This window comes from Rutidosis leptorrhynchoides, chromosome 7 (assembly GCF_046630445.1).
Source record: "Rutidosis leptorrhynchoides isolate AG116_Rl617_1_P2 chromosome 7, CSIRO_AGI_Rlap_v1, whole genome shotgun sequence".
Taxonomy (NCBI): Eukaryota; Viridiplantae; Streptophyta; class Magnoliopsida; order Asterales; family Asteraceae; genus Rutidosis; species Rutidosis leptorrhynchoides.
The window spans coordinates 48,617,077-48,689,165 of NC_092339.1; positions in this window are offsets into that span (position 1 = coordinate 48,617,077).

The following is a 72,089-nucleotide window of genomic DNA, read 5'->3' on the forward strand; positions in this document are numbered from 1 at the left end:
CTTTATATTGCTATACGTATTGATATACACAGTTTGTAATCTCTGTGTTTTTATCATGCTTATATTTTCCCTTATATTTCGGAGATCCATGCTTCTGTATTGTCATTTATGGGTAATGTTTTATCTCATTTGCTGCGATTTATACTCGTATTTCTATTTCGAAGCTTCATGCTTTTGTTTTCTCTTCTCAACTTTAAGTACATCAAGTAATGGTCCAGAATTCGTAGGTATGAATTTTGCAATGAACATAGCTAATGTTCTAAGAAAGAAATTTTAATAGCAAGATTTGATTGGTCAAATTACTAGAATTCAAAGGAAAAGATAGAATTATCAAGAAAATATGTTCTTGATATTTTTAAGGATTAGGTAGAATGTAAGAGTCGTGTAACATGGCACATGATGACGGTATGGTCTGTGAATCATCATGTTCCATTAGAAACTCAGCATGACTTACTGTAATATAATCACGTTGATCAGGTGTCATTATATTATACTAACTCATGCTTCAATTCCACACACTACTTCAAAAGCATTCATATTTTAGATTCGAATTTTTCAGAATTTAGAAACTAAAACACTTTCTTTTATGATGTAACACAGATAGCGCGAAGAGATAAATAAATTCGGATAATAATAGTTATGAAAATATCTTCAAAAATATCGAAGATATTTATAATGAAAGATATGATGATATCTTAGAATATCTAAGATCAGAGGATGATGAAGAATATTTTCCACAAGGGTTTAGAGTAAGGAGCAAGGTATTCGCTAAAGACTTCAGCAGACACTGAATCATTTGGATTCTTTGAAGGCAGATTTAGTCTTTGTGATTTTTCCACAGCCTCCTTCATAGTTTGCTCAATCCGTTTTCCAGTTCCAAACCTTTTCTTTTTCTGAGCTTTGCCAACACACTATTCTTTATCATCAAACTTTTGACTGTTACGGTTGTCTACAATTTCTGCTGCTTCATTCAGCTTTTTCAAAATTTAGTGTATTGATTCGTAGACTGAGTACTTTTCAGAATTGAAGATCATAATTTTAGGAGATAAATGTTATATGTATACATATAACTGTTGATGTAGAAATGATGCGACCTTCGAAATAATGATTGATGATTCTTGGTAGTTGGTGTGGCAATTATTGTTACAAGATGTAGATTAGTACATGATAGGGTTTCAATGAATAAATATAATGACTTTTCGGAGAGGCTTTAGTCAAAGGGTAATGAAATTGTTGGTACGTTTACTGTTAATATGGTGGAATGTAAAAGGTTCCCCGGTAACAATGACATACAGGGCAATGTACATATCAAGGTAATAATAAGGTTAATACGAATGAAAAGTCGAAGTTGATTTGTTGGAAGGATGATAAAATGGATACTTTGAACAGGGATTACAAAGTTATTTTTGGTGATAACAATGTTGAAAGATCTGGTGCAGATATGTGTCAAACTGTTACTTAGGTTTTGAGAGTTTTCTTAGTGTATAACTATATGCATAAATCCTTCTTTTCGTTGATATGTGAGGTTGGCTCATCCTCTCGATGAGGTGGGCTCATCCTCTCGATGGTTCATTGATTGCGGTGTCTTCAAGAATTTTGAAGGGTTGAACGTAGATTGTAATCATCAATATACATATGATGTAATCATCGTGAATCTTAAATGACTCGAATATCTTTCTGAGTTTTATGAATAAAAGTGATGTTCTAGTATAGGTTGAATTCAAAGTATGATTTTGAAAGATGTAGGAATCTAAGAGTGATGTCTTCTGTTACATCTTGACTTGGATTTTGATTTGTCAAAATATGTAATCGAATTTGTCTGAAAAGAATGTATATCGTTGTGATAGTAGTGAGTATAGTTAATGATTTCTGAATCATAATTGAAGAATGTACAGTGTAACCTATTAATTGTGAACTTAAATATTTCTCGGGCATTACCTACCCGTTAAAAATTTCACAAGTAATATTTTTTACAAGAGAATTTTTATTACAGCCTTTATAAAAATATACGTAAGTATATTTTCTGCAGATGTAATATAGATTTAATGATTTAATGAGTTAATATACTATTAAACTCATTTGATTTTGGTTGAAACTAGAAATGAATAATCCCTAAACTTTAGAGATTACATAATTTTTGCGGAGTATTTCTTCAACTTAAATGAAATTATGAATCAATACTTCGTTATTTGTCAATGAATTACGTTGGTGTTTGTGAGATTCTTGTGAACTTCGCAAGACACGAATGATGATTTAGAAAGTTTCGAGTATATCGAAAATGAAAGTGTGAAATCGAACATGTATTTGGATAATATGCTTGGTTTATTATGAAATAGAATTTATTGAGTCGAAGCAGAGATTATAGTTAACGATTGTTAAGTCATTAATGAAGGATGTACATCATAGCATATTAGTGATATGAATTAATCAAGTAGTACCTACCAGTTAAAATTCACATGTAATAGCTTAGTACGAAAAGATTTACTATTGTTTCAAACTTCACACACACACCCCCTATATATATATATATATATATATATATATATATATATATATATATATATATATATATATATATATATATATATATATATATATATAATGTACATATATAATCTTCGGGAAGAATGAGTTAATACATCTTAACTCGTTATTACTAATATTCTTTGGTGGTGGTGGTGTTGCTGTCTGTAGTGATTTTGGAGTTTGCGGATCTTGTGATGCTGCTGGTGATTACAGTGCTTGCGGTGCTGGTGATGTTAGCGGTACTGCTGGTGGTGTTGCTGTTGCTGGTACTGGTGGTGCTGTCGGTGTTAGTGATGCTGCTGGTGCTCGTAAATTTTGCACCATATTCTCCAAAGCCACTATTTGAGCATGAAGCTCGTTGACTTCTTCCATTACTCCGGGATGATTGGCGGTTGGAACAAGGGGACGAATAAGAATTAGAATTCTAGATATTATATAATCGTGGCAAGATATCCTAGAAATAAGAGAGAAAATGGTGTTTCGGACTGGTTCGCCGGTAAGCGCTTCAGGTTCTTCGCCAATAGGGCAATTTGGTGGGTGGAAGGGATCACCTTCTTCTTGTCTCCATTGATCAAGTCGACTACGAACCCACCCCCAATTCATCCAGAAAAGATGATGACTAATTGGTTGGTTCATTCTGGTTACGCTGCCATTGGAGCTTGAGGAGTTCGAGGAATCAAGTGAGAAATCCATATTATATGATCGGATAGAGGATTTTTGATATGAGATGGGTGTTGAATACAGAATGATATCTATGTCTCCTCGAATACATATATATAGCAAAAAGATTCCGTTATTTACGGACGAAATTTAGTAAAAGTGTCAGACAAAGTCTACTGTGATAAATATGGTGAGATATGATTCGTCTATACTTCCATTTATGCAATAATTGTAGTAAGATGTGTCTAGACTAAATAATGATAAGTATGTAATTTCCGACAAGAAATGATAAGCAAAACTCGGTAAAAACAGATACGGTCATAGTCCAGACTCACTAATGCATCCTAACAATTACCAGTTAAACACACTAATGCAAATTCTGGTTCCCTATGACCTCAAGCTCTGATGCCAACTGTAACAACCCGTCAAAATCGCTATTGACGCGGTACGTTATTCATTGATTTCATAGTGAGGTTTTGACCTCTACATGATACATTTTGTAAACATTGCATTCTTTTGAAAAGGCACACCATAAATGAATATCTAATTCCAAGGTTTTTGACATCTGATGATTTCTACATATAGACAATCACCGTAAATAATAGTTTACAATAATACATCCGTTGACAATGCAGTCAAAATAAGATACATGGTGATGATTTTGTGAATGCAAAGTTTTCTCGAATAAAGCATGTATGACTCCATGCACATAGCTTGTATAACGTATAAGCAAACAGCGAAAGACTTCTAGGAACCTAAGAATAAACATGCTTAAAAGTGTCAACACAAAGGTTGGTGAGTTCATAGTTTTAATATTGCGCATACACTGTATATAAAGGTGGATCACGAGATTTCAGTTGTTTCATCCAGAAACGTTTATCAAAATATTCTAAAGATTGAGCACCCTGGTAACTAAACTTTAACGTATATAAAATAAGTACCCCTGTTTTAACATACATGCAACCAACATGTACAATACACGCAAACCAACGTGTACTAACCTCAAATAGCATACGTCTGTTTTATAGTTCAGGCTAGGGTTTCTATACCTGGAACTGACAAGTATGTCAAGCTCTATGGATCCATATACAACTATTCGTGCCCTCCAGTTCTTATAACCGGCAGCTACTAGTTACCAAAGCTAAGGGATTTTCGGTTCAAACTCGGTGTAGAATTTAGTATATACTTGTATCCATTGTGTTTAAAATAAAGTGCATGTATTCTCAGCCCAAAAATATAGATTGCAAAAGCAATTAAAAAGGGAGCAAATGAAACTCACCGTTCAATATTGAGATTCAATATTGTAGGTAAAATGTGTAGACGTAACGATATTAGACGACTGTACGGTTGGCCTTGGATTCACGAACCTTTGAACAAGAGAATGAGAAAACATGAAAACGGGTGTTGGTTACGAGTTGTGGGGTTCGTCCAGAAGCATAAGGCAGAAGAAGTCGAGAAGTAGCAATAACAAGTGGGTTTGAGGTGGTTTGATGGTGACGGTTAACAGTAGAAGGTGTTGATCATGATGGTTCGATGGTGGTGGTCTTTGGTGATGATGTTCGTCGAGTTGGATTGAAAACATAAACCATAACAGCAGTAGCATGTCACCATGGTTCGGGTGGTGTTGATGTAGGTGATGGTGGTTTAGGTGGGGCTTTGTTCTTGAACCGAAAACAACAGTAGAAATTTAAAGGTATTCACTTGAGGGTTATATGAAGCAAGAGAAGGGAAAAAAAATACAGAATAGCAGCAAAGAAATTGGGTGGCAGAGAAACAAAATAGATGTGTTTTAGTTCTTATTCTACAAGATATATATATCTTTAAGTTGCAACAAGTAATAGTATCATGAACTTATTGAATATCGATGTGCATGTATGCATATGCAAGTGGATATATAAGTCCAACTAAAAATAGTAGCCTATGATAATAATTCCCACTTGAATAAAGTAAAGCAATCAGTTTTTGTTGGGTGTCGAGCATGAAGGTAGTAGCCAATATGGTTTGAGTTGTGGGATTCTTTGGATCATACAAAACAAGAGTAAAAGTACTAGTTGTATAATGAGATAGAAGGAGGATAGTGATGTTTATGCATTACCATCATAAATTAAACATATATATATATATATTATAAATTTATTATTATGATATTAATAAAAATCACATGCAGAAATAATTAGAATAGTAATAGTAGTAATAATTAAATGATTAAAAAGATGAAAGGGTGATGTTGGTTGTCTTGGTTCAAAAAGTACATGTGGTCGGCACATGCATGTGAACATGTATTGTTAAATTGTTAGGTGGAAACAAAAACAGTGAAATATTGTGATCAACATCATATCATATCATATATTATAATAAATAAAAATTCAAAATTTTTAAAGTGTTAAAATAGTTTGACCGTCCCAAGTTGCATTTATATATATATTTAAATCAATTATGATTCAAATATTGACTATACATATACTATAATATTAAAGCATGTGCAGTTAATAACAATATAATCTTAGATGACAAAAACTCATCTTTATGCCCGTGAAGTATTTTTGGAAAGATGTCGATGGATTGCGATGGTTATACATACATGCATATATTTATAATTTGAAAAGGTTAAAGTAGCAAACATATTTAATCAACCAAGTCCAAAAGTGAGTCACCACTTTAATTGTTTTCTAATCTCTTGTAATCACAAGTTGTCTATATCCTTAGGATATTATATAGTAAAAGAAAAAAAAAGATATACACAAATATAAAGATTCATCCGGTCCAATTTTAATATAATAAGAAAAACACAGGGCATCGTATGGAATAAGATTAATAGATATTAGGGTGTGTTGGTTGAATGTTATATAATAATAATAAAATGATAAATAAATAATAAATAATGATAATGATAATAATTATATCATTACTAATAAAATTAAAAGTAATTTGACATATATATTTAATATACTATACACATTTATACACATAATATATAGTTCGTGAATCGTCGGGAATAGTTAAAGGGTAAATGAATGTATGAAAACTTTTCAAAAATTTTGAGACTCAACATAACAGACTTTGCTTATCGTGTCGGAAACATTCAATTATAAATAGAATTGACTTTAAAATAAGTTGAAATTTTCCCGGTCGTGATAGTGTACGACGTGTTAAGTACTCTAATGGTTGTTATGAACACCGATGGGAAATACAAGTACCATTCCTTGTATGATTGATTAACCATGGTTATGTGTTGTAGTATAGCATATTATGTTGTTCGTGTTAGATGCTTTGCTTGTGCTAGCTCGTGATATCGGGGTTTTTAGCGTTGTACTTGAGATGGTATGCTAATTTAAATTGCTAGCGTGTATGAGGTATTTGTGTAAGTGTTTGCAAGTTGGTATATTTGATAATGCTAAAAACGAACATATATTTCATAGCATTATCCTTCCAGAAAGACAAGCTTTTAGTTGCAATTGTTCTATTTCCAATATTCATTTAAATAATAAAAGGTGAAGACAAAAGACAGATTCGATATTTTGAAGATGCAAATGACCAAAATGCTCGAATGTACAAGATACAATCCAAGTGGTTCATATTATTGATGAGAAACGTCTAAAAATTATAAGAGTACAAGCCGCAAAACGTAAAGTAAAAGATATTAAATTATACGAAAAGGCATTCGAAAATCCGGAACCAAGACATGAACCAACTATCAACGTACGACTCAACGGAGCTAAAAATACAAGTCAACTATGCACAAGAATATAATATAATATCTAATTAATTATATATACATTATATTATAAAATATTAAGCAGCCCACGTTTTGGAATCGAGTGATGAGCTGGAAACCAAAGCTCCGCAGTCGCGGAGCTGTGAGGAGCAAAACTTCCGCAATCGCGGAGCACACAGTAATCAAATTGGCCTATAAAAGGCTGCGCATTCTGCCGAACTCATCACCCCTTTTTCTTTCTTTCTATCTACGAATTATATATATATATAATTTTAATTTTAATTTTAATTTAAGTTATTAATAATAATAAGGTTATTGTAGCGAATGTTTTAAGGTTTTGTAAGTCAAAACTCTGTCCGTGTAACACTACGCGATTAATACTCATTGTAAGTTATGTTCCACCTTTTTAAATTAATGTCTCGTAGCTAAGTTATTATTATGCTTATTTAAGCCGAAGTAATCATGATGTTAGACTAAATATTAAAGACTGGGTTATTAGATTTTGTACCATAATTCGGGTTTGGACAAAAAACTGACACTTGTGGACATTGGACTATGGCTATTAATAGATGGAGGGTATTGTCTAATTGAGCGAAAACTCATTGGAATCTGTCGAACCTATCTTCAAATTAATTAACTTAATAATTATTAAATGATTATGAATGTCCTATTTAGTGACGTTTATACGACATCTTTTACAATCATTTAATTAATCAATTGGGTTGGGTAATTGATTATTCATTCTGGCCAAGTGGATAAACTAATATATCATGGACTAATTAAAACAGGGGTGGATTAAATACAAGGGTAATTGGTGTAATTGTTAACAAATATTAAAACCTTGAATTACACACGGTCGATAACCTGGTGTAATTATTAACAAAGTATTAAAACCTTGTTACAGTCTAAATCCCTAATTAGTTGGAATATTTGACTTCGGGAATAAGGTTAATTTGACGAGCATTTTATAATTATGACCGATGGACAATTAAATAAAATCAATTAACCCGGGTAACAATTAAATAAAATCAAAACGTCAAACATCATGATTACGGAAGTTTAAATAAGCATAATTCTTTTATTGTATTTCTCATCGTATTTTTATTTACTGTCATTTTATTTATTGTCATTTAAATTTTGTCATTTATTTTACGCACTTTAATTATTGTCATTTATCTTTACGCTTAAAATATAAAATCGACAAACCGGTCATTAAACGGTAAACCCCCTTTTATAATAATAATATTACTATATATAATTATATATATTTTATATAAATATAGTTGTTAAAAATATAGTACTTAATCACTAGCTCCCTGTGGAACGAACCGGACTTACTAAAAACTACACTACTCTACGATTAGGTACACTGCCTATAAGTGTTGTAGCAAGGTTTAGGTATATCCATTCAATAAATAAATAAATAACTTGTGTAAATTGTATCGTATTTAATAGTATTTTGTAATAAAATATAATTGTATTTCGTACTACACCTCGCACGCATCAAGTTTTTGGTGCCGCTGCCGGGGAGCGCGAAACGCTATATTTTTAGTTTATATTTGTAAAAATATTTAAAAAATTAATATATATATATATATATATATATATATATATATATATATATATATATATATATATATATATATATATATCCATATTTTTAAGTGTTTAAATTAAAAAGTTTATATTTTTTTATTTTTACAAAAACTAATAAGTAATTTTTTTATAACTTAAATTATATAATATTATCTATAAATTAAAATTAGAAAATAAAAAAAAACCTGAAAATCCGAACGCGTTTGAGCCTGCACCCATTTCTGAACCTGCATATCTCCGCGATCTCGGAGAAAAATAGGCAAAAACCCATCGCAATCGCGGAGTCTGGTCTGACAAGTCTAATCCTTAAATCATTTATTACGCTGTAGGGTTTTATTTATTATTATTATTATATTATTTAATTTTTAGGGTTTTATTATTTAATATAATTAATATCTAGTTTTATTATTAATTTGTAATATTAAGTTTTATTTATTTGTATTATTATTATTAACTATATGGATTAAATGTTTTATATAATAATAATATAAAAATAATATTTTTATAAAATTTGTATTTTTATCATTTTAGTTATAATTTTTATTTTTATCGTTTATTTCGTAATATTTGTCGTTCGTAATTAGTTTTAAACTTAGTTTTTGCCGTAGTTTTTCTAGATCTTTAAGTTTTGCCGTAAAATTCCTAAAGTGCTTTTTCTTTAGATTAGGATTTAGGCGCTTTAGAATTTTGCGACGTAGTTTTTAGATTTTTGTGCCTAATTAAGTTATTGCCGTTTTGGATATAGAATTCCTTTTAAGCTTTAATACCTTTAGGCGCAACTTTTTAATTTTTAGTTTTTAGACTTTTAAAGTTTCGACGCTTTACTTTCTTATTTTTATTTTTCGACTTTTTGTTTTTCGACGCGCTTTTTCTTTTTCATTTCTACGCTCTAGTTTTTAGGACATAGAATTTTCTTTATTTTCTTTAAATTTTTGAAGAAACATTATTTTAAGCGGTTAAATTGATAGACATCCAAAATTTTCTGATTCGTAGTAATAGTTGGATTTGTTAGTGGCGAGTTGTGGGCTTCCGATTTAAAGGGTCCTGGCTACCTATTGCATCTATTGGCTATTCGAAACGTGGGCAAAATCAGAAAAGTCTATTAATTTGATAACTTTAATAATTTTTACATTTATAACTAATAGGATATTCAGTGAATGCACCGAGCAAAATGTTCACCACCTTTCATACGTTCACCACCTGTAACCCGATCAACACATCTAGCCAATATTATCGCCGTTGATTTTTCTTTAGAATCATCATCAAGTCGAACAAGTAATCCAATTCAAATTTCTGATAATCCATTTTTTGAACCCGACTTCACAATTGAGAACTCGGAGGATATTCAAGGACAATTCCAAGATCCTAAATCACTAATCATTCCTCCTGAACCACAAACCATTAAATCAGAATCCTCTAGTGATTCAGATTCAACAAATTCAATCATGGAAAATCTAGAACCCCTAAGTATGGAGGATCGAATGAGAGCTACACGCACTGGCCAAGGACATGCCATTACGCGACCAGATATTAATGCGCCAGATTATGAAATCAAAGGACAAATCCTAAACATGGTAGCTAATCAATGCCAATATAGTGGTGCGCCAAAAGAAGATCCAAACGAACATCTTCGAACCTTTAATAGGATCTGTACTCTATTCAAAATCAGAGAAGTTGAGGATGAACAGATCTATCTCATGTTGTTTTCCTGGACTTTAAAGGGAGAAGCCAAAGATTGGTTAGAATCGTTACCTGAAGGGGCGATTGACACATGGGATATCTTAGTTGAAATTTTTTTTAAAAGATTCTTTCTGGCATCTAAAGCTGTGAGACTTCAAGGAGAAATTGTTACGTTCGCGCAAAAGCTAAATGAAACATTATATGAGGCGTGGACAAGATTCGGGAAGTTGTTGAGAGGCTGTCCTCAGCACGGTTTAGACACTTATCAAATAGTACAAATATTCTACCAAGGTGTCGACGTTGCTACAAGAAAAGACATCGACACAGCAGCTGGTGGTTCCATTATGAAGAAAACCGCAACTGAAGCTCACAAAATCATTGATAACACAACATCCCACTCGCATGAGTGGCATCAAGAAAAAGATATCTTTCGTTCATCTAAAGTGGCTAGAGCCGATTCTAGCCATGACTTTGATTCCATTTTCGCAAAAATAGATGCTTTCGAGAGATGAATGGAAAAGATGACTAAAGATATTCACGTAATACGAATCAGTTGTGAGCAATGCGGTGGACCACACTTAACGAAAGATTGTCACATTGAACAAACCATGGAACAACGTGAGAATGCTTCCTACATGAACCAAAGGCCAGAAAATAATTATCAAAATAATTATCAACCACCAAGGCCAAACTTTAATCAAAATCAAAACATTCTTTACAATCCAAATGGACCCAACAATAACTCGTACAACCAAAAAGGTCCGAATAACCAGCCAACTCAAAACAACACTGTCAATTAACAAAGACCTGGCTTGTATAAACCACCACAACAAACCGAAGAGAAAAAGCCAAATCTGGAAGAAATGATGGCAAAGCTAATGGAATCTCAAACACAATTTATTACATCTCAAACCCAAACGAATGAGAGATTTGATCAGTCATTAAGAACTCAACAAGCTTCCATTTTGAATCTAGAAAAACACGTAGGTACTCTTGCTAGCATGATGAGTGAGAGGGAACAAGGAAAGCTACCGAGTAATACTGAAGTAAATCCTCGGAATGAGAATGTTAATATGGTATCAACGAATTCTGAATAACCAGCATCAGAAGATGGGAAGGTTTTCGATGTGAGTAACAATAAAGAAGTTACAACACTACCACCACCACCCGAGTATGTAAAGCCAGTGGTGGCACCATACAGACCACCCATCCCGTTTCCAAGAAAAGGAATTGAGTATGAGCAAGTAATATGTAGTAACCCGAACTTTTCCGAACCTTTCTATGATTATATGTTTAATGAAAACTATATTTACATGATTAAATATTTCCAATATGTTAAGCAATCAAACTTATTAAGACTTGGTTAATTGAAACAGAAATTTTGTAAACGTCTGATTACCCAGTTTGACCAATGATTCACGAACGCTATAAGTTGTATATGACATGATGATACATAAATGAATAAATATATATGTTTAACATGATATAATGATCATCAAGTATCTCATTAAAAATAGTAACAATAAGTTATATACTTAAAAAGGAGACTATTGACGTATGAAACTCGAAACGATACATATAACGATTATCGTTATAACCACGTCTTACTAAATATATATGAAGCATATTAATACATTGTTATATTATATATAACATGATAATATGATAATTAAATATATCATTAAGTGTATTAACAATGAACTACCTAAGTAAAAAACAAGACTACTAACTTAAGGATTTCGAAATGAGACATATATGTAACGATTATCGTTGTAACGACATTTAAATGTATATATCATATTAAGATATATTAATATATCATAATATCATGATAATATAATAATTTAAAATCTCATTTGATATTATAAACTTTAGGTTAACAACATTTAACAAGATCGTTAACCTAAAGGTCTCAAAACAACACTTACATGTAACGACTAACGATGACTTAACGACTCAGTTAAAATGTATATACATGTAGTGTTTTAATATGTATTCATACACTTTTGAAAGACTTAAATACACTTATCAAAATACTTCTACTTAACAAAAATGCTTACAATTACATCCTCGTTCAGTTTCATCAACAATTTTACTCGTATGCACCCGTATTTGTACTCGTACAATACACAGCTTTTAGATGTATGTACTATTGGTATATACACTCTAATGATCAGCTCTTAGTAGCCCATGTGAGTCACCTAATACATGTGGGAACCATCATTTGGCAACTAGCATGAAATATCTCATAAAATTACAAAAATATGAGTAATCATTCATGACTTATTTACATGAAAACAAAATTACATATCCTTTATATCTAATCCATACACCAACGACCAAAAACACCTAAAAACACTTTCATTCTTCAATTTTCTTCATCTAATTGATCTCTCTCAAGTTCTAACTTCAAGTTCTAAGTGTTCTTCATAAATTCTACAAGTTCTAGTTACATAAAATCAAGAATACTTTCAAGTTTGCTAGCTCACTTCCAATCTTGTAAGGTGATCATCCAACCTCAAGAAATCTTTGTTTCTTACAGTAGGTTATCATTATAATACAAGGTAATAATCATATTCAAACTTTGGTTCAATTTCTATAACTATAACAATCTTATTTCAAGTGATGATCTTACTTGAACTTGTTTTCGTGTCATGATTCTGCTTCAAGAACTTCGAGCCATCCATGGATCCGTTGAAGCTAGATCCATTTTTCTCTTTTCCAGTAGGTTTATCCAAGGAACTTAAGGTAGTAATGATGTACATAACATCATTTGATTCATACATAAAAAGCTATCATATTCGAAGTGGTAAACTAGTAATCACTAGAACATAGTTTAGTTAATTCTAAACTTGTTCGCAAATAAAGTTAATCCTTCTAACTACACTTTTAAAATCAACTATATACATGATCTATATCTATATGATATGCTAACTTAATGATGTAAAACCCGGAAACATGATAAACACCATAAAACCGGATTTACACCGGCGTAGTTACAACCGGGGGCTGTTTTGGTTTGGATAATTAAAAACTATGAAAAACTTTGATTTAAAAGCTATAATTCTGGGAAAATGATTTTTCTTATGAACATGAAACCATATCCAAAAATCATGGTTAAACTCAAAGTAAAAGTATGTTTTTCAAAACAGTCATCAAGATGTCGTTCTTTAAACGGAAATGACTACCTATTTCAAAAACGACTTGTAACTTGTATTTCTGACTATAAACCTATACCTTTTCTGTTTAGTTTCATAAAGTTAAGTTCAATATGAAACCGTGGCCGCTTAAATCACTCAAAACGGATTAGAAACGAAGAAATGGCGAGCAAAACAAAATTGGTAAAAACTACTCATTTTAGCTACGTGAAAATTGGTAACAAATCTATTCCAACCATAACTTAATCAACTTGTATTGTATATTATGTAATCTTGAGATACCATAGACACGTATACAATATTTCGACCTATCATGTCGACACATCTATATATATTTTGGAACAACCATAGACACTCTATATGTGAATGTTGGAGTTAGCTATACAGGGTTGAGGTTGATTCCAAAATATATATAGTTTGAGTTGTGATCAATACTGAGATATGTATACACTGGGTCGTGGATTGATTCAAGATAATATATATCGATTTATTTCTGTACATCTAACTGTGGACAACTAGTTGTAGGTTACTAACGAGGACAGCTGACTTAATAAACTTAAAACATCAAAATGTATTAAAAGTATTGTAAATATATTTTGAACATACTTTGATATATATGTACATATTTGTTATAGGTTCGTGAATCGACCAGTGGCCAAGTCTTACATCCCGACGAAGTAAAAAAATCTGTGAACGTGAGTTATAGTCCCACTTTTAAAATCTAATATTTTTGGGATGAGAATACATGCAGGTTTTATAAATGATTTATAAAATAGACACAAGTACGTGAAACTACATTCTATGGTTGAATTATCGAAATCGAATATGCCCCTTTTTATTAAGTCTGGTAATCTAAGAATTAGGGAACAGACACCCTAATTGACGCGAATCCTAAAGATAGATCTATTGGGCCTAACAAACCCCATCCAAAGTACCGGATGCTTTAGTACTTCGAAATTTATATCATATCCGAAGGGTGTCCCGGAATGATGGGGATATTCTTATATATGCATCTTGTTAATGTCGGTTACCAGGTGTTCACCATATGAATGATTTTTATCTCTATTTATGGGATGTGTATTGTAATATGAAATCTTGTGGTCTATTGTTACGATTTGATATATATAGGTTAAACCTATAACTCACCAACATTTTTGTTGACGTTTAAAGCATGTTTATTCTCAGGTGAATACTAAGAGCTTCCGTTGTTGCATACTAAAATAAGGACAAGATTTGGAGTCCATGTTTGTATGATATTGTGTAAAAACTGCATTCAAGAAACTGATTTCGATGTAACATATTTGTATTGTAAACCATTATGTAATGGTCGTGTGTAAACAGGATATTTTAAATTATCATTATTTGATAATCTACGTAAAGCTTTTAAACCTTTATTTATGAAATAAAGGTTATGGTTTGTTTTAAAAATGAATGCAGTCTTTGAAAAACGTCTCATATAGAGGTCAAAACCTCGCAACGAAATCAATTAATATGGAACGTTTTTAATCAATAAGAACGGGACATTTCAGTTGGTATCCGAGCGTTGGTCTTAGAGAACCAGAAATTTGCATTAGTGTGTCTTATCGAGTTTGTTAGGATGCATTAGTGAGTCTGGACTTCGACCGTGTTTTCTTTAAAAATGATTGCTTAACATTTTTGTTGGAAACTATATATTATTAACATGTATATATTATGTGATATATTAATCTCTTAACATGTTTGATATCGTGTGATAGATGTCTACCTCTAGCACAAATCCCATTGACTCAACTAATAATAACGAAGAGTCGAATATATATTGGACTGATTCACAAGTTCCCGAAGAAGAACCGGAAGAAGAATCAGAACCGGAAGAAGAGTCAGAACCGGAAGAGGAGGAACCGGAGGAAGAAATAGAACCGGTGGGGGAAATAATAAAACGGTTAAGTAAAAGAAAATCCTCTACCAACCGACCAAGGTTAATTATGGTCAATGGTATTTCCGCCAAGGAAGCAAAATATTGGGAGGATTACCAATTCTCCGATGAATCGGATTCCGACGAGAATTCCGATGATGTTATAGAAATTACCCCAACTGAATCTAAAAAGGCAAAATAAAATAATAAGGGAAAGGGCATAAAAATAGAGAAATCTAATTCCAACCACGATGAACTTTATATGTATCGTCAACCCCCGAAGCCCTTAAGTTGTAACAATGACCCGGGAACCTCTAAACCACCAGGTTTTTCTAAACCGTTGTGGAAAACGACAGCTCGTATTAGGGGAACATCATATATCCCTAGAAACTTGGCAAAACGAACCAAAACCGAAGAAGAAGAAACGAGCGAGTCGGAATAAGATAGTTGTATTTGTGTGGTGTAATATATGTAATATAGTGTGCTTATGCTTTATGATATATGTAAAAATTGCTTGTATTAATAAGTATTTTTTTTCTAACTCTTGTCTATTTTACAGTATAAAAACACAAAATGGATCGACAACCTAACATTTTAAGAGACCTACCCGGAGACATGATTGATGAAATCTTGTCTAGAGTCGGTCAGAATTCTTCAGCACAACTATTTACGGCGAAATTAGTTTGTAAGACATTCGAAGAACGTTCCAAGAATATCTTGGTTTATAAGAGACTTTCGTTTGAAAGATGGGGGATATCACATTGGGAAACCCATAAGTTACGATGTGTTTACTTTGACGCATATATTGCGGGGAACCCAAATGCTATTTTACGCAACGGGTTAAGAAATTATTTTGACTCAATGTATCCGAATATAGGACTTCATGATTTAGAAAAAGCGGCTAACATGCAACATAAAGAAGCATGCTATGCTTACGGGTTAGTAATGTTCGCTTCTCACCAAAGTGAGAAAAAGAACATCGGGCTACAACTATTAAACAAAACGTTCCCACAAGTGACGGAGTCGGTAATTGGGGTAAGAAATGAGGTTTTTAGGTTATTACGAGACTGTTGGTCATTACGTAACCCTCGTCCCTTTGACGACGTTACAACACGCTGTCTTATCGATGGCCATAACGGTTATGTTCCACAAGACCAAGGATGGGAAGTAGTCCTAGTAAAACCAGAATGCATGACTTGTTTCTGGACGTATGAATTACGTGTCTTTATTGCCTTTGCTGAACGACTTGTGTACTAGCTAGAATTATCTTCACAACTATCTTGTATCAAAGTTATTGTGTGCTATATTTCATGCTTTATAAGCGGTATTGTAAGTTTGTAAAATATTGTATAAAAGTTTGAACGCGAAATATTATTATAATCAGTTTTTCATATAGAATTGTAGTAGTTGAATTGTATATTAGCTACTAAGTATGAACTTAACGGGTAAGTACTACCCGAATTTAAACTTATAAAATGCTAATATGAAGAAAAAGCTTTTATAAATGAGTTTATATTATGCTACGAAATACTATTAACTACTCTTAATATTCTGTATGATTAACTTGTTCCATTTGACTATTTTGAAGGAAATGGCACCGACTACTCGACACACCGTGAATATGAATGAAGAGGAATTCCTTACTTTTCTAGCTTCAAACATAGCCGCAGTACAGGCTGTGCTACATACCAATAATAACCTTGGATCTAGCAGTACAGGAAATCGTGTAGGATACACCTACAAAGAATTCACTGCCTGCAAACCATTGGAATTTGATGGAACCGAAGGACCGATCGGATTGAAACGGTGGACCGAGAAGGTCGAATCGGTGTTTGCCATAAGTAAGTGTACTGAAGAGGACAAAGTGAAGTACGCTAAGCATACCTTCACAGGTTCTGCGTTAACATGGTGGAATACCTATCTAGAGCAAGTGGGATAAGATGATGCGTACGCACTACCGTGGTCAGCATTCAAGCACTTGATGAACGAGAAGTACCGTCCCAGAACCGAGGTCAATAAGCTCAAGACAGAACTTAGAGGGTTACGAACCCAAGGATTTGATATTACCACGTACGAAAGACGATTCACAGAATTGTGCCTATTGTGTCCGGGAGCGTTCGAAGATGAGGAAGAGAAGATCGACGCGTTTGTGAAAGGATTACCGGAAAGAATCCAAGAAGATATAAGTTCACACGAGCCCGCCTCCATACAATAGGCTTGTAGAATGGCTCACAAACTAGTGAACCAGATTGAGGAAAGAATTAAAGAACAGGCGGCTGAAGAGGCCAATGTGAAGCAAGTCAAAAGAAAGTGGGAGGAAAACGGTGATAAGAATCACCAATACAACAACAGCAATTACAACAATAATCGCAACAACTATCCCAACAATCGCAACATCAATCGCAACTACAACAAACAGCCCAACAACAACAACAACAACAACAGCAACTACAACATTCATCCCAACAATAATAACAACCGCAGCAACAACAATAATCAGAAGCAGCTATGCCAAAGGTGTGAAAAGTATCACTCGGGGTTCTGCACCAAATTTTGCAACAAGTGTAAAAGAAATGGTCATAGCGCGGTGAAGTGTGAGGTCTACGGACCAGGGGTTAACAGAACGAAACGAACAAATGGTGTCGGAACGAGTAATGCCGGAGCAAGTAGTGTCGGAGCAAGTTATGCCAATGTAGTTTGTTATAAATGTGGAAAACCGGGCCACATTATTAGAAATTGCCCAAACCAGGAGAACACGAATGGACAAGGCCGCGGAAGAGTTTTCAATATTAATGCGGCAGAGGCACAGGAAGACCCGGAGCTTGTTACGGGTACGTTTCTTATTGACAATAAATATGCTTACGTTTTATTTGATTCTGGTGCGGATAGAAGCTATATGAGTAGAGATTTTTGTGCTAAATTAAGTTGTCCATTGACGCCATTGGATAGTAAATTTTTACTCGAATTAGCAAACGGTAAATTAATTTCAGCAGATAATATATGTCGGAATCGAGAAATTAAACTGGGTAGCGAAATATTTAAGATTGATTTGATACCAGTAGAGTTAGGGAGTTTTGATGTAATAGTTGGCATGGACTGGCTGAAGAAGGTGAAAGCAGAGATCGTATGTTATAAAAATGCAATTCGCATTGTACGAGAAGAAGGAGAACCCTTAATGGTGTAGGGAGAAAAAGGCAACATGAAGCTACATCTTATTAGTAATTTGAAGGCACAAAAAATAATAAGAAAAGGTTGCTATGCTGTTCTAGCACACGTCGAGAAAGTACAAACTGAAGAAAAGAGCATCAATGATGTTCCCGTCGCAAAAGAATTTCCCGATGTATTTCCGAAAGAATTACCGGGACTACCTCCACATCGATCTGTTGAATTTCAAATAGATCTTGTAGCTGCACCAATAGCTCGTGCTCCTTATAGACTCGCACCCAGCGAGATGAAAGAACTGCAAAGCCAACTGCAAGAACTATTAGAACGTGGTTTCATTCGACCAAGCACATCACCATGGGGAGCTCCTGTTTTGTTTGTCAAGAAGAAGGATGGTACATTTAGGTTGTGTATTGACTACAGAGAGTTGAACAAACTTACCATAAAAAACCGTTATCCACTGCCGAGAATTAACGACTTATTTGATCAACTACAAGGCTCATCGGTTTATTCGAAGATCGATTTACGTTCTGGATATCATCAAATGAGAGTAAAGGAGGATGATATTCCAAAAACTGCTTTTAGGACGCGTTATGGTCATTACGAGTTTATGGTTATGCCGTTTGGATTGACTAATGCACCAGCTGTGTTCATGGACCTTATGAACCGAGTGTGTAGGCCATATCTTGACAAGTTTGTCATTATTTTCATCGATGACATACTTATTTACTCAAAGAATGATCAAGAGCACGAAGGACATTTGAGAAAAGTGCTAGAAGTATTGAGGAAAGAAAAATTGTACGCTAAGTTTTCAAAGTGTGCATTTTGGTTGGAAGAAGTTCAATTCCTCGGTCACATAGTGAACAAAGAAGGTATCCAGGTGGACCCGGCAAAGATCGAAACCGTTGAAAAGTGGGAAACCCCAAAAACTCCGAAGCATATACGTTAATTTTTAGGATTGGCTGGTTACTACAGAAGATTCATCCAAGATTTCTCCAAAATAGCAAAACCCTTGACTGCATTAACGCATAAAGGGAAGAAATTTGAATGGAATGATGAACAAGAGAAGGCGTTTCAATTATTGAAGAAAAAGCTAACTACGGCACCTATATTGTCATTTCCTGAAGGGAATGATGATTTTGTGATTTATTGTGACGCATCAAAGCAAGGTCTAGGTTGTGTATTAATGCAACGGACGAAGGTGATTGCTTATGCGTCTAGACAATTGAAGATTCACGAACAAAATTATACGACACATGATTTGGAATTAGGCGCGGTTATTTTTGCATTAAAGACTTGGAGGCACTACTTATATGGGGTCAAAAGTATTATAAATACCGACCACAAAAGTCTTCAACACATATTTAATCAGAAACAACTGAATATGAGGCAGCGTAGGTGGATTGAATTATTGAATGATTACGACTTTGAGATTCGTTACCACCCGGGGAAGGCAAATGTGGTAGCCGACGCCTTGAGCAGAAAGGACAGAGAACCCATTCGAGTAAAATCTATGAATATAATGATTCACACTAACCTTACTACTCAAATAAAGGAGGCGCAACAAGGAGTTTTAAAAGAGGGAAATTTAAAGGATGAAATACCCAAAGGATCGGAGAAGCATCTTAATATTCGGGAAGACGGAACCCGGTATAGGGCTGAAAGAATTTGGGTACCAAAATTTGGAGATATGAGAGAAATGGTACTTAGAGAAGCTCATAAAACCAGATACTCAATACATCCTAAAACGGGGAAGATGTACAAGGATCTTAAGAAATATTTTTGGTGGCCAGGTATGTAAGCCGATATTGCTAAATATGTAGGAGAATGTTTGACGTGTTCTAAGGTCAAAGCTGAACATCAGAAACCATCAGGTCTACTACAACAACCTGAAATCCCGGAATGGAAATGGGAAAACATTACCATGGATTTCATTACTAAATTGCCAAGGACTGCAAGTGGTTATGATACTATTTCGGTAATAGTTGATCGTCTCACCAAGTCAGCACACTTCCTGTCAATAAGAGAAGATGACAAGATGGAGAAGTTAGCACGACTGTATTTGAAGGAAGTCGCCTCCAGACATGGAATACCAATCTCTATTATCTCTGATAGGGATGGCAGATTTATTTCAAGATTCTGGCAGACATTACAGCAAGCATTGGGAACTCGTATAGACATGAGTACTGCCTATCATCCACAAACTGATGCTACGAGCTTGTGTTATTGATTTCAAAAACAGTTGGGATCGACATCTACCGTTAGCAGAATTTTCCTACAACAACAGCTACCATTCAAGCATTGAGATGGCGCCGTTTGAAGCACTTTATGGTAGAAAGTACAGGTCTCCGATTTGTTGGAGTGAAGTGGGGGATAGACAGATTACGGGTCCGGAGATAATACAAGAAACTACTGAGAAGATCATCCAAATTCAACAACGGTTGAAAACCGCCCAAAGTCGACAAAAGAGCTACGCCGACATTAAAAGAAAAGATATAGAATTTGAAATTGGAGAGATGGTCATGCTTAAGGTTGCACCTTGGAAAGGTATTGTTCGATTTGGTAAACGAGTTAAATTAAATCCAAGGTATATTGGACCATTCAAGATTATTGATCGTGTCGGACCAGCGACTTGAGTTACCTCAACAACTCGCGGCTGTACATAACACTTTCCATGTCTCGAATTTGAAGAAATGTTTTGCTAAAGAAGATCTCACTATTCCGTTGGACAAAATCCAAATCAATGAAAAACTTCAATTCATTGAAGAGCCTGTTGAAATAATGGATCGTGAGGTTAAGAGACTTAAACAAAACAAGATACCGATTGTTAAGGTTCGATGGAATGCTCGTAGAGGACCCGAGTTCACCTGGGAACAAGAAGATCAGATGAAAAAGAAGTACCCGCACTTATTTCCAGAAGATGAGCCAACACCTCCAATCGCTTAAAATTTCGGGACGAAATTTATTTAACGGGTAGGTACTGTAGTAACCCGAACTTTTCCGAACCTTTCTATGATTATATGTTTAATGAAAACTATATTTACATGATTAAATATTTCCAACATGTTAAGCAATCAAACTTATTAAGACTTGGTTAATTGAAACGGAAATTTTGTAAACGTCTGATTACCCAGTTTGACCAATGATTCACGAACGCTATAAGTTGTATATGACATGATGATACATAAATGAATAAATATATATGTTTAACATGATATAATGATCATCAAGTATCTCATTAAAAATAGTAACAATAAGTTATATACTTAAAAAGGAGACTATTGACGTATGAAACTCGAAACGATACATATAACGATTATCGTTATAACCACGTCTTACTAAATATATATGAAGCATATTAATACATTGTTATATTATATATAACATGATAATATGATAATTAAATATATCATTAAGTGTATTAACAATGAACTACCTAAGTAAAAAAACAAGACTACTAACTTAAGGATTTCGAAACGAGACATATATGTAACGATTATCGTTGTAACGACATTTAAATGTATATATCATATTAAGATATATTAATATATCATAATATAATGATAATATAATAATTTAAAATCTCATTTGATATTATAAACTTTAGGTTAACAACATTTAACAAGACCGTTAACCTAAAGGTCTCAAAACAACACTTACATGTAACGACTAACGATGACTTAACGACTCAGTTAAAATGTATATACATGTAGTGTTTTAATATGTATTCATACACTTTTGAAAGACTTAAATACACTTATCAAAATACTTCTACTTAACAAAAATGCTTACAATTACATCCCCGTTCAGTTTCATCAACAATTTTACTCGTATGCACCCGTATTCGTACTCGTACAATACACAGCTTTTAGATGTATGTACTATTGGTATATACACTCCAATGATCAGCTCTTAGCAGCCCATGTGAGTCACCTAACACATGTTGGAACCATCATTTGGCAACTAGCATGAAATATCTCATAAAATTACAAAAATATGAGTAATCATTCATGACTTATTTACATGAAAACAAAATTACATATCCTTTATATCTAATCCATACACCAATGACCAAAAACACCTACAAACACTTTCATTCTTCAATTTTCTTCATCTAATTGATCTCTCTCAAGTTCTAACTTCAAGTTCTAAGTGTTCTTCATAAATTCTACAAGTTCTAGTTACATAAAATCAAGAATACTTTCAAGTTTGCTAGCTCACTTCCAATCTTGTAAGGTGATCATCCAACCTCAAGAAATCTTTGTTTCTTACAGTAGGTTATCATTATAATACAAGGTAATAATCATATTCAAACTTTGGTTCAATTTCTATAACTATAACAATCTTATTTCAAGTGATGATCTTACTTGAACTTGTTTTCGTGTCATGATTCTGCTTCAAGAACTTCGAGCCATCCAAGGATCCGTTGAATCTAGATCCATTTTTCTCTTTTCCAGTAGGTTTATCCAAGGAACTTAAGATACTAATGATGTACATAACATCATTCGATTCATACATAAAAAGCTATCATATTCAAAGTGGTAAACTAGTAATCACTAGAACATAGTTTAATTAATTCTAAACTTGTTCGCAAATAAAGTTAATCCCTCTAACTACACTTTTAAAATCAACTATACACATGATCTATATCTATATGATATGCTAACTTAATGATTTAAAACCTGGAAACATGATAAACACCATAAAACCGGATTTACGCCGTCGTAGTTACAACCGGGGGCTGTTTTGGTTTGGATAATTAAAAACTTTGAAAAACTTTGATTTAAAAGCTATACTTCTGGGAAAATGATTTTTATTATGAACATGAAACCATATCCAAAAATCATGGTTAAACTCAAAGTGAAAGTATGTTTTTCAAAACAGTCATCAAGATGTCGTTCTTTCGACGAAAATGACTACCTCTTTAAAAAACGACTTGTAACTTGTATTTCTGAATATAAACCTATACCTTTTCTGTTTAGTTTCATAAATTCAAGTTCAATATGAAACCGTGGCAGCTTAAATCACTTAAAACGGATTAGAAACAAAGAAATGGCGAGCAAAACAAAATTGGTAAAAACTACTCATTTTAGCTACGTGAAAATTGGTAACAAATCTATTCCAACCATAACTTAATCAACTTGTATTGTATATTATGTAATCTTGAGATACCATAGACACGTATACAATGTTTCGACCTATCATGTCGACACATCTATATATATTTCGGAACAACCATAGACACTATATATGTGAATGTTGGAGTTAGCTATACAGGGTTGAGGTTGATTCCAAAATATATATAGTTTGAGTTGTGATCAATACTGAGATATGTATACACTGGGTCGTGGATTGATTCAAGATAATATATATCGATTTATTTCTGTACATCTAACTGTGGACAACTAGTTGTAGGTTACTAACGAGGACAGCTGACTTAATAAACTTAAAACATCAAAATGTATTAAAAGTGTTGTAAATATATTTTGAACATACTTTGATATATATGTACATATTTGTTATAGGTTCGTGAATCGACCAGTGGCCAAGTCTTACTTCCCGACGAAGTAAAAAAATCTGTGAACGTGAGTTATAGTCCCACTTTTAAAATCTAATATTTTTGGGATGAGATTACATGCAGGTTTTATAAATGATTTACAAAATAGACACAAGTACGTGAAACTACATTCTATGGTTGAATTATCGAAATCGAATATGCCCCTTTTTATTAAGTCTGGTAATCTAAGAATTAGGGAACAGACACCCTAATTGACGTGAATCCTAAAGATAGATCTATTGGGCCTAACAAACCCCATCTAAAGTACCGGATGCTTTAGTACTTCGAAATTTATATCATATCCGAAGGGTGTCCCGGAATGATGGGGATATTCTTATATATGCATCTTATTAATGTCGGTTACCAGGTGTTCACCATATGAATGATTTTTATCTCTATTTATGGGATGTGTATTGTAATATGAAATCTTGTGGTCTATTGTTACGATTTGATATATATAGGTTAAACCTATAACTCACCAACATTTTTGTTGACGTTTAAAGCATGTTTATTCTCAGGTGAATACTAAGAGCTTCCGCTGTTGCATACTAAAATAAGGACAAGATTTGGAGTCCATGTTTGTATGATATTGTGTAAAAACTGCATTCAAGAAACTGATTTCGATGTAACATATTTGTATTGTAAACCATTATGTAATGGTCGTGTGTAAACAGGATATTTTAGATTATCATTATTTGATAATCTACGTAAAGCTTTTTAAACTGAAATAAAGGTTATGGTTTGTTTTAAAAATGAATGCAGTCTTTGAAAAACGTCTCATATAGAGGTCAAAACCTCGCAACGAAATCAATTAATATGGAACGTTTTTAATCAATAAGAACGGGACATTTCATAATAGGTACCCAGTTGGAATTGCTGACAACCTTCTCATTCAAGTGGGCAATTTAACCTTTCTAGTCGAATTTATTGTTATTGACATAGAAGAGGACTCAAACATTCCTCTAATTTTAGGTCGACCATTCTTAGCGTCCACCGAGGCGTTCATTGATGTAAGAGAGGGTAGAATGATGAAATGTCCCGTTCTTATTGATTAAAAACATTCCATATTAATTGATTTCATTGCGAGGTTTTGACCTCTATATGAGACGTTTTTCAAAGACTGCATTCATTTTAAAACAAACCATAACCTTTATTTCATCAATAAAGGTTTAAAAAGCTTTATGTAGATTATCAAATAATGATAATCTAAAATATCCTGTTTACACACGACCATTACATAATGGTTTACAATACAAATATGTTACAACAAAATAAGTTTCTTGAATACAGTTTTTACACAATATCATACAAGCATGGACTGCAAATCTCGTCCTTATTTAAGTATGCGACAGCGGAAGCTCTTAATAATCACCTGAGAATAAACATGCTTAAAAACGTCAACAAAAATGTTGGTGAGTTATAGGTTTAACCTATATATATCAAATCATAATAATAGACCACAAGATTTCATATTTCAATACACATCCCATACATAGAGATAAAAATCATTCATATGGTGAACACCTGGTAACCGACATTAACAAGATGCATATATAAGAATATCCCCATCATTCCGGGACACCCTTCGGATATGATATAAATTTCGAAGTACTAAAGCATCCGGTACTTTGGATGGGGTTTGTTAGGCCCAATAGATCTATCTTTAGGATTCGCGTCAATTAGGGTGTCTGTTCCCTAATTCTTAGATTACCAGACTTAATAAAAAGGGGCATATTCGATTTCGATAATTCAACCATAGAATGTAGTTTCACGTACTTGTGTCTATTTTGTAAATCATTTATAAAACCTGCATGTATTCTCATCCCAAAAATATTAGATTTTAAAAGTGGGACTATAACTCACTTTCACAGATTTTTACTTCGTCTAGAAGTAAGACTTGGCCACTGGTTGATTCACGAACCTATAACAATATATACATATATATCAAAGTATGTTCAAAATATATTTACAACACTTTTAATATATTTTGATGTTTTAAGTTTATTAAGTCAGCTGTCCTCGTTAGTAACCTACAACTAGTTGTCCATAGTTAGATGTACAGAAATTAATCGATAAATATTATCTTGAATCAATCCACGACCCAGTGTATACGTATCTCAGTATTGATCACAACTCAAACTATATATATTTTGGAATCAACCTCAACCCTGTATAGCTAACTCCAACATTGACATATAGAGTGTCTATGGTTGTTCCGAAATATATATAGATGTGTCGACATGATAGGTCGAAACATTGTATACGTGTCTATGGTATCTCAAGATTACATAATATACAATACAAGTTGATTAAGTTATGGTTGGAATAGATTTGTTACCAATTTTCACGTAGCTAAAATGAGAAAAATTATCCAATCTTGTTTTACCCATAACTTCTTCATTTTAAATCCGTTTTGAGTGAATCAAATTGCTATGGGTTCATATTGAACTCTATTTTATGAATCTAAACAGAAAAAGTACAGGTTTATAGTCGGAAAAATAAGTTACAAGTCATTTTTGTAAAGGTAGTCATTTCAGTCGAAAGAACGACGTCTAGATGACCATTTTAGAAAACATACTTCCACTTTGAGTTTAACCATAATTTTTGGATATAGTTTCATGTTCATAATAAAAATCATTTTCTCAGAATAACAACTTTTAAATCAAAGTTTATCATAGTTTTTAATTAACTAACCCAAAACAGCCCGCGGTGTTACTACGACGGCGTAAATCCGGTTTTACGGTGTTTTTCGTGTTTCCAGGTTTTAAATCATTAAGTTAGCATATCATATAGATATAGAACATGTGTTTAGTTGATTTTAAAAGTCAAGTTAGAAGAATTAACTTTTGTTTGCGAACAAGTTTAGAATTAACTAAACTATGTTCTAGTGATTACAAGTTTAAACCTTCGAATAAGATAGCTTTATATATATGAATCGAATGATGTTATGAACATCATTACTACCTTAAGTTCCTTGGATAAACCTACTGGAAAAGAGAAAAATGGATCTAGCTTCAATGGATCCTTGGATGGCTCGAAGTTCTTGAAGCAGAATCATGACACGAAAACAAGTTCAAGTAAGATCATCACTTGAAATAAGATTGTTATAGTTATAGAAATTGAACCAAAGTTTGAATATGATTATTACCTTGTATTATAATGATAACCTACTGTAAGAAACAAAGATTTCTTGAGGTTGGATGATCACCTTACAAGATTGGAAATGAGCTAGCAAACTTGAAAGTATTCTTGATTTTATGTAACTAGAACTTGTAGAATATATGAAGAACACTTAGAACTTGAAGATAGAACTTGAGATAGATCAATTAGATGAAGAAAATTGAAGAATGAAAGTGTTTGTAGGTATTTTTGGTCGTTGGTGTATGGATTAGATATAAAGGATATGTAATTTTGTTTTCATGTAAATAAGTCATGAATGATTACTCATATTTTTGTAATTTTATGAGATATTTCATGCTAGTTGCCAAATGATGGTTCCCACATGTGTTAGGTGACTCACATGGGCTGCTAAGAGCTGATCATTGGAGTGTATATACCAATAGTACATACATCTAAAAGCTGTGTATTGTACGAGTACGAATACGGGTGCATACGAGTAGAATTGTTGATGAAACTGAACGAGGATGTAATTGTAAGCATTTTTGTTAAGTAGAAGTATTTTGATAAGTGTATTGAAGTCTTTCAAAAGTGTATAAATACATATTAAAACACTACATGTATATACATTTTAACTGAGTCGTTAAGTCATCGTTAGTCGTTACATGTAAGTGTTGTTTTGAAACCTTTAGGTTAACGATCTTGTTAAATGTTGTTAACCCAATGTTTATAATATCAAATGAGATTTTAAATTATTATATTATCATGATATTATCATGTATGAATATCTCTTAATATGATATATATATACATTAAATGTCTTTACAACGATAATCGTTACATATATGTCTCGTTTAAAAATCATTAAGTTAGTAGTCTTGTTTTTACATATGTAGTTCATTGTTAATATACTTAATGATATGTTTACTTATCATAGTATCATGTTAACTATATATATATCCATATATATGTCATCATATAGTTTTTACAAGTTTTAACGTTCGTGAATCACCGGTTAACTTGGGTGGTCAATTGTCTATATGAAACATATTTCAATTAATCAAGTCTTAACAAGTTTGATTGCTTAACATGTTGGAAACATTTAATCATGTAAATATCAATCTCAATTAATATATATAAACATGGAAAAGTTCGGGTCACTACAAATGACACTTAGTAATGGTGAAAAATCGATCACCTTTGTGATTCGAAAGTCTAAATCTCCACCAACCAAAACCATTGAACCAATAAAAACAATTGGTAAAAACCATATTGTTTTACCAACTCCAACGGTAGTGCTTAACAATAATAAAATGCCTAAGTGTGGGGAAATGAAGTAACACCTAATGATGACCTGATAACAAAGAACCCCGTTGTTGATACGAAATTAAATGACCCCGTTATTAACAGTTCAATGAAGAAACTTATTAAACGGATTCACGATGCTAGAACCAAGGGTAACTTTAAGTTATGTAATGGGTTAGTATCTAATCTATCGCCTAAAGAAAAGGCGAAACTAGTTGAATTTGTGGATGTTACACAGGAATCCGACCAATGGCTTAAAGCAAAAGTCACATATATGCAAGTTGATTATGGTCCAAGAGAAATTGACAATGAAGTTAACCACAATTTCAACACCACATCTACCTAAGTGTAGGGAGATTCAAATGTTATAAAAAGAAAATGCTGTCTAGAGTTAGATGTTCTGTTCTCGTGTAGTTCCAAGAATGGAATCCGATTAGTCTTTTCCACTAGCAGACACTAAAGAACTAGTTTTCTCCCCCCATTCTGAATTTTATTTTGTTTTGTAGGTTTGTATGAAATTTATATGCTTTTTAAATTTAAGTTTTGTGTAAATTTAAAAACAAAATTTACTTTATTTCATTAAGTTTAAAAAATGATTTCTAAAATTCGTCGTGAGTTAAACACTAGGTCATAGAAACGAAATTGCTTTACCCAAGGACGGGGCGAAAAATTTTGTTATCATTATTTTAATATTATTGATCTAAAGTATGCCAAAAATATTTTATGAATGTGGGGTAATATACCCAACTTCAAAAATATGTATATATATGTTTGTATTTTATGTTATATACAAAACAGGGTAAAAAGGCGCACTTTCAAAGACTGGCATTAAGTTCAGCAAAAGCTCCTAATTTTGACAACAAGACGCAAAACAAATGTGATATAACAACTGTAGGAATGAGCAAATGATGTGCACCATTTATCATTCGAACAAACAATATGTTTGCGAACTCGGTATTTTTAATAATTTTTCTATGCTAATCACCCTCATGAATTTAAATTTTTACTAATTTCTTGCAAATGAGGGCATTGCAAGATCTTAAGTTTGGAAAGGGATTAAATTCTTTCGGGTTTTAAACATTTGACTTATACACTTGGTTTAATAGCCATCGTTAAATTTTACTAGTAAAGCAGTAGTTGTATTAGAATCTATTGCTCTCTGATAATAAAGAACAGCCCTCGTCTTATATACTGACTACCCACTTCTAGTAAAAATTTTAAAAATTTTTAAATAAATGAACTCAAAATCATGTTTATACATATACGAACGATAAAACTAGGTATTAACACTGAAATTATTGTTACCTCGGAAAGGACATAAATTGAGAAATAACCCAAAACGCTTGAATTCATTTAAAATGGAATAAAAGAGAATAAAAAGGCAAAGAAAGAAATATAAAAGCCAAGTGTGGGAAAAATTTACCAAGTTATTTAAATCACATATCACATATTTTTGTAAAAATAATTGAAGGTACTTTTGTTTTGGACGATTTTAATCAGTTTTACCCGATTTCTTATAATATATTTGAAAGAAATGTGCCACTTGATTTAAAAGGAAGTAAAGTCTTTCGAGAAAAAGAAACGCGCTTATTGATTTACAGGAAGTTGTCGTCTAGACCAGTTGTAGAGTCTACGAAAAACCTTGAAAAGTTTTCTCGAAAATCAGCTGGAAATCCACGAACCTCAGCATCAAACAGGGTCACCAAGTGGTCAGACTTATCCTAACCATGAGAGGATCTATCTCGTACAATGGGGACACCATGCAAATTAGCTTATAAGACTAATGAATCAGATCTCCAGAAAGGATAATCTCCTTAAAAGATTAAAAATCAGCATTTAAGCCTGATATTACTCAATCCTTGAGATTGACTTTAAAGATTGAGAATTACAAACTCATGGAATTCGATGATATCTAAACTCGAGCTTGAACGAGAAAATATTTTGATCAAAATTACAAACCGATTTGTTTTCTGAAAACCCATTTTCAATGTGTTCATTACCATTGAACGTAAAATCCTACGAATTCACCGGAATTCATTAAGTCACTTGAACCAAAATCGTGTGTCAACCGTAAGAACGGTGGTTGCATAGCATGGTCGAAGACAGGGCTCTTGTGCCAGACCAAAAAATTATAGGGTGATCTTTGCTATTGCTCCTACAAAGGATAGTAATTGCATCCGACACGATGTGGACCATAATCAAAAGCATGTCATTAGACATTGCCTTAACAGTTTCTTGTTCATCGCTTTCCTTTACAACCGGACGGTAGTTTACCGAAAGGTAATATACGGAACAAGTAAACTGGATGTGTGCTTTCCGATACAGGGATAGCAGTGGATTACACGAACCTAAAATTTTTAGCCAAAATATTGATCCACAAATATATTTTGCAACACCGATGGTGGGTCAAATCAGAAAACTTATCTAGGGTAAAAGCTAGATTGAATTTTCAAAAGATCAAATGTTTTCATAAAGATCCAATTTCCTAAAGGATCTAAATTTTTATAGTCATGTGGGACTGTAAACCACAACGTTACTATCATTTTTCATACCGCTGTATCAAAATCACTGGTGTACAAAGTGTGAAGAATAAAGAAGTTATTCTAGTAAAGTTATATTCAAGTTCTATATTGCTTGAGGACAAGCAACGCTCAAGTGTGGGAATATTTGATAATGCTAAAAACGAACATATATTTCATAGCATTATCCTTCCAGAAAGACAAGCTTTTAGTTGCAATTGTTCTATTTTCAAGTAATATTCGTTTAAATAATAAAAGGTGAAGATAAAAGACAGATTCGACAATTTGAAGACGCAAATGACCAAAATGCTCGAATGTACAAGATACAATCCGAGTGGTTCAAATTATTGATGAGAAACATTTAAAAATTACAAGAGTACAAGCCGCAAAACGCAAAGTACAAGATATTAAATTATACGAAAAGGCGTTCGAAAATCCGAAACCAAGACATGAACCAACTATCAACGTACGACTCAACGGAGCTAAAAATACAAGTCAACTATGCACAAGAATATAATATAATATATACTTAATTATATATATATTATATTATAAAATATTAAGCAGCCCACGTTTAGCATCGCCCCTCAACATACTACACCCGTACCTTGTCTTCTTATCGAGAGGACATTCACAAGTACGGAAGGCCCCCTCCATATCGGAGATCCAACAGGCACTCTTAAGAGGGTCTCTTTCACCTTTAAAGGTGGGAGATTGAGAATCCTTGAAATTCTTATAGAAAAAGTCCCGTCTTCCCACATTATCTTCGTGAAGAACGGCCTTAACTTGTTCATTTACCACATTAACTAGTTGCTCGTCAATTGTATCTAGGAACATCTTCTTAATATCTTCGAGAAACTCCGCCTTTTGACGTTTAAAGATGGCCTCAACCTTGGCCGTGAACTCGGAGTCCTCGCTCGTACCCCCGTTTTCGTTATCGGGTCCGTTTCTCGTCTTCATTCTATAAAACGGAATAGGTTAAACGACGAAACAAAAAGAAATAACACGTATGTATATACATATACACCACACTACCCCATCTTGCTTAACAATCGTCGTACATTGCTTATTTGACACGATTTGAACCCGTAACAATGGTAGCTAATCATTGTTACGCGAGCATGTCACATTAACTTGCTAGAACAACGTCTATCTCGCTTGATGATTGCTAAATACAACAAAAAAACAATTAGCGCAAGGTTAGTTTACATAAACCTAAGCACTAACAATTCCCGATCCGACTCAAGTCCTACAAGTCCCACATAAAGCGCACACACAATAAAGTCTAAGTCTAGGCACCTATCTCAAGTCGCCTAAATCCCTTAGACCATGCTCTGATACCACTTGTAACAACCCGTCTTCGTTATTTCAAAAATGTGCCAAAAAAAAAAATTCTGACTCAGTACATCTGGACGGCGTCCAGATTTCTGGACAGCGTCCAGTACAGAAGGCTTGGACGGCGTCCAACCTTTTGGGACGGCGTCCCAATGAACTACCAGGTTCTGCTGACCGGGTCCAAAATACATGAGCGGAAATACCGCTCCCCTGCACTTTTAAACGGAAAACTTTTCACAACACAACATAATATGTTAAACTATGAGGTTTTCATCATCAACACAAGTTTTACATCACCGGGCCCACAATGTCCCGTTTTTACTAATTTCGTTCAAAAATACAAGTTTCGACCATAAGAGTTTAAATTCCAAACGACACCTAAAGCACGGTGTTTGGGGTTAAACTACCCAATCTCGGTCAAACTTCAAATGCTAATCACCCAAAAGTATCCCCTATCAAAACAAGCGGGAGACTACTAATCCAATTGAATGCCCTTGCCTTTATCCAAGCCCGAGCCGAAAAAGATAAACAACGAGAGGGTAAGCTAAAGCTTAGTGAGTGCAATAGTTACACATATACATATATAACCTATTTACTTGCATTACTTACACAATACCGCACACAAGCTAGCAATTCGACAACCATGCAAACATTATGCATATACCAATATCCGCAATTCACAATAAGCTAGCAATACCAATAGCATATAGTTCATAATTAAATGTACTAGTACAAACTCCATACAACCATGGTTAACCAATCGTACTTGGGAATGGTACTCGAATTTCCCATCGGTGTTCATAACAACCGTTAGTGTACAACAGCATATATTACTAACCCTTGGACAACACATATCCATTCACAATTCATTAGAGTACAACGCATATACCACTAACTTGGACAACGCATATCCATTCGTAATTCGTTAGAGTACAACGCATATACCACTAACTTGGACAACGCATATCCATTCATACAAATAAACACATCATATAGGTACATGTATACCTATCCCACTCACCTTACGCCTTCGGTGAATCGATAACCAAGCTCGCAACTTCAAGGTAACATACCTATTACATTATACATATAATCAATCATTCAATCGAGTTGGTCAACCAACTTATTCGCCATTCTAGTGCCATTCGGCCCATAGTGCAAACGTGACCCATTTGCACCATTCATTCTAACACTAGGTCGGGATCATGTCAAACCCTTACCAATACTTCAATTATGGTCTAAATACACCTTTTAACACAAGGTTATCACATTTTCACACCCACTAACCTACTTAGGTCATCAAAGACTCATTTGACCCATTTCAAGGTTAACACGCTCATTTGGGTCATTAACAAACTCAAATTCACCCATTCACTTTAAACACCAAATGTGCTAGTAATTTTCTAACATTTAAGACCATAAACACAACTTAACATTCAAAACCCTAGGTTAATCATCTTTGGGTCCTCATGACCCAAACTTACCCAAAAACCCCCAAATCGCTAACAAATGGGTTTTATGTTCATCTATAACCCAAACCCTAACCCTTAAAAAATTAAAACAAGGAAATCAAGGTTAAGACTTACCACTACAATCAAAACGTAGCTAGTGAGGAGATGAACAACTTTAATACTCGAGCTCTAAACCGAAACAAGCTTCTTTCTCTTCGATTTGAGCTTTCTCACACAAGAATCACTCTCTCTCTCTCTAGAATTTAAGTGGAAGAGGTGTGGTAATTGAAAGTGGAGTGAATGAGGCTCCACCAACTGATCTTGTGGGCTTAGATTCGTTTTAAATATCTAAAACAAGCCAGCTGGCCCGCCAGACCATTTGGACGGCGTCCAGCCCTTCATATTGGGACGGCGTCCCATCCTTCTGGACGGCGTCCCAACCTACTGAGCAAACAGGATCTTACAACTCTCCCCCACTTGAACTAGATTGCGACCTCGCGATCCAAGCCGCATGACAAGCAGGAAGATACACTAAAACAAACTCTTCGGGCTTCCAAGTAAACTCGGAACCTATACTACGACGCCATTGAACTTTAAAAGTTCTCACTTCTTTATTTCTCAACCTTTTGACCTTCTCATCGAGTATAGTAATCGGCTCCTCAATATACTCTAACTTATTGTTTAGTTCAATCTCTTCTAATGGCATCCATGAAGAATCATCCGCAAGGCACTTACGGAGATGGGAAACATGAAATGTATTATGGATCCCCGCAAGCTCTTCGGGTAATTCCAAACGATACGCTACTTCACCAACACGAGCTAAAATTTTGAATGGGCCAATAAACCGAGGAGCTAACTTTCCCCGTTTTCGAAACCGAATAATACCTTTCCATGGCGAAACCTTAGGCATCACCATGTCACCTTCTTGGAATTCGATCATTCGCCTACGTTTGTCGGCATACGACTTTTGTCTATCTTGCGCCTTTTCAAATGAGACCGAATCATAGCAATCTTGCTATTCGACTCTAAAATCAAATTGGTACTCCCGATTTCTTTTTGTCCCACTTCACCCCAACAAATTGGAGTTCGACACCTTCGCCCATAGAGCATCTCATAAGGTGGCATCCCGATACTAGTATGATAGCTATTGTTGTACGAGAATTTCACCAAATGTAAGTGCTCATCCCAACTACCACCGAAATCAATAATACACGCCCGTAACATATCCTCTAATGTTTGATTCGTACGTTCGGTTTGCCCGTCCGTTTGAGGATGATACGCCGTGCTCAATTTCAATTTTGTACCTATATCTTCGTGAAACCCCAAAATCGAGATGTAAAACGGGTATCTCGATCCAAAATAATAGATATAGGAATCTCGTGTCTCGATATCACTTCCTTGATGAACAACTTTACCAAGGTCTCTGACGATATCTCTTCCCAAATATGAAGAAACAAGGCCCTTTTCGTCAATCGGTCAACTATCACCCAAATCGTATCAAATTGGGTTCTCGCCGTCTTAGGTAACTTTGTAATGAAATCCATGGTAATGTGCTCTCATTTCCATTTCAGGATTTCTAACGGTTGCAACTTACCATACGGCTTTTGGTGTTCGGCTTTAACTTGCAAACACGTGACACATTGCTCAACATACTTAACAACATCACGTTTCATGCCCGGCCACCAATACTCCTTCCTTAAATCAAGATACATTTTCATCGCGCCCGGATGAATGGAATACTTTGACTTATGTGCTTCATCAAGTAGCACTCGTCGATAATCCCCCATCTTAGGCACCCACACTCTTCCTTGAAAGGACAACAAACCAAGCGGGCCTGAAGTAATAAACTCCGATTACCCTACAATTCGTTCTTCGTGTTTGTTGTGAACGTAAGCTTCAATTTGAATCACACCAAGTTTTTTAAGAAAATCGTTAGTAATAATCATACGTAACAATCCCAATCGTAACGTCGGATGTTGACTCTTTCGACTTAACGCATCCGCAACCACTTTCGCTTTGCCCGGATGATAAAGTATTTCACAATCATAATCTTTCACCACATCCATCCATCTACGTTGACGATAATTCAAATCTCGTTGGTCAAAAAGATGTTTCAAAATCTTGTGATCCGAATAAATCGTACACTTCACCATACAAGTAATGACGCCAAATTTTCAATGCATGCACAACCGCCGCCAACTCAAGATCATGAGTCGGATATCTCGTTTCGTGTTCCTTTAATTGTCGAGAGGCATAAGCGATGACTTTACCTCTTTGAATTAGAACACACCCGAGCCCGTTTAGAGAAGCATCATAATAGACCGTCATGTCTTCCACCCCTTCCGGCAAAACTAGCACTGGAGCTTGACACAACTTCTCTTTTAACAATTGAAAAGCAATTTCTTGCTCGTTCTCCCAATTAAACCTCGCATTCTTTCTCGTCAATTTCGTCAATGGAGAAGCAATCTTGGAAAAGTCTTGGATAAACCGACGATAATAACCGGCCAATCCAAGAAAACTTCGGATTTTCGTAGGCGTAGTCGGTCGTCCCCAACTCTTCACCGTCTCTATCTTCCCCGGATCTACTTGAATACTATACTTGTTCACAATATGACCAAGGAATTGAACTTCCCTTAGCCAAAATTCACATTTGGAGAACTTAGCATACAACTTCTCCTTCCGCAACGTCTTCAACACACCACGCAAATGATGTTCATGTTCCTTCATACTCTTTGAATAAACAAGTATGTTGTCAATGAACACAATTACCGATTTGTCCAACATAGGTTGGCACACTCAGTTCATAAGATCCATGAATGCCGCCGGTGCATTCGTAAGACCAAAAGGCATAACTACGAATTCAAAATGCCCATAACGCGTTCGGAAAGCCGTTTTCTCGATGTCTTCCTCACGGACCCACATTTGGTGATAGCCGGACCGTAGGTCGATTTTAGAGAAATACGTTGCACCTTGGAGTTGATCAAACAAATCGTCTATCCGAGGCAATGGATAACGATTCTTGATCGTCACTTTATTCAACTCCCGATAATCGATGCACATCCACATACTACCATCCTTCTTCTTCACAAATAAAACTGGAGCGCCCCATGGCGAAGCACTCGGTCGACTAAAACCCTTTTCAAGCAACTCTTGCATTTGATTTAACAACTCTTGCATTTCCGTCGGTGCTAAACGATAAGGAGTTTTAGCAATGGGTGTAGCTCCCGGAACCAACTCAATGCGAAATTCAACTTGTCTTTCCGTCGGAACACCCGGTAACTCGTCCGAAAAAACGTCTTCAAATTCATTCACCACCGAAATTTCACGAATGGGTGGTGGCTCATCACGAGTATCAACAACATGGGCAAGAAAAGCCATTCCACCACTAACAAGGAAACGACGTGCCCGTGCAAAAGAACATATCGGCACAAGTCTTCTTCGCTTATCGCCATGAATAATTAACTCTCCCCCACTTGGAATTTTCACGCGAATAGATTTTTCATAGCATGCAATATCGGATCTATTTCGATCGAGCTAATCCATACCAACAACGTTATCAAAATCACCCAAAGTCATCGGGATGAGATCAATTTTAAAGATTTCAGGACCAAACACAACATCACAATTTTTACACACATCAACCACTAGCACCGTCTTGCCATCCGCTATTTCAACTTCTACCGGACGACTTAACTTAGCTAACGGTTTATTAAGTTTAGGCACAAATTTTGGTGACACAAACGACAAGTTAGCACCACTATCCAAAAGTATCCGTGCAGGATTAGAATTAACCACAAAAGTACCTGAGACAACTTCGTTAGATTTCTTGGCTTCATCACTGGTCATCAAATAATTGCGACCCCTAGCCGTACCCACCGCCTTCTCCAACTTCTTAACATGATCATTATTCAAATCGGGACATTCCGGCCTCTTGTGCCCTTCTTTACCACAATTATAACAAGTGAGTTTGGTTGTAGAAGATGGGTTGGTGCAATCACGAGAGATGTGACCTTTTTGCCCACAATTATAGCAAGTGACCGCATGACCATCGGAGCCACCCTTCTTCACGCTATTAACACTTTCGGAGCCCTTCTTGTTCTTTTTGTTGGAAAAGTTCGATTGACTCGAATTCTCGAACTTCCTCTTACCAAAAGTAAAACCACTCTTTCTCAACACAAGTGCTTCAAAACCCTTGGCCATATTACACAACTCATCGAAGCTTTTCACCACGTTCACACTAATCTTCTCTTGGTAACTATCATTCAAGATTCAATAGAAATTTTCTTTCAACATTTTATCATTCCCGACATACTCCGGGCAAAATTGGGTCTTGGACAAAAACACGAATTTGAGAGTGTTCAAATCCATCGACCCTTGCCTCAAGGAATGTAACTCGTCCTTAAGCCTAGTAAGATCGGCCGAAGTTCGGTACTCATCGAAAAACTCCGCCTTGAATTCAACCCACGTGAATTCCATACATTGTTCTTCGCCATAAACTTAGATTTTCGCGTCCCACCATAATTTAGCATCGCCCCTCAACATACTACACCCGTACCTTGTCTTCTTATCGAGAGGACATTTACAAGTACGAAAGGCCCCCTCCATATCGGAGATCCAACGGGCACTCTTAAGAGGGTCTCTTTCACCTTCAAAGGTGGGAGGTTGAGAATCCTTGAAATTCTTATAGAAAAAGTCCCGTCTTCCCACATTATCTTCGTGAAGAACGGCCTTAACTTGTTCCTTTACCACATTGACTAGTTGCTCGTCAATCGTATCTAGGAACATCTTCTTAACATCTTCGAGAAACTCCGCCTTTTGACGTTTAAAGATGGCCTCAGCCTTGGCCGTTAACTCGGAGTCCTCGCTCATACCCCCGTTTTCGTTATCGGGTCCGTTTCTCATCTTCATTCTATAAAACGGAATAGGTTAAATGATGAAACGAAAATACATAACACGTATGTATATACATATACACCACACTACCCCCATCTTGCTCAACAATCGTCGTACATTGCTTGTTTGACACGATTTGAACCCGTAACAATGGTAGCTAATCATTGTTACGCGAGCACGTCGCATTAACTTGCTAGTACAACGTCTATCTCGCTTGATGATTGCTAAATACAACACAAAAACAATTAGCGCAAGGTTAGTTCACATAAACCTAAGCACTAACAATTCTTGATCTGACCCAAGTCCTACAAGTCCCACATAAAGCGCACACACAATAAAGTCTAAGTCTAGGCACCTATCTCAAGTCGCCTAAATCCCTTAGACCATGCTCTGATACCACTTGTAACAACCTGACTTCGTTATTTCAAAAACGTGCCAAAAAAAAATCTGACTCAGTACATCTGGACGGCGTCCAGATTTCTGGACGGCGTCCAGTATAAAAGGCTTGGATGGCGTCCAACCTTTTGGGACGGCGTCCCAATGAACTACCAGGTTCTGCTGACCGGGTCCAAAATACATGAGCGGAAATCCCGCTCCCCGGCACTTTTAAACGGAAACCGTTTCACAACACAACATAATATGTTAAACTAAGAGATTTTCATCATCAAAAAAAGTTTTACATCACCGGGCCCACAATGTCCCGTTTTTACTAATTTCGTTCAAAAATACAAGTTTCGACCATAAGAGTTTAAATTCCAAACGACACCTAGAGCACGGTGTTTGGGGTTAAACTACCCAATCTCGGTCAAACTTCAAAAGCTAATCACCCAAAAGTATCCCCTATAAAAACAAGCGGGAGACCACTAATCCAATTGAATGCCCTTGTCTTTATCCAAGCCCGAGCCTAAAAAGATAAACAACGAGAGGGTAAGTGATAACGCTCTATTTATATATATTTTTAGTCGCGTTATCAGTTATTGATATTATTAATATGGATAGTTTTTGAAGACTTTTGGTTCGTTTGTGACTAAAGTGGTATTTTATGTTCGAAAAATGGTTATTGGCACTTTAATGAAGATTTTGATAAGGTCTTAGCTCGAAACGATTATTAGTGTGAAGATTTCAATTCGAGTAATAAATAAAAGCGAGCTATTATAGTAGTATTATTGGTACTCGTATTTCACGACCCCAAGAGAGTTGACATAGCAATTCTTGGGCCGATTGTTTTAGGAAAAAGAATGAAAGGGTTTGATACATCTATTTTGGGCCTGTTTGAATTTAAAGTCCATTTATTCTCATGTTTACTAGCCGACATTCAGCGAGAAGTGGAGATCAAGGCAATATTTTTCTTATTATATATACACCGTACCACATGCTTTGGGGATAGAGTTTTTAGTTTTTTTTTTGAAGTTTAACTAGTGGAGGACCCGCGAATTCGCGGGGCTATATGAGTGTTTGTAAAGAAATAATGTTCATTTTAATATTTATAAAGATTTAGCAAATTTAAAACTACCTTCCCAGCATGCGACGGTCTAACTGTACCAACAGGTTAGTTACTTTTGTGAATGTGAGAATTACAATTCTTACTAGAATCAGCGTACTGATTCGATTGTGTTGCTCCAGAAACAAGCAAATATTTGGTAAACTCCTGTAACAGGTCTGGATCGTTATGAAGAAGAGCAACAACCTGAAATAGATAACAATTGGTCAAGAAGATAAATAAAAACCACCAAGAATATATGAAGATAATAAAATACTTATAAATAACAAACCTCCTGGCGAACTTCATTATCATATTTACTTTTTGTTCTGTGCATATTCAAATTATTAAGAAAACATTTGTAGACACGATCATAACGTCGAAATCACTTAAATGCATACATAAATATAGTTAGACAACGATTCCCAAAAAGAAACTGTTATAACGCTATAGGGTTGTTCTTACCACAACTTTGCTTACAAATTCAATTGCTTCTTCAATCTCCGGAGTCTTGTTTGCAGGCACCTCATCTTCTTCAGTGATTATGTATCCCTTTGTTAGAAAAGCATTAAATTCCAAAATAAGTTCAGGGTGACCTTTAAATAATGCCTTCACTCTTTCTATTACACCTGTAGTGTCAATTATAAAAAAGGACAACCATTACAACTGATCAAAACAATTTCCACACTACTGTATCATTAAAAACACATTAACAAACAGTTGACTCAAACTTTTGTGCCTTGAAATCTTTATTACTTCAAGAAACTCTACATATTTATCTGCGGGCTCCTTAAACATATCTTTCACATCCTTCAGATACGTAAGGGCGTCACTGGTTATCAACTTGTTCACGCTCCCACCACTCATAGCAGGAGCCCGCACCAATCTTTAATCCACAAAACAAAATAAGCAAATCAAACCGTTGAGCGTTCATTTACAACATTCACATGTGAAACCCTAAACTAAGAGTTAGGGGTCGTAAATACATCTCCATTCAATAAGCATATTCATAAAAATCTTACCTTTTTTCTTTAAACCCCAACCAATCACTTTATTTATAAGCATATTCATAAAATCTTCAATTCTCGTCTTTTCTTTTTTTCATTTTGGATGATGAATGATGTAGAATAACCCGCAAATTTGCAGGACTAAAACATGAATTATTACTCAATCTAATATTGCAAAGAAACGCCTAACCATTGACACTCAAGAGCATATGTTCTAATATTTCAAAAAGGAAGCGCTTGCAAAAGATGTCATAAGGGAGCTAAAATGCATGAACATAATGTAACTCATTAAAATATATATATATATATATATATATATATATATATATATATATATATATTTTGATATATTGTAATCATATGTAACTTTCATTGTAAAAGTACATCAACCCATATCTCATATTCGTGGGGATTAGGTATTGTTCTTGTATTAATCATATAACTCAAAGAAAGAAATGCAAACCATTTTTCACTTGTTGATACCGTTCATAGAGCTTTCACCTTATCAGTCTTTCACCTTATCAGCTTCAGATTTGTCTGCACCCATGGCCTCGGCCTCGCCCAATGCCCTTTGGTCCTGTTTCGCGAATAAATACCCATTGTTATGTAGTGTGTTACTGTGTTAGCGACGCTAATAGGAATAGACTTATAAAAAGAAAAATGTTAATCTTGGTTTAATTACCTCATGGCTCAAAATTTAGTTAGGTCCCTTTGTAACATTTGTGCGCTTTTCTGTCTATTATTCAGATTGACCTAATGTTACAATCTTTCCAGTTTCCTGTGGAATTTAAATATATAGATAGGAGAAAATCTTATAAAAGAAATAACTGCCTAACAATTGTGATAAGGTACAACAAACAACTTAATATACACTGACCGATAACCAAAAACACAATCTCAAATGCACTTGTGTAACCAGAAAAGGTCAACATTTGATTTTAGAGAGATGGATAGAACCCTGATGAAAATCAAACCTGATGAACAAAGCTAGATGCACTACCATCTTCCAAATACAACAATACAAAAGAATTAAAGAACCCATACACAAGAAAACTATACCTATATTCTTTTTGTCAATGCCTCCAAATCAAGATCGCTTCCAAATCTATCTGGAACTACTGATATGCAGAAAAAAAATAACAGTTGGACAAAATTTCAAGAAAAGGAACCAACAGTTAGACAAAATTTCAATAAAGCATACCTAATGTCATTTTTAGAATAAGAAATCAATTCGATGACCCAACCGTGAATCAACCCTACAAAAATTTAGGGTTTTTAATCTGATAAAGTAACGAACAGAAACAAAATTCAGGGTTTTTAATCATGTATCGCTGGCACAAAATCAAAAACCCTAGGGTCAGATGATAATTGCGCACACAGAAACTATTCGCCTTAAACCGCAACGGCTCGCACAAAATCCAATACCCTATGGTGAAATCGAAACGACCGCCACGAAGAACATAAACTGTAAATAAATTAGGGTTTCATAAGAGGAGTTGATGTAGTTCAAAACAACACATGAAACCAAAAACATCAAAGTTTGGACTCGTGATTCAAATCAATGTTTGGGCTCGTGATTCACAAAAATAAGACTTGATTACAAATGGTCTTCAATAAAATAGCATATAAAATAAGATTTGATTACCTGATCAGTCTTCCATCTTAATAACTACATGTTCACAATAACAGTTTTCGGTTGAATCGATTATCTGCAAGTAATAGTTGATTGATAAAGAAAATCAATATTTCTAGGGAAACACAAAATCAAAGTAAGTTCAAAAACAACTAATCGATATATAAAGTAATAAACAGATGAACAAATATCCCTGTACTATATATATATATATATATATATATATATATATATATATATATATATATATATATATATATATATATATATATATATATATATATATATATATATATATATATATATATATATATATATATATATATATATAAACATTAGAGTAGTATAGCATAAACGACATTTATATTCAATCAAACAAACAATTAAAGGTGACTTTACATACCTTTGATTGTTCAATTAAATACCATATTGAAGCAACAACTTTAAAAGTTCATCAACATTGATGTTGTACAAATCCACACAAACGAACAAAAAAAAAATTAAATAAATCACCTTGATAGTGAGCAAAAACCATAACCAAAACAGATGATTAAATATGATTGTGTGTTTACTGATCATTGCAACTTTAAAATCAAGTGCATTCTTTAACCTGTTGTTTCGATGTGTCAACACTAATATGTCCATCACCACCTTCCTCACTTTCAACATAAAAACAATACCAACTTTGACTCACAATATGATCATAACAATACCAACTTTGACTCACAATATGATTATGGCAGCAACATTGACCAAGTATGACCCAATAGAACTCAATAACATCCTGCTGTTCTAAAAAAATAAAATAAAATAAAATAAAACAACATTATCAACCTAAAACTCATATAAGAAGGCAACTTTGACCCAAATCATCTTTCAGCCATAAATTATGAACCAAACCCTATTGCAGCAATAACCTTGACCCAAACCAATATATCAGTGATCATTTTGACCCAATTTATCAACACATATGTAAAAAATACCTAAATCAGAAATGCAGAAGTAACATTGACCTAATCTCGCTTCAAGGGAGTAATTATAACCCATAATAATACTATAGTGGTATTTATCACCGAATATAACACCAGTAACAGTATAATTAATAAATCTAACCCAAAACAGTTTCTGCACCTCTGATAAGAATATCTCGTGAACAGGAAAGGCTCCATAACACAACAACACACCAACTGAAACATTTTAATCAAATAGAACTAATAGAATAGTAACCAAGTATAACCTGTGAAGACTAACAGCGTTGACTTTTAAAAAGACCAAATTGTCTTGATAGTTAAAAAAGTGATAAAACAATCAAAAAACCAACCCAATCTTCCCTTATAACTCCAAAACCCCTATTAATGTCCCAATATGTACATCCGCCAATTTCATATTTCATAACTGCATACCACCAAGCAAGTTTGACCATAAAAGGTCAAACTTAATTATAAAACACCCAAACCACCCACCCAACCCAAGTGGATTTTCGTTTGCAAAGTACAAAAATGATATTTTTTCTCTCTAACCTTCTTAATCTTCATTCTCTGATGACAGCCACAAAATACCCTCATATCTTGAAAAAACGCATCCATTATGAGTTCATCAGGTACTTGATGTCCTAAACCAACAAATGACAAAATAAACATATAACTAAAAAATTGTATTTAGCGCAAATACAAATTTAGTGAAAGAATATTCTGATTTATAAAATACCTATTTAGTTAAACAATCATGAGTCATACATATTTATGATCCACTAACCTTTCACAATCGCCACTGATTATTATTAATGTAATTAATCACTTAAAAAACTATCAAAAAACCCCCGAAGAATTAAAATGTAAGTATGTAACTATGTACAACTATTTCTTTTCAAACGTCTTGACACATACCCTTTCATCTTAGAGTTGATGAATGCAAATGCCAGTGATCCACATTTCAACATCCATGTTGTTACTCCATATTTTACAACACCACAACAATATCATACCCATGTCCATCACCAATTATGCTTAGAGTAATGGATTAATAATATTACAAATATCACAACTTCAAAAATATATAATGAAGAGGCTTTCATGATCAGAATGACAATTATAACGTATATTAAATAATACAATTAACAATAATTTCAACAGTTCCAAAATGTGAAGTTATTCATCTATATCAGTATGAATCTCTTTCCTACTATATGACCATTTTGACTTTACAATGTCAAAATTGTAACCAATTCTCAACTCCATTTTTCAATATACAATAGCAATTCATTCAATTAGCAATTCATTCTATCATAACCAATACCCGCATTACTATTTCGTCTTTTATGGTTCAGATTTTTAAAATTACTACTTTGACTTAGAAAAGTCAACCGATAGTAATTATGAAATTAACAATAATGAATCAACCAACATTCTTTATTACACACAAGATTAAACTTAACCCATATACCCAAATCATTAATATATTCATTTTCCTCTCATTGAAAACTATATTACCACTTTTTAACAGTCAAGATCTTATTTATCAAAAAAGTACAGTATCAATCTTGAAGATTAAAAAAATAAAGAAAACTTACCAATCGAAAATAGCTCCTTCATGTAGTGCAGACACTAATAATCAAGTTAGCAAGCTATCATTAGTAACACAATCAATTTGAGACCTTGGAAACTACCCTTTTATCAATATTACCTGCAAAAACAACACAAACCCAATAAACATAACAAAACAAAGTTAAATAGCAAAATGATGAAAATACACAAATGGAGAGGCTCAGAAGCTGTATCAACTTCAATTTCAAATTTCAAGAGATATTTTTTGAATATCAACTTAAATGTATCAACTTAAAATATGTAAGTTCATATTTTAAATTAAAACAGGTAAGTACCATATTGTGAATTTTATTGTTGCCTATTATCAAAACTGCTGAAATCAGAAGTTAATCCCAAGATATCTCCTCAATAGGAGGTATTCTACTCTAATCACAGTTATCAAGCTTAGTGTATCGTGTTTTCCAAACTAAAAAAAGAAAACTTAGTGTATCGTGTTTGAGGTTGAGCCGACACATGCAGTTTAGATATATAATTGTCTTAACTTATAAAATGAGTAAATTTGAAGAAAAAAGCCACATTAATCTAATGATGCAGCGAAGATAACTATAAGATACTTACATTTCCTTCAGATTTAGTCCAATTATGGGACGCAAATGTGATGCAACGAATAGTCCTTCAGCTTCATTATATTAAAAATCATCACTTTCCATATCCCATAGTATGGAAGGTTAGTCCAAATCAGTCAACATACATGATTAATTCAAGATAAAACTACAAAGGTAAGAAAAATTGGTTAAAATGTTGTCACATTAACTTTATAAGTAGATATGTAGATATTACTCAATAGAGACAAAATATTACTCAAATCATCAACAAAAACAACAACAATAGCAATATCTCGCATATGTTCGGTATGGGGGAGATAACAATGTCATACCCCGTCCAAAATCTTCCTGAACGAACACAATAACATATAGTATCATAGCGATGAACTGACTTCTATATGCCATAAACGACTCCATGTAGTGAGCAAATGCACAGCGGAAGGTTTCTTTCATACCTGAGAATAAACATGCTTTAAAGTGTCAACCAAAAGGTTGGTGAGTTCATAGGTTTATCATAAAACAGTAAAATTCATCTTTTTGATAGACCACAATATTTAAATGCTGCATGGTACAAATGGGCCCGAATCATATATCCACCTGTAATGTACATGCGATATCTTTTAAATACAGTACACCTTTCACGTGTACGCAACCATTTTTCATAAATCTTAGTAACCGTACACATATCTCGTGCACAAAATATCATACACATAACCTGTGTATAAAATCATTCTCTCGATACATAACATTCACTTTACTTTCATAGCTTGGCTTAGTAACCGACATTAACATATAATGCGCATAATAATATCCCCAAAACAGAACATCTCGTCTGTATAATAATCATATAAACTTCAAAGTACTAAACACCACGCCCACTAGCCCTTCCGTCTAGTGAACATTCTGGGTGGGGGTGTTAAACCCGGTAGCTACCTTTAGGATTCGCGTCAATTAGGCGTGTACTAATTCTCAAAATTAGTGATGTTCCTTAATTCTTAGGTTACCAAGCAATAATAATCAGGGGAAAAATATTCATATCAGTTGTGGCAATTATCACGTCCACATAATTCAATGGTGGCAATTATCACGTTCACATAATTCATTCGAGGAATGTTTTGCTTGTGTCTATCTCGTCAAACATTTATAAGAGCATTTCATATATTCGCAGTTCAAAATGTATTTCAAAAGCATTTAATAAAGCAGTTGTACAAGTAGCGCATGTATTCTCAGTCCCAAAATGTAAAGAGTAAAAGGGAATCAAATGAACTCACACATATAAATATTGTAAAACAGTTAATAAAGCATTTGCATGTATTCTCAGCACAAAAAACGTAAAGAGTAAAAGGGAGCAAATGAAACTCACCATACTGTATTTCGTAGTAAAAATACATATAACATCATTGAACAAGTGTAAGGTTGGCCTTTGGATTCACGAACCTATATCAAGTATATATATTAACACCAAATAGTAATCGAACAAGTTTATATATATATTTATTTATAATATACTTGTTATATTATATGTTATATAGATAAATTTATATTTAATCTATATATTTTATATAACTAATACTTATCATATTAAATTTTAATATAGTAATTACTCATTATAATAGTATTTAACATAATATATAATATTGATATTAATGTAATTATGTTTTATGTCATAAATATATTTTTATATAGAAAATATTTATTTGATATATTAATAGTACTAATAATAATAATGATAAAAAAATATCAATAAAAATAATACTAATAATAATAATATAAAAATAATAATAATTTCATCATTAATCGTTATCATCGTTTTACATTATTTTAATCGTTGTTCTTACATCATTTTTATTTGTATTATACCTTTATATTTAAATTACGAGTTCTCATATATAGTCTTAATTTTGACGATTAATTATTATAATGAATATCCTTTTATCAACCTTTAATCATAAACATCTTTTATATCATAATCTTCTTATTATATCGTAATCTTAATATTATACCATAATATTTTCATCTTATAAATTTACTACTAATATCATTGTAACTTACAAAAAAAAAAAAAAAATCACATCTTATCATTATTCGTATTAGTTCGTGTAAATCTTAACATTTTTAAATTTGTATTCATCTTTTTCTAATCCCAATCTTAATCATAATATTCATAATAATAATAATCTTAATAATAATAATAACATAACTACCTCAATAGATTATGCTCCAAAAATAAATAATCCATAGCCCGGGCTCGAACCCGCAACCTCGAGAATCACAAGAACACCTTAAACCATTCCACCATTCTTATTTTTCTTTTATAATTCGTAACTTATTTATTTACCTATTATCTATTTTGAAATGTCCCGTTCTTATTGATTAAAAACGTTCCATATTAATTGATTTCATTGCGAGGTTTTGACCTCTATATGAGACGTTGTTTTTCAAAGACTGCATTCATTTTTAAAACAAACTATAACCTTTATTTCATAAATAAAGGTCTAAAAAACTTTACGTAGATTATCAAATAATGATAATCTAAAATATCCTGTTTACACACGACCATTACATAATGGTTTACAATACAAATATGTTACATCGAAATCAGTTTCTTGAATGCAGTTTTTACACAATATCATACAAACATGGACTCCAAATCTTGTCCTTATTTTAGTATGCAACAGCGGAAGCTCTTAGTATTCACCTGAGAATAAACATGCTTTAAACGTCAACAAAAATGTTGGTGAGTTATAGGTTTAACCTATATATATCAAATCGTAACAATAGACCACAAGATTTCATATTTCAATACACATCCCATACATAGAGATAAAAATCATTCATATGGTGAACACCTGGTAACCGACATTAACAAGATGCATATATAAGAATATCCCCATCATTCCGGGACACCTTCGGATATGATATAAATTTCGAAGTACTAAAGCATCCGGTACTTTGGATGGGGTTTGTTAGGCCCAATAGATCTATCTTTAGGATTCGCGTTAATTAGGTTGTCTGTTCCCTAATTCTTAGATTACCAGACTTAATAAAAAGGGGCATATTCGATTTCGATAATTCAATCATAGAATGTAGTTTCACGTACTTGTGTCTATTTTGTAAATCATTTATAAAACCTGTATGTATTCTCATCCTAAAAATATTAGATTTTAAAAGTGGAACTATAACTCACTTTCACAGATTTTTACTTCGTCGGGAAGTAAGACTTGACCACTGGTTGATTCATGAACCTATAATAATATATACATATATATCAAAGTATGTTCAAAATATATTTACAACACTTTTAATATATTTTGATGTTTTAAGTTTATTAAGTCAGCTGTCCTCGTTAGTAACCTACAACTAGTTGTTCACAGCTAGATGTACAGAAATAAATCGATAAATATTATCTTGAATCAATCCACGACCCAGTGTATACGTATCTCAGTATTGATCACAACTCAAACTATATATATTTTGGAATCAACCTCAACCCTGTATAGCTAACTCCAACATTCACATATAGAGTGTCTATGGTTGTTCCGAAATATATATAGATGTGTCGACATGATAGGTCGAAACATTGTATACGTGTCTATGGTATCTCAAGATTACATAATATACAATACAAGTTGATTAAGTTATGGTTGGAATAGATTTGTTACCAATTTTCACGTAGCTAAAATGAGAAAAATTATTCAATCTTGTTTTACCCATAACTTCTTCATTTTAAATCCGTTTTGAGTGAATCAAATTGCTATAGTTTCATATTTAACTCTATTTTATGAATCTAAACAGAAAAAGTATAGGTTTATAGTCAGAAAAATAAGTTACAAGTCGTTTTTGTAAAAGTAGTCATTTCAGTCGAAAGAACGACGTCTAGATGACCATTTTAGAAAACATACTTCTACTTTGAGTTTAACCCTAATTTTTGGATATAGTTTCATGTTCATAATAAAAATCATTTTCTCAGAATAACAACTTTTAAATCAAAGTTTATCATAGTTTTTAATTAACTAACCCAAAACAGCCCGCGGTGTTACTACGACGGCATAAATCCGATTTTACGGTGTTTTTCGTGTTTCCAGGTTTTAAATCATTAAGTTAGCATATCATATAGATATAGAACATGTGTTTAGTTGATTTTAAAAGTCAAGTTAGAAGGATTAACTTTTGTTTGCGAACAAGTTTAGAATTAACTAAACTATGTTCTAGTGATTACAAGTTTAAACCTTCGAATAAGATAGCTTTATATGTATGAATCGAATGATGTTATGAACATCATTACTACCTTAAGTTCCTTGGATAAACCTACTGGAAAAGAGAAAAATGGATCTAGCTTCAACGGATCCTTGGATGGCTCGAAGTTCTTGAAGCAGAATCATGACACGAAAATAAGTTCAAGTAAGATCATCACTTGAAATAAGATTGTTATAGTTATAGAAATTGAACCAAAGTTTGAATATGATTATTAACTTGTATTAGAATGATAACCTACTGTAAGAAACAAAGATTTCTTGAGGTTGGATGATCACCTTACAAGATTGGAAGTGAGCTAGCAAACTTGAAAGTATTCTTGATTTTATGTAACTAGAACTTGTAGAATATATGAGGAACACTTAGAACTTGAAGATAGAACTTGAGAGAGATCAATTAGATGAATAAAATTGAAGAATGAAAGTGTTTGTAGGTGTTTTTGGTCGTTGGTGTATGGATTAGATATAAAGGATATGTAATTTTGTTTTCATGTAAATAAGTCATGAATGATTACTCATATTTTTGTAATTTTATGAGATATTTCATGCTAGTTGCCAAATGATGGTTCTCACATGTGTTAGGTGACTCACATGGGCTGCTAAGAGCTGATCATTAGAGTGTATATACCAATAGTACATACATCTAAAAGCTGTGTATTGTACGAGTACGAATACGGGTGCATACGAGTAGAATTGTTGATGAAACTGAACGAGGATGTAATTGTAAGCATTTTTGTTAAGTAGAAGTATTTTGATAAGTGTATTGAAGTCTTTCAAAAGTGTATAAATACATATTAAAACACTACATGTATATACATTTTAACTGAGTCGTTAAGTCATCGTTAGTCGTTACCTGTAAGTGTTGTTTTGAAACCTTTAGGTTAACGATCTTGTTAAATGTTGTTAACCCAATGTTTATAATATCAAATGAGATTTTAAATTATTATATTATCATGATATTATCATGTATGAATATCTATTAATATGATATATATACATTAAATGTCTTTACAACGATAATCGTTACATATATGTCTCGTTTAAAAATCATTAAGTTAGTAGTCTTGTTTTTACATATGTAGTTCATTATTAATATACTTAATGATATGTTTACTTATCATAGTATCATGTTAACTATATATATATCCATATATATGTCATCATATAGTTTTTACAAGTTTTAACGTTCGTGAATCACCGGTCAACTTGGGTGGTCAATTGTCTATATGAAACATATTTCAATTAATCAAGTCTTAACAAGTTTGATTGCTTAACATGTTGGAAACATTTAATCATGTAAATATCAATCTCAATTAATATATATAAACATGGAAAAGTTCGGGTCACTACAGTACCTACCCGTTAAATAAATTTCGTCCCGACATTTTAAGCTGTTGAAGGTGTTGACGAATCTTCTGGAAATAGATGCGGGTATTTCTTCTTCATCTGATCTTCACGCTCCCAGGTGAACTCGGGTCCTCTACGAGCATTCCATTGAACCTTAACAATTGGTATCTTGTTTTACTTAAGTCTTTTAACATTACGATCCATTATTTCGACGGGTTCTTCGATGAATTGAAGTTTTTCGTTGATTTGGATTTCATCTAACGGAATAGTGAGATCTTCTTTAGCAAAACATTTCTTCAAATTCAAGACGTGGAAAGTGTTATGTACAGCCGCGAGTTGTTGAGGTAACTCAAGTCGGTAAGCTACTGGTCCGACACGATCAATAATCTTGAATGGTCCAATATACCTTGGATTTAATTTCCCTCGTTTACCAAATCGAACAATGCCTTTCCAAGGTGCAACTTTAAGCATGACCATCTCTCCAATTTCAAATTCTATATCTTTTCTTTTAATGTCAGCGTAGCTCTTTTGTCGACTTTGGGCGGTTTTCAACCGTTGTTGAATTTGAATGATCTTCTCGGTAGTTTTTGTATTATCTCCGGACCCGTAATCTGTCTATCCCCCACTTCACTCCAACAAATCGGAGACCTGCACTTTCTACCATAAAGTGCTTCAAACGGCGCCATCTCAATGCTTGAATGGTAGCTGTTGTTGTAGGAAAATTCTGCTAACGGTAGATGTCGATCCCAACTGTTTCCGAAATCAATAACACATGCTCGTAGCATGTCTTCAAGCGTTTGCATCGTCCTTTCGCTCTGCCCATCATTTTATGGATGATAGGCATTACTCATGTCTAGACGAGTTCCTAATGCTTGCTGTAATGTCTGCCAGAATCTTGAAATAAATCTGCCATCCCTATCAGAGATAATAGAGATTGGTATTCCATGTCTGGAGACGACTTCCTTCAAATACAGTCGTGCTAACTTCTCCATCTTGTCATCTTCTCTTATTGGTAGGAAGTGTGCTGATTTGGTGAGACGATCAACTATTACCCAAATAGTATCAAAACCACTTGCAGTCCTTGGCAATTTAGTGATGAAATCCATGGTAATGTTTTTCCATTTCCATTCCGGGATTTCAAGTTGTTGTAGTAGACCTGATGGTTTCTGATGTTCAGGTTTGGCCTTATAACACGTCAAACATTCTCCTACATATTTAGCAATATCGGCTTTCATACCTGGCCACCAAAAATGTTTCTTAAGATCCTTGTACATCTTCCCCGTTCTAGGATGTATTGAGTATCTGGTTTTATGAGCTTCTCTAAGTACCATTTCTCTCATATCTCCAAATTTTGGTACCCAAATTCTTTCAGCCCTATACCGGGTTCCGTCTTCCCGAATATTAAGATGCTTCTCCGATCCTTTGGGTATTTCATCCTTTAAATTTCCCTCTTTTAAAACTCCTTGTTACACCTCCTTTATTTGAGTAGTAAGGTTAGTGTGAATCATTATATTCATAGATTTTACTCGAATGGGTTCTCTGTCCTTTCTGCTCAAGGCGTCGGCTACCACATTTGCCTTCCCCGGGTGGTAACGAATTTCAAAGTCGTAATCATTCAACAATTCAATCCACCTACGCTGCCTCATATTCAGTTGTTTCTGATTAAATATGTGTTGAAGACTTTTGTGGTCGGTATATATAATACTTTTGACCCCATATAAGTAGTGCCTCCAAGTCTTTAATGCGAAAACAACCGCTCCTAATTCCAAATCACGCGTCGTATAATTTTGTTAGTTAATCTTCAATTGTCTAGACGCATTAGCAATCACCTTCGTTCGTTGCATTAATACACAACCGAGACCTTGCTTTGATGCGTCACAATAAATCACAAAATCATCATTCCCTTCAGGCAATGACAATATAGGCGTCGTAGTTAGCTTTTTCTTCAATAACTGAAACGCTTTCTCTTGTTCATCATTCCAATCAAATTTCTTCCCTTTATGCGTTAATGCAGTCAAGGGTTTTGCTATTCTGGAAAAGTCTTGGATGAACCTTCTGTAGTAACCAGCTAGTCCTAAAAACTGGCGTATGTGTTTCGGAGTTTTCGGGGTTTCCCACTTTTCAACAGTTTCTATCTTTGCCGGATCCACATTAATACCTTCTTTGTTCACTATGTGACCGAGGAATTGAACTTCTTCCAACCAAAATGCACACTTTGAAAACTTAGCGTACAATTCTTCCTTCCTCAATACTTCTAACACTTTTCTCAAATGTTCTTCGTGCTCTTGATCATTCTTTGAGTAAATAAGTATGTCATCAATGAAAACAATGACAAACTTGTCAAGATATAGCCCACACACTCGGTTCATAAGGTCCATGAACACAGCTGGTGCATTAGTCAATCCAAACGGCATAACCATAAACTCGTAATGACCATAACGCGTCCTAAAAGCAGTTTTTGGAATATCATCCTCCTTTACTCGCATTTGATGATATCCAGAACGTAAATCGATCTTCGAATAAACCGACGAGCCTTGTAGTTGATCAAATAAGTCGTCAATTCTCGGTAGTGGATAACGGTTTTTGATGGTAAGTTTGTTCAACTCTCTGTAGTCAATACACAACCTAAATGTACCATCCTTCTTCTTGAAAAACAAAACAGGAGCTTCCCATGGTGATGTGCTTGGTCGAATGAAACCACGTTCTAATAGTTCTTTCAGTTGGCTTTGCAGTTCTTTCATCTCGCTGGGTGCGAGTCTATAAGGAGCACGAGCTATTGGTGCAGCTCCTGGTACAAGATCTATTTGAAATTCAACAGATCGATGTGGAGGTAGTCCCGGTAATTCTTTCAAAAATACATCGGGAAATTCTTTTGCGACGGGAACATCATTGATGCTCTTTTCATCAGTTTGTACTTTCTCGACGTGTGCTAGAACAGCATAGCAACCTTTTCTTATTAGTTTTTGTGCCTTCAAATTACTAATAAGATGTAGCTTCATGTTGCCCTTTTCTCCGTACACCATTAAGGGTTCTCCTTCTTCTCGTACAATGCGAATTGCATTTTTATAACATACGATCTCTGCTTTCACCTTCTTCAGCTAGTCCATGCCAACTATTACATCAAAACTCCCTAACTCTACTGGTATCAAATCAATCTTAAATATTTCGCTACCCAGTTTAATTTCTCGATTCCGACATATATTATCTGCTGAAATTAATTTACCATTTGCTAATTCGAGTAAAAATTTACTATCCAACGGCTTCAATGGACAACTTAATTTAGCACAAAAATCTCTACTCATATAGCTTCTATCCGCACCCGAATCAAATAAAACGTAAGCAGATTTATTGTCAATAAGAAACGTACCCGTAACAAGCTCCGGGTCTTCCTGTGCCTTTGCCGCATTAATATTGAAAACTCTTCCGCGACCTTGTCCATTCGTGTTCTCCTGGTTCGGGAAATTTCTAATAATGTGGCCCGGTTTTCCACATTTATAACAAACTACATTGGCATAACTTGCTCCGACACTACTTGCTCCGCCATTACTCGTTCCGACACCATTTGTTCCTTTCGTTCTGTTAACCCCTGGTCCGTAGACCTCACACTTCGCCGCGCTATGACCATATCTTTTACACTTGTTGCAAAATTTGGTGCAGAACCCCGAGTGATACTTTTCACACCTTTGGCATAGCTGCTTCTGATTGTTGTTGTTGTTGCGGTTATTATTATTGTTGGGATGATTGTTGTAGTTGCTGTTGTTGTTGTTGTTGTTGGGCCGTTTGTTGTAGTTGCGATTGATGTTGCGATTGTTGGGATAATTGTTGCGATTATTGTTGTAATTACTGTTGTTGTATTGGTGATTCTTATCACCGTTTTCCTCCCATTTTCTTTTGACTTGCTTCACATTGGCCTCTTCAGCAGTCTGTTCTTTAATTCTTTCTTCAATCTGGTTCACTAGTTTGTGAGCCATTCTACATGCCTGTTGTATGGAGGCGGGCTCGTGTGAACTTATATCTTCTTGGATTCTTTCCGATAATCCTTTCACAAACGCGTCGATCTTCTCTTCCTCATCTTCGAATGCTCCCGGACACAATAGGCACAATTCTGTGAATCGTCTTTCGTACGTGGTAATATCAAATCCTTGGGTTCGTAACCCTCTAAGTTCTGTCTTGAGCTTATTGACCTCGGTTCTGGGACGGTACTTCTCATTCATCAAGTGCTTGAATGCTGACCACGGTACTGCGTACGCATCGTCTTGTCCCACTTGCTCTAGATAGGTATTCCACCATGTTAACGCAGAACCTGTGAAGGTATGCGTAGCATACTTCACTTTGTCCTCTTCAGTACACTTACTTATGGCAAACACCGATTCGACCTTCTCGGTCCACCGTTTCAATTCGATCAGTCCTTCGGTTCCATCAAATTTCAAAGGTTTGCAGGCAGTGAATTCTTTGTAGGTGCATCCTACACGATTTCCTGTACTGCTAGATCCAAGGTTATTGTTGGTATGTAGCGCAGCCTGTACTGCGGCTATGTTTGAAGCTAGAAAAGTACGGAATTCCCCTTCATTCATATTCACGGTGTGTCGAGTAGTCGGTGCCATTTCCTTCAAAATAGTCAAATGGAACAAGTTAATCATACAGAATATTAAGAGTAGTTAATAGTATTTTGTAGCATAATATGAACTCATTTATAAAAGCTTTTTCTTCATATTAGCTTTTTATAAGTTTAAATTCGGGTAGTACCTACCCGTTAAGTTCATACTTAGTAGCTAATATACAATTCAACTACTACAATTCTATATGAAAAACTGATTATAATAATATTTCGCGTTCAAACTTTTACACAATATTTTACAAACTTACAATACCGCTTATTTTACATATAGCATGAAATATAGCACACAATAAATTTGATACAAGATGGTTGTGAAGATAATTCTAGCTAGTACACAAGTCGTTCAGCAAAGGCAATAAAGACACGTAATTCATACGTCCAGAAACAAGTCATGCATTCTGGTTTTACTAGGATTACTTCCCATCCTTGGTCTTGTGGAACATAACCGTTATGGCCGTTGATAAGACAGCGTGTTGTAACGTCGTCAAAGGGACGAGGTTTACGTAATGTCCAACAGTCCCGTAACAATCTAAAAACCTCATTTCTTACCCCAATTACCGACTCCGTCACTTGTGGGAACGTTTTGTTTAATAGTTGTAGCCCGATGTTCTTGTTCTCACTTTGGTGAGAAGCGAACATTACTAATCCGTAAGCATAACATGCTTCTTTATGTTGCATGTTAGCCGCTTTTTCTAAATCACGAAGTCCAATATTCGGATATATTGAGTCAAAATAATTTCTTAACCCATTGCGTAAAATAGCATTTGGGTTCCCCGTAATATATGCGTCAAAGTAAACACTAACTTATGGATTTCTCAATGTGATATCCCCCATCTTTCGAACGAAAGCCTTTTATAAACCAAGGCATTCTTGGAACGTTCTTCGAATGTCTTACAAACTGATCTCGCCTTAAATAGTTGTGCCGAAGAATTCTGACCGACTCTAGACAAGATTTCATCAATCATGTCTCCGGGTAGGTCTCTTAAAATATTGGGTTGTCTATCCATTTTGTATTTTTATACTGTAAAATAGACAAGAGTTAGATTCATAAAAAAAAATACTTATTAATACAAGCAATTTTTACATATATCAATAAGCATAAGCACACTATATTACATATATTACGCCACACGAATACAACTATCTTATTCCGACTCGCTTGTTTCTTCTTCTTCGGTTTTGGTTCGTTTTGCCAAGTTTCTAGGGATATATGATGTTCCCCTAATACGAGCCGTCGTTTTCCACATTGGTTTAGAAAAACCTGGTGGTTTAGAGGTTCCCGGGTCATTGTTACAACTTAAGGACTTCGGGGGTTGACGATACATATAAAGTTCATCGGGGTTGGAATTAGATTTCTCTATTTTTATGCCCTTTCCCTTATTATTTTCTTTTGCCTTTTTAAATTCAGTTGGGGTAATTTCTATAACATCATCGGAATTCTCGTCGGAATCCGATTCATCGGAGAATTGGTAATCCTCCCAATATTTTGCTTCCTTGGCGGAAACACCATTGACCATAATTAACCTTGGTCGGTTGGTTGAGGATTTTCTTTTACTTAATCGTTTTATTATTTCCCCCACCGGTTCTATTTCTTCTTCCGGTTCCGACTCTTCTTCCGGTTCCGACTCTTCTTCCGGTTCCTCTTCGGGAACATGTGAATCAGTCCACGAATCATTCCAATTTACATTTGACTCTTCATTATTATTAGGTGAGTCAATGGGACTTGTTCTAGAGGTAGACATCTATCACATAATATCAAACACGTTAAGAGATTAATATATCACATAATATTCACATGTTAAAAATATATAGTTTCCAACAAAATTTGTTAAGCAATCATTTTTCAAGTAAACACGGTCGAAGTCCAGACTCACTAATGCATCCTAACAAACTCGATAAGACACACTAATGCAAAATTCTGGTTCTCTAAGACCAACGCTCTGATACCAACTGAAATGTCCCGTTCTTATTGATTAAAAACGTTCCATATTAATTGATGTCGTTGCGAGGTTTTGACCTCTATATGAGACGTTTTTCAAAGACTGCATTCATTTTTAAAACAAACCATAACCTTTATTTCATAAATAAAGGTTTAAAAAGCTTTACGTAGATTATCAAATAATGATAATCTAAAATATCCTGTTTACACACGACCATTACATAATGGTTTACAATACAAATATGTTACATCGAAATCAGTTTCTTGAATGCAGTTTTTACACAATATCATACAAACATGGACTCCAAATCTTGTCCTTATTTTAGTATGCAACAGTGGAAGCTCTTAGTATTCACCTGAGAATAAACATGCTTTAAACGTCAACAAAAATGTTGGTGAGTTATAGGTTTAACCTATATATATCAAATCGTAACAATAGACCACAAGATTTCATATTTCAATACACATCCCATAGATAGAGATAAAAATCATTCATATGGTGAACACCTGGTAACCGACATTAACAAGATGCATATATAAGAATATCCCCATCATTCCGGGACACCCTTCGGATATGATATAAATTTTGAAGTACTAAAGCATCCGGTACTTTGGATGGGGTTTGTTAGGCCCAATAGATCTATATTTAGGATTCGCGTCAATTAGGGTGTCTGTTCCCTAATTCTTAGATTACCAGACTTAATAAAAAGGGGCATATTCGATTTCGATAATTCAACCATAGAATGTAGTTTCATGTACTTGTGTCTATTTTGTAAATCATTTATAAAACCTGTATGTATTCTCATCCCAAAAATATTAGATTTTAAAAGTGGGACTATAACTCACTTTCACAGATTTTTACTTCGTCGGGAAGTAAGACTTGGCCACTGGTTGATTCACGAACCTATAACAATATATACATATATATCAAAATATGTTCAAAATATATTTACAACACTTTTAATATATTTTGATGTGTTAAGTTTATTAAGTCAGCTGTCCTCGTTAGTAACCTACAACTAGTTGTCCACAGTTAGATGTACAGAAAAAAATCGATAAATATTATCTTGAATCAATCCACGACCCAGTGTATATGTATCTCAGTATTGATCACAACTCAAACTATATATATTTTGGAATCAACCTCAACCATGTATAGCTAACTCCAACATTCACATATAGAGTGTCTATGGTTGTTCCGAAATATATATAGATGTGTCGACATGATAGGTTGAAACATTGTATACGTGTCTATGGTATCTCAAGATTACATAATATACAATACAAGTTGATTAAGTTATGGTTGGAATAGATTTGTTACCAATTTTCACGTAGCTAAAATGAGAAAAATTATCCAATATTGTTTTACCCATAACTTCTTCATTTTAAATCCGTTTTGAGTGAATCAAATTGCTATGGTTTCATATTGAACTCTATTTTATGAATCTAAACATAAAAAGTATAGGTTTATAGTCAGAAAAATAAGTTACAAGTCGTTTTTGTAAAGGTAGTCATTTCAGTCGAAAGAACGACGTCTAGATGACCATTTTAGAAAACATACTTTCACTTTGAGTTTAACCATAATTTTTGGATATAGTTTCATGTTCATAATAAAAATCATTTTCTCAGAATAAAAACTTTTAAATCAAATTTTATCATAGTTTTTAATTAACTAACCCAAAACAGCCCGCGGTGTTACTACGACGGCATAAATCCGGTTTTACGGTGTTTTTCGTGTTTCCAGGTTTTAAATCATTAAGTTAGCATATCATATAGATATAGAACATGTGTTTAGTTGATTTTAAAAGTCAAGTTAGAAGGATTAACTTTTGTTTGCGAACAAGTTTAGAATTAACTAAACTATGTTCTAGTGATTACAAGTTTAAACCTTCGAATAAGATAGCTTTATATGTATGAATCGAATGATGTTATGAACATCATTACTACCTTAAGTTCCTTGGATAAACCTACTAGAAAAGAGAAAAATGGATCTAGCTTCAACGGATCCTTGGATGGCTCGAAGTTCTTGAAGCAGAATCATGACACGAAAACAAGTTCAAGTAAGATCATCACTTGAAATAAGATTGTTATAGTTATAGAAATTAAACCAAAGTTTGAATATGATTATTACCTTGTATTAGAATGATAACCTACTATAAGAAACAAAGATTTCTTGAGGTTGGATGATCACCTTACAAGATTGGAAGTGAGCTAGCAAACTTGAAAGTATTCTTGATTTTATGTAACTAGAACTTGTAGAATATATGAAGAACACTTAGAACTTGAAGATAGAACTTGAGAGAGATCAATTAGATGAAGAAAATTGAAGAATGAAAGTGTTTGTAGGTGTTTTTGGTCGTTGGTGTATGGATTAGATATAAAGGATATGTAATTTTGTTTTCATGTAAATAAGTCATGAATGATTACTCATATTTTTGTAATTTTATGAGATATTTCATGCTAGTTGCCAAATGATGGTTCCCACATGTGTTATGTGACTCACATGGGCTGCTAAGAGCTGATCATTGGAGTGTATATACCAATAGTACATACATCTAAAAGCTGTGTATTGTACGAATACGAATACGGGTGCATACGAGTAGAATTGTTGATGAAACTGAACGAGGATGTAATTGTAAGCATTTTTGTTAAGTAGAAGTATTTTGATAAGTGTATTGAAGTCTTTCAAAAGTGTATAAATACATATTAAAACACTACATGTATATACATTTTAACTGAGTCGTTAAGTCATCGTTAGTCGTTACCTGTAAGTGTTGTTTTGAAACCTTTAGGTTAACGATCTTGTTAAATGTTGTTAACCCAATGTTTATAATATCAAATGAGATTTTAAATTATTATATTATCATGATATTATCATGTATGAATATCTATTAATATGATATATATACATTAAATGTCTTTACAACGATAATCGTTACATATATGTCTCGTTTAAAAATCATTAAGTTAGTAGTCTTGTTTTTACATATGTAGTTCATTATTAATATACTTAATGATATGTTTACTTATCATAGTATCATGTTAACTATATATATATCCATATATATGTCATCATATAGTTTTTACAAGTTTTAACGTTCGTGAATCACCGGTCAACTTGGGTGGTCAATTGTCTATATGAAACATATTTCAATTAATCAAGTCTTAACAAGTTTGATTGCTTAACATGTTGGAAACATTTAATCATGTAAATATCAATCTCAATTAATATATATAAACATGGAAAAGTTCGGGTCACTACATATTTCGCCCCAAATAATCATGGCCCAACCAAAAATAACCATAATCGGCCCAAGTGAAACAAAAATCTCGGCCCAACCTGATTTCTAATCCTCGGCCCAATTAAGAAACAAAGTAAGCAGCCCCAACAAATAAAAAAAATTATAATTTGCTGAAGCCTGGGATCGAACTCAGGACCCCTTGCCTACACAACACTTACTTAAACCACTGAACCATTTTTTCTTTCTTGTAAAGACATTGATGTTTAATTCTTTAACATGTACAATCGGTTTATCAATCATAAATATCATGAACACTTCACTGTTCACCTTCTTTACACCCATATTAGTTCGATGTTACTGTTTTCAGAGAAAAAATATAGTAGCGAGTAGTTAATAGGTGGCTAAATGTTGGTGTTGGTTTTGATAACTCGAACGGCAGTGGAAATGGAAACATGAAACAACACGGTTATGATCATCTTCTTTATTATCCTAATTATCTTTATTTTCTTCTTCACTTAACAGCAGAAAAATCAATTATTTTCCAGCAGCAGAAGTCGAAGTGAAACATAAATGTTTCAGTTGCAGTCGTAGTTCTTTCAGCGACTAAAAAAAAATAATAATTGAAGTGGCGGTTAATGGGTGTCAAAATGAAACAGAAAAATGGGTTTGTGGTGTGACAAGAAAAGAAGGAAACATATAAAAATAAAACGCAGGTCGTGGTGGCATGGGTTGTCGATGACTTTTGGTTACAAGGTGGTGAGGTGGGTTTCGATGAAACAAAGGTTTTAGAGAGAAAGTGATGGTTGTTTCGGTGATGGCGGTTGTTCTTGGTAGTTTAAGGTGGTGGTTGTAGTTGATGGATCACGATGGTGATTAATGGTGGTAGTTGGTAGTAGTGTGGTGGTGGCGATGAGATGGCAATGGTGTTTATTCTCCATCTTCCTCTCGGTATATACTTATATAGAGATATAGAGATATATGATATGTACTATAATATTAATAATAATATATTAATAATTAAAATATAATAAAAAGTCTTAAAACATGTGAATTGAATCACAAACAGAAGAGCCATCAATATATTTGTCTGTTGTACCGACAGTTTATCCCGGATGACTATATCGTGTCCATTGCTAAACAGTTAACGTATAAAAATGTTCCTAAAAATTCTAAATTTTTAGATTAAATATATTTAATTATTTCACTCATTATCTAATTGAAATCTGATCAAAAATGTTCGATAAATATTTATTTTCTGTTCCAATTAATATATACGGAGTACAAATATTTAAACTTAAATGGGTAAAAATATTTTTATCAAACCTAAAATCTTCGTAATCAATTTACAGTTCAATTTTTATTTTCAATCTTTTTAAACATGTATTAGAACTATATGAATGCTGGCGAAATGCCAACCGAGTTGTACTGACGTTTACTATTTAAGCTCGAAATCGTATTTTCAATATACTATATGTATATGTATATATAAACACATTTTAGTAACATGTTTTATTACATAAATAAATATATTGAATATATATATATATATGCATATAATAATATTTCCCATTACATTGTATATTATTTTTACATATTTAGTTCTAATAATTTAATCGTATATTATTTCAAATTAAAGTATATATATATATATATATATATATATATATATATATATATATATATATATATGTATCAATTTACAAATAGTTGTTCGTGAATCGTCGGGAATGGTCAAATGTATGCATGAACACAGTTCAAAGTTTTAGAGACTCAATATTACAGACTTTGCTTATCGTATCGAAATTATATAAAGATTAAGTTAAATTTATTCGGAAATTCCCGGTTCATCACAGTACCTACTCGTTAAAGAAATTTCGTCCCGAAATTTGAGTGAGGTGGTCATGGCTAACAATTAAAATGTTTTCATGACCAATATGAGTTGATAATTAGAGGTTTATCATCATTGAATAATAATGATAAAATAATTCGATTATTCTAAGAATACGAATGAAGCTATCACAAAAGAGTGAATTGAAGACAAATAAGATTTTCCTTAGCTTTTGACATAACCAGGGTTGAATTTAGAAAATAAGGTGCATCTTAACTTTTGACAGAGTCAGGGTTGAATTCCGGAATTCAAGGGATTTAAAAGAAAATCTTGGAAATCTATAAGATATGATTCTTCGGTGAATAAGGAAATTAAGATCTCTCTAATTAAATGCGGTGATCTGCTTCGATTACTCTGTCTGATATTTCCATTATAAATTAAACTCTTCCGTTCCATTATTCTTATCATTCCTATACTTTCCTTCTTGTTTCATACATCCAAAAGATTCTGAAAATGCTTAATCCAGTTCTGATCCTTGTCCTCATCCTTACTATCGCAACAATCATTCTCCTTTTCCAACTTCCACCAGAGGAATCTGCTTTCTTCTACTTCGCCCTCGGGATTATAATGTTTTTAATTCTCCCGTGTCTTTATGTTGCGATAAACATTAATATACACGGTTTGTAATTTATGTGTTGTTATCGGGCTTTATATTCTCCCTTATATTTCAAAGCTCTATGCTTTTGTTTTCTCTTCCCGACTTCAAGTCAAGCGAATAATGGTCCAGAATTTGTAGATATAGAGTTTCGAATGAACTTAATGTTCTAAACAAGAAAGAACATAATCTCACGATTTGATTTGTCAAATTACCTGAATCACTGAGAATAGAACTATCAAGAATATAGTTTCTTGATATGTTCAGAAGTTAATCAGAATGAAAGAGTTATGTAACATGTCACATGATGACGTTATAATCTGTGAATTATCATGTTCCATTTAGAAACTCAGCATGACTTACTGTAATATAATCACGTTGATCAAGTGTCATTATATTATACTAATTCATGCATCAGTTCCCAACATTACTTCAATAACATTCATATTTTAAGCTCAAAAGTTTACAGAATATAGAAACTAATCAGTTTCTATATGATGTAACACTGATAGCACGAAGAGATAATTAATATCGGATGAGAATATTTATGAAGATATCTTCAGAAATATTGAGGATATTTATAATGAAAGATACGATGATATCTTGGAATTTCTAATATCGAAGGATGATAGAGAAGATTTATCCGCAAGGGTTTAGATTCAGAAGCAAAGCTTTCGCTAAAGATTTCATCAGATACAGAATCATCAGGATTCTTTATGTACAAGTTTAGTCTTTGTGATTTGTTCAGAGTCTCCTTCATTGTTTGCTCAATCCGGTTTCCAGTTCCTACTTTTCTGAGCTTTGCCAATATACTATTCTTTATCTTTATACCTTCGACAGTTAAGGTCGTGTACAGTTTTTGCTGCTGTATTCAGCTTGTACAGTTTTTGCTGTTGTATTCAGCTTTTTCAAAGTTCAGAGTATTAATTTGCAGACTGGGTGCTTTTCAGAATTTTAGAATGGAAGATCATAGTTCTAAGAGATAAATGTTATATGGATACATATAACTGTTGATGTGGAAACGTTGCGAGACTCACAATACAGATTTGCTGATTTCCGGTAATGGGTATGGCAATTCTTGTTACAAGATGAGGATGAGTATGATGAGACTTCAATAGATAAATATAGGAATTTGTCGGAGAGATTTAAACCAAGTAGCGACGAGGTTGCTGGTACATCTGCTGGTAATATGGTGGAATATAAAAGGTTCCTCCGGTATCAAAAGGGTAATCGTATATATCAGGATTATAGTAAGACTACTTCGAATGAAAAGTCGAAGTTGACTTGCTGGAGCTGTGACAAATTTGGCTAATTTGAAAATAAATTGCAAAGTTATTTTCGGTAATAACAACGCCAAAGGAGCTAGCACATATACGTTTCAAACATTTACTCAGATTTCGAGTGTTTTCAGGTGCATAACTATATGCATAAGTCTTTTCTTCCGTAGATGAAGTGCGGTTGGTTCATCCTCTCGATTGAGATACTTTCAAGAATCATGAAAGGTTTGAACGCAGATTGTAATTGTCAAGATTTAAACGAGGTTTAAGATGAAATCAAGTGGCAAACTTGAAGAATTGTTTAGTTTCATATTTTATAATCAATATTTTAATTCATTTTAATTGTCCAATGTTATTAGTCCTCAGTCGATAGTCCACAGTTGACAGTCCAATAATTCATATAAAGTTTAATATATAATATTCGAATTAATTAATACATATCGTGACCCGTGTACATGTCTCAGACTCGATCACAACTCAAACTATATATATTATTTGAGAATCAACCTCAACCCTGTATAGAGAACTCGATCATTACTGCATATAGAGTGTCTATGGTGATTGCAAATAATATATATAGATGTGTCGATATGATATGTTAAAACCTTATATACGTGTCCCGATATTTAAAGTGCGTAAAATAAATAACAGAAATTAAATAACGATAAATAAAATTGCGAAAATTAAAATTGCGATAAATAAAATGCGATAAATAAATTACGATAAATAAATTGCGATAAATAAAATGTAATACGGAATTAACAGTTAGCTAGAAACAGTTAGCTAGGATCTTGTTAGCGTGGTTTCTTAACAAAATTCCATATTGTTAATTAGTCTGTTTCTAATCAATTTTTATTGTGTCCATTATTTCTTCATTATGCCACTTGTTGGATTTTGATAGGTCAAAATTCAAATATGAATTTGAATGAAAATGGTTACTCTGTGGTGAATGGATTCGTATATCGGTGGATGTAAGTAGGATAGTAAACGACTGTTGAATCAGCTTGGAAGAATGTATAGTGTAACTTATTAATGTGGAATCTAAATATTCCTCGGGTATTACCTACCCGTTAAAATATTTTCACCATTAACAGTTTGTACCAAAAGAATTTTTAATTACAATCTTTATGAAAAAATATATTTACATATATATTTTCTTCAGATATAATCATGGATTTAATGAGTCAATGTGATACTAAACTCATCAGATTTTTGGCTAAAACTAGAGTACATAATCTCTAAAACATTAGAAATTACATAATCGCCATGAAGAACGAAGATAATTGACGTAGAACGATACATTGAACGATGATTATACTTGAGGTACAGAATGAGATGTAGAGGCATGGATTGATGATGGTACTGGTGCTGTTTATTGATGGTACTGTTGGTGCCGATGATGTTGCTGAAGCTGGTAAATTTTGCACCATATTCTCCAAATTGATTATTCGAGCGCGAAGTTTCGTGATTTCTTATATTATCCCGGGATGATTGTCGATCGGAACGAGTGAATGAATAAGGTTTAGAATTTTAGATAGAATATAATCATGGTGAGATACTCTGGAAATGAGAGAGAAAATAGTATTTCGAACAGGTTCGCAGGTAAGTGCTTCAGGTTCTTCGCTAAGAGGTGAATTTGGTGGATAGAAGGGATCACCTTCTTCTTGTCTCCAATGATTGATGTGACGATCGCTCCAAATCCATATGGACGAACACGTCATTCATTGATTTCATTGCGAGGTATTTGACCTCTATATGATACGTTTGGTAAACATTGCATTCTTTTGAAAAGGCACACCATAAATGAATATTTAAATCAAAGGTTTTCGACATCTGATGATTTCTACATATAGACAATCACCGTATATAATAGTTTACAATAGTACTTCCGTTGACAATGCAGTCAAAATAAGGTACATGATGATGAATTGGTGAATGCAACGTTTTCTTGAAAAAATATGCCATATAAGACTCCATGCACATAGCTTGTCTATCATATAAGCAAACAGCGGAAGACTTCTAGGGAACCTGAGAATAAACATGCTAACAAGTGTCAACACAAAGGTTGGTGAGTTCATAGTTTGTATGTTTCGCATAATCTGTATATAAAGATGGATCACAAGATTTCAGTTATTTCATCCAGAAACGTTTATCAAAATATTCTACAAAATTGAGCACCCTGGTAACTAAACTTAACGTATATATATTTTATACCCTTTGTATAATCATCTTAATAATACACGCAAACCAACGTGTTCGCTTCTCAAATAGCATACGTCCGTTAAAAGGCTAGTGCTCTAGCTCGGACGGGGATATCAAGCCCTATGGATCCATATACTACTACTCGCGCCCACCAGTTCTTATAACTGGCAGTTACTAGTTACCAAAGCTAAGGGATTTTCAGTTCAAACTCAGTGTAGAATTTAGTATGTAGTTGTATCCATTGCGTTTAAAAATAAAGTGCATTTATTCTCAGCCCAAAAATATAGATTGCAAAAACAATTAAAAGGGGAGCAAATGAAACTCACGCATATAAATATTGTATATCGGTTAATAAAGCATTTGCATGTATTCTCAGCCCAAAAATGTAGAGAGTAAAAGAGATCTTATGAAACTCACCTTAGCAGCATATAAAGTTGTTCACCAAAATGTGACCGAAACTCGGATTACCAATTAATCGTAGATCTCAACCTAGAGAACATATGTTGGTCAATAAATGTCTATTAAGCTAGGTCAGGTCATAGTGTATCACAATCCTAATGCTCGAGATCGACATATAATAGTTATCCAAAGTCGTTTTAAAAAGTCAATTTTGACAATAGTTCAACAAAACGAGACGTGCCTTATATAAGGATTCATTTACTCAATTGGTAATATTCAAAAATTTATTTTATCAATCTCGTAAACAAGTTGTTTAAGTATTAATTGTAGATTCAAAAAGCAATTCCAATTAATGTCAATTATAATTCAGTTGACCATATCTTTTGATTCGTTCCTCAAAACTATTCGATATCTAAATGAAAAGTTATTGATTTTTCGCCAGCTTTCCAAAAAAATGTATATCATATACCTTTTACCAGTAATATATGTATTTAATTAGTGATTCATTATAAACTGTTTAACGACAAAATTTAGCATACAAGCATATATAAATATGTATACTCGAGCACTAGACATGGATACATAATTAATATATAAAAGATAAGATATGAGTGCTTACGTATCAGTATTGAGATTCAATATTGTAGGAAAGTACGTAGACGTAACGGAGATGATAAACACTAGGTTTGATTCAAAAATATACCCCCGAACATTACCCATAACCTCCTTGGCAATAACCCATAATTTCCTCAGCTCTATCCCACTTGAAAACCATTTTGAAAGTGACACGCTCATAACCTCGTCGTAGTATTTTATGTATAATACTAATTAATATTAATAATATTAATAATAATAAGATTAATAATAATATTAATCTTAATAATAATAATAATAATAATAATAATAATAATAATAATAATAATAATAATAATAATAATAATAATTATTATTATTATTATTATTATTATTATTATTATAATAAATACGGAGTAATATAAGATTAGAAAAGAAGTGTGAAAACTGAGCAATTTATAGAACCTTTTCTGAAAAAGTACCTCATGCGATCGTATGGGATTTGTGCTTCAAGGCCATGCGATCGCATGGCCCTCTGATCCAGCTCACAAACTTTTAACTTTTTGTTTGTCGACATAATTTTATATAATATTATATATATATTTAATTTATATAATTAATTATATATTATATTAAATTCACATGCATAGTTAACTTGTAATTTTTGTTCCGATAAGTCGTACGTCATCACTAGACTTATGTCCCGGTTCCGGTTTTTCAAATGTCCTTTCGTACGCTGAGAAAACTTGTATTTTACATTTCGTGTCACGTACCTTTGTCAAAATATAGCCTTAAATTATCCCTAAACTATACCTCTCAAAGTATATCTTAAACTTTCGAGTATTTTGATCATTTACTTCTATAAATCATCGTCTCGCTATTTGTTAATATATATATAATAACAATTCGTTTTTATGACCAAGTTAATATTATATTTTATCATATTGTTAAATATATATTTTCGATATTAATAAACACGTTTTAAAATACATATCGCAAGTTATTCATATCTAATTCCAACAGTTGATATTCCTAATTATTGTATGTGTCCAAATTACGTTATTTAAACAAACACTTTACCATTTATTCCGAATACCGTTAAGAATGAATGATTTCCTAAATCAACATGGACTTTACAACAGATACCCGTAATAATATCATAATCCTTAAGGGACTCAATAATTATCTTTTAATTCAATCGTTTGGCATAATCTTTTAACTCTGTATCTAAATATATTAATCAGATAATCAAACCAATAGGTTTAATGCACAGTATAATATACTCAACACTTTGTTACGTTTTCAAGTTATGGTATATATGTATCTATTTACCTATAATTGTTCGCGAATCGTTGAGAATAATCGAAAGGTAATTGAATAGTTCAAAAATTTTGAGATTCAACTTTACAGACTTTGCTTATCGTGTCGGAAACGTTAAAGATTAAGTTTAAATTTAGTCAAAAATTTCCGGGTCATCACAGTACCTACCCGTTAAAGAAATTTCGTCCCGAAATTTGAGTGAGGTCGTCATGGCTGACAATAAAAATGTTTTCATAACGAATATGAAATGGTAAATAGAATTTTATCACCATTGAATAATACGGATAAAACAATCCGATTACTCGAAGCGTATGAGAGAAGTTATCGTAATAGAGTGAAATGGAGAATAGAGATTCGTCTTATCTCTTGATGTAGTAACGATTGATTTCCGGAATTTAAGGAATAGAAAATCTTCATAATTTAAATAAGATTTGATTCTTCGGAATTTAAGAAAATTAGAATTTCCTTTGATTAAATGCGTAATCTGCCTCGATTGCTATGTCTGATATTTTGCTATAAATTAACCTCTTCCGTTTCATTTATTTTCACCACTCCTATAATCTTCTTTCTTATTTCATACTTATAAAAGATTTGTGAAAATGCTTCATCCAGTTCTGATTCTTGATATTTTCTTGGCTATCATATCATTCATTCTTCTTTTTCATCTACCACCAGAGGAGGTTATTTTCTTCTACTATTACCTTGGGGTTATATTGTTTTTCATTCTCCCGTGTCTTTATATTGCTATACGCATTGATATACACGGTTTGTAATTTCGGGATTGTTTTCGGGCTTTATATTTTCCATTATATTTCGGAGCTTCATGCTTTCGTTTTCTCTTCCCGACTTTAAGTCAAGCGAATAATGGTCCAAAATTCGTAGGTATGGATTTTGAAATGAACATAATTAATGTTCTAAGAAAGAAACGGTAATAGCACAATCTGACTTGTCAAATTACCAGAATACCTCAAAAAAGACCGAATCATCAAGAAAAATATTTTCTTGATATGTTTAGAGGTTAAATAGAATGAAAGAGTTATGTAACATGGTTCATGATGAGAGTATGATCTGTGAACCTTTTTTACGTTCCATTAGAAACTCAGCATGACTTACTGTAATATAATCACGTTGATCAAGTGTCATTATATTATACTAACTCATGCTTCAATTCCCAACACTACTTCAAAAACATCCATTTTTCGAAATTTTCAGAAATTAGAAACTAAAATAGTTTCTTTTATGATGTAACACAGATAGCGTGAAGAGATAAATGATTTCAGATAAGAATAGTTATGAAAATATCTTCATAAATATGGAGGATATTTATAATGGAAGATACGATGATATCTTAGAATTTCTAATATTAGAGGATGATGCGGAAAATCTGTCTGTGAAGGTTTAGAATAAGAAGTAAGATTCTTACTAATGGTTTCAGCAGACACTGAATTATTTGGATTCTTTGAAGGTAGATTTCGTCCTTGTGATTTGTCTACAGCTTCCTTCATACTTTGCTCAACCCGTTTTCCAGTTTTAAACCTTCTATTTTTCTGTGCTTTTCCAACACACTACTCTTTATCATCAAACTTTTGACTGTTAAAGTCGTTTATAGTTTTTGCTGCTTCATCAGCATTTTTCCAAAATTCGTAGAACTAGTTTCGTAGTTTGGGGTGTTTTTCAGAAACTTCGCATTCGAAGTATGTAAGTCTAGAAGATAGATGTTATATATATATAACTGTTGTCATAGAAAATGCTGCGAGATTCAAAATACTGATTGCTAATTCCCGGTGGTTGGTATGAAAATTATTGTTACAAGATGTGGATGAGTACATGATAGAGTTTCAATGAGTATAAGAATTTTTCGAAAGGTCAAGGATTAATAAAGTTGTTTGGTAAATTTACTGTTAATGTGGCGGAACATGAAAGGTTCCCCAGTAACAAAACGTATATATCAAGGTTACAATAAGTCTTAATCTGAAAAGTTGAAGTTGACTGGTTGGAAGTGTGATAAAACTGGATACTTTGAAAAGAAATTTCAAGATTATTTTCGGTAATAACAATGCTAAAGGATCTTTCACCGTTTTGAAGTCAACGTATAGCTTTGAAAGATGTAGAGATCTAAGAATGATGTCACTTGTTAAATCTTGACTTGGATTCTGCTCTGTCAATATCAGAATATATAATTGAATTTGTATGAAAACAATTGTATATCGCTGTGAGCATAGTTAATAATTTTTGAATCAAAGTTGAAGAATGTACAGTGTAACATATTAATTGTGAACTTATATATTTCCCGGGTATTACCTACCCGTTAAAGATTTCACAATTAATACTTTGTACAAAAGAATTTTTATCACCATCTTTATGAAAATATATGTATGTATATTTTCTTCAGATGTAACACGGATTTAATGAGTTAATATCATATTAAGCTCATTTAATTTTCGGCTTGACTTAGAAATGATTAATCTCTAAAACATTAAAGATTACATAATCTTTGCGGAGTATTTCGTTAATGTAATCGATACTTCATTATTTATTCTTATTGATATTCCTCGGTGAAGGATGTTGGTGCTCGTGGAATTTTTGTGAAGCTTACAAGG